At 39.3% G+C, this 72,089-nt stretch overlaps 1 protein-coding gene across 6 annotated transcripts; it reads left to right on the forward strand.

Annotated features, from left to right (window-relative positions):
- Nucleotides 1-14,481: 14,481 nt before the first annotated feature.
- Nucleotides 14,482-24,917, forward strand: LOC145804355 (uncharacterized). Of its 6 annotated transcripts, none has more exons than XM_082898047.1 (4): nucleotides 14,482-15,108; nucleotides 17,618-17,735; nucleotides 22,518-22,591; nucleotides 24,559-24,917. In XM_082898047.1, the coding sequence occupies exons 1-4, from the start codon at nucleotides 15,073-15,075 to the stop codon at nucleotides 24,652-24,654; spliced, it is 324 nt and encodes a 107-aa protein (XP_082754173.1). In that variant the 5' UTR covers nucleotides 14,482-15,072; the 3' UTR covers nucleotides 24,655-24,917. The 6 variants fall into 6 exon arrangements, with proteins under 6 accessions (XP_082754173.1, XP_082754166.1, XP_082754168.1 ...); XM_082898040.1 differs by having other exon boundaries at nucleotides 14,482-14,635; nucleotides 22,518-22,719; XM_082898042.1 differs by having other exon boundaries at nucleotides 14,482-14,635.
- The last annotated feature ends 47,172 nt before the right edge of the window (nucleotides 24,918-72,089 follow it).

Below are 72,089 nucleotides of genomic sequence, written 5' to 3' on the forward strand. Positions count from 1 at the left end.
AATAAAGCGCAAGCTTTGGCGGACTTCGTGGTTGAATTTGCCCCAGGAAGTCATCAGATTTTCCCAGTTGACTTAACTGGAGAAAGGGGGGAAGGTGCCGCAGGAATAGCACGACCCCTACAGCAGGACACTCAACTACATGACAAACCATTTAGCTTTACAGAAAGGGAAGAAGGAACAACTTGCAGTATGACAAGCAAAGACCCGATTGAAAATCTAGTCCTAAGGCAACCAGACAGTGAAGACCAGATCATAACAGTGACCAACAACTTAGAAGAAGATAGCATCAGCAGCGACGCCTCTAATCCTAAGGCGTCATCAGATCCCTTCACTTGCTTGAAGTTATTTGCAGGAGAGTTGTGGAAGCTCTTCGTAGATGGAGCATCCAACAGACACGGTGCAGGACTCAGCATAGTTCTCATCTCAGCAGATGGCTTGACCATTGAATAGGCAATCAACCTTGACTTTCCACAATCCAACAATGAAGTGGAGTACGAAGTATTATTAACAGGTTTGAAGTCAGCATTTCACATAGAGGCCATAGAGCTAATGGTATACAGTGACTCCTAACTTGTAGTTAGCCAAATTTTGGGTGACTACGAGGCAAAGGATGAAAAAATGGCTAAGTACCAAGAATTGGTCAGAAAGGAGATCATGAAATTTGAAGTGGTGAGGATAGAACAAATCGGCTGGGAGGAAAATAGTAAAGCAAATGAGCTGGCCAAATTCGCGTCAATGGCAGATACGTCTATCCCACACCCATTGTTAATAGATTTTCTGTCAAGACCAAGTATTGAAGAACCGAAAGCAGCCGAAGCATACTGCGCTGATCTAGGTCCTTCCTGAATGGACCCCATCATAGTGTTTTTAAAAGATAACATTTTACCTGAAGAAAAGAAGGAAGCCAACAAGATTCGCGCCAAATCACAGCGGTTTTGGCTTTTCCCGTCCTGGGCATTGTGCAAGAAATCCTTCACAGGACCATACCTTATGTGTGTCCATCCCAGTAAGGTCGAGGCATTTTTGTTTGAAATTCACGAAGGCGTGTGTAGGAGTCATCAAGGAGGGCGATCCTTGGCCTACCGAGCTATCTCCAAAGGGTATTTGTGGTCGTACATGTAAGCAGACGCAGAGAAATATGTCAAGAAGTGTGAGAAATGTTAGAAGTTCACACATCAAATACATCAACCGGCCAGAGAACTCCTACCTTTGACCAGCCCTTGGCCTTTTGCAATGTAGGGCCTGGATATAGTGGGACCACCCCCAATTGCACCAGGCAACAAAAAGTTCTTTCTCGCGGCAACGGACTATTTCACAAAGTGGGTGGAAGCGGAAGCACTCGTATCCATAAAAGAAAATGACGTCAAGAAGTTTGTCTAGTAGAACATCATAACCCAGTTTGGCATCCCCAAGGCCTTGATATCTGACAACGGCACTCAGTTGAATGGAAAATTTTTTAGAGGTTTTTGTGAAGAATACAAGATTGAATTTTATAACTTTATGCCGACGTACCTCCAAGCCAATGGCCAGGCTGAAGCTTCCAATAAAGTAGTCTTGGACAAACTGAAAAAGGGGCTTGAAAAAGCAAAAGGCAAATGGGCTGAAGAGTTTTCCCATGTCTTATAGGCCTACCAAACCACACCTTGACGGTCGACTGGTGAAACACCTTTTTCTTTGGCCTATGGCATGGAGGTTGTAATACCTCTAGAAGTTGGCCTCCCTACCATTAGAAGCGAAAATTTTGGTCTGAGCTTGAATGGAGAGGCCCTAGCCCTAGAATTAGACCTGGCAGAAGAGAGAAAAGAAAGGGCACTAGTGCACATTGCATCATATCAATAGGAGTTGTCCAGGAAATATAATAAAACAGTGCTCTCGAAGCAATTCAAGATTGGAGATTGGGTACTACGCAAATTAATGGGCTGCACTTTGGTGCCTGGTGATAGCAAATTAGGACCTAATTGGGAAGGACCGTATAGAGTGGTTGGTTTGGCAGGCAAAGAGGCATATCACTGAGAAGACATGGACGGTAGAGCTATTCCATGGCCATAGAACACGACCAATCTCAAAGTATTTTATATTTAGTTTTTTCACTTGTAATTTTTCTTTTTCAATAAAACAAGTAGACAACTTTTCGATGAAAAATCTTTCCTTTGTAAAAATTGTTTGTACTCATTGACTGGGGGGTAATCAGGAAGGTTGGCAGGTTTTGACAACAGTTTTTTCCTTTAGCCGAGATAAGAATTTCGGCTCAAGAAGGTTGACAGGTTTGACCAACAGTTTTTTCCTTTAGCCAAGATAAGGATCTAAGCTTAAAGAAGGTTAGCAGGTTTGACCAACATTTTCTTTTCCTTTAGCCGAGATAAGGATCTAGGCTTAAAGAAGTTGGCAGGTTTGACCAACATTTTCTTTTCTTCAACCGAGATAAGGATTTAGGTTAAAGAAGGTTGGCAGGTTTGACCAACAGTTTTTTTCTTTAGCCGAGATAAAGATCTAGGCTTAAAGAAGGTTGGCAAGTTTGACCAACACTTTCTTTTCTTCAGCCGAGATAAGGATCTAGGCTCAAGAAGGTTGGCATGTTTGACCAACACTTTTTTCGGCCAAGATAAGGATTTCGACTCAAGAAGGTTGGCAGGTTTGACCAACAGGATTTTTTTTTTTTTTTTTTTTTTGCCTTTAGTAGGGATAAGGATCTAGGCTTAAAGAAGGTTGACAGGTTTGACCAATACTCTTTTACTTCCTTTAGCAGAGATAAAGATCTAGGCTCAGGAAAGGTTGGCAGAATTGACCAACACTTTTGCACTCTTTAGTCGAGCTATAGATTTATACTAAAAAAGATTGGTACGTCTGAGAATTTTTCTTTTTTTAACCAAAGCAATATTCTCTGTAATAAACTCGGTTAAAGAAGTCTACAGTTTTTCCCATGGCGTTCGTCAGCCGAGATAATTTTCTCGGCTAAGAAAAGGTGGGCAGGATAAGATAAAATCGAGCTAACTAGTTCGGCTAGTCATACAGAAAGGATGGGACACTACAACATAGGAAAATGGCAATAAATCGAGCAAGAAGAGCAAAAAAGGTTCCATTCATTGGAAAGCAATTACAATAGATAGGGTATATAGCTTGGTTACATTTCATAAAAAGAAAAAAAAAACAACAAGAAAAACAATTTTCCTGGTCAAGCAAACAAGTCATCGAGGTCAGTGTCCATGTCACTTCGGACTTCACCGTTGGACAGGACGGTTTCGGCAACAGGTTCCTGGGTTAGATCGATCACAGGCACCCCGTCAATCATGCTGGGCACAGTTTGGCTAAGCAGATCCACCCGAGTAGGCAAGGAAGGCTGAAGACCGAGGTCGGTGTTGGTAGGATGGGCATTAACTGAATTAGGGGTCTCCTCTTCCTCCTCCCCTTCTTGAAGAAACTTCTGTTGGACCGCGTTAATGTAGTCAGTCATGTAGCTCATATGAAGTGAGGGGAAGGGTTCAAAAAAAATTCGGAGTCATACCCCTGACCGAGCTTAGCTGCCTCAGCCTTCCACCCGCATTTGAAGAAAATATCTTTTGCTGCTTCGCACTGCTAGACGTAGGCATCTTCCCCCTCCTTGTAACCTCGGTCTTCAGCGTCCTCCATTTTTTTTTTCTACTCCTAGATCTTAGCGTTCTTTTTCTTTTCTAGTTTGGCCAGCTCGCACAAATAACGGTCTTTTTTCTTGGCCAAGGATTTTTGCTTTTTAGCTTCAGCCGTGTTGACTAGCTCGGCTAGTCACTCATTCTCCGCAACTACCGTGGCCAGTTTTGCCTTTAGCTCTTTCAACTTGACTGCCTTGGCGTTTGAATCAGCCACGGCCGACCGTGCTGTCTTTCGCAGTTCAAGCACACGTTTGTGCGCTACATGGTTTTTTTGCAGTGCTTGCGGTTTACATGATGGGGTGTGAGGCTGCAAACCGAGCAAATAAATAGACTTAAGATAGCTAGTAGAGGACTTACTAGCACCATGGGCTTCGAAGCTGACCGAATGGCCTTTAGTTCGGTCACGTGATCGTGGTGCTCTATGTCAGCTGGTAGGCAGAGCCTTTTGGAAAGGTTGAACGCGAGCATATGGTCTTTCTCAGCAACCATCGAGTCCTTGGTGGACATAGCACGGTTCTTGTAGGACATTGCTGGAGCCCATTTCGAAGGGCTCGCTCTGTCAGATCGGGCAGGGTTTGGGTTCGGTACCACAAGATCAGGAAGCATAGTGTCTTCCTCATCCACCAAATGTTACGGTTTGGTTGACAAGGTGCGCGTGCACTTATTTGGTGGAGACGTGGTTCCCCTAGTGGTTGAAGGGCGACCACAGTCTTGCGCGGTTGACTGGAGGAAGCTTGTTCGGTTTGGATTTTGGTGGAAGTTTGTTCGATGATAAGAGCTCGCACGGCCCTCTTTTTAGCCATTTCTTGCTCTTCGGTGAGGGCAATGAGGTTGATCTGAGGCAAGCTGGGATCCGATTCAGGTGAAGACTCAAGCAGGAAGTCTGTGACTTTGCTTTTTCTATTGCCACTATAGCAGTACGTCGGTACTACACCTAAAAGCTCGGTCCAGTCACGATGGTGATACCATAATGCAGCTCGTAGCGTGGCTTGGTTAGCGTAGGCGTAGTTTGTTTTCAACTGGTTCAGATCTGTAAAGGAAAAAAAGAAAACGCAAGTATTAGCATGGCTGCAGAATGGTATTAATTATTACTACAACCGAACTACGCTCACTAGGGCTTCCTTTATTCCAGCTGATGTTATAGCCCAGTATTTGGGCCTCCTGATCCTCAAAATTACCAGAGACTCAGAGAAAATCGTCGTCGTTCAGGTCCTTGTCTGGCATACGCTTAATGATTTTCTCTTGGCCCTTTCTGATACGTAAGTAATGGACCCAACCATAGTTATTTTGACCAAGTGAGTATTGATGAAATAGCTCAACCAATCCAAGGTTGAGGCCGAGCCAACGATTTAGCTTGGCGACTCCATTAATTATCCTGTACATGTTTATGGATAATTGGGTGGGACATAATCTGGTTTGCCTAAGAAACTCGCAAATAAGGGGCTAGACATGGAATCTGAGCCCGGCCCCTACGATGGATATAAGTGTAAATGGGACGAAGGCCGATTTTCCCCAGGGCGTGGTGTTTAGTTCGGCTAGCTCGAATTGTATGTTGTATTCCCTTCGGAACTCGGCTATGGCACCGGCCGAACTCATAAGGAACCGGTATTTGCCCATAGGGGTGTCTTTAGGTTGTTTATAAAAATTTGCTCGGCACCTTAGCCCGACATTGTGGTGAATGGTTTGCCTGGATAAAACCTAGTCAAAGTTTGCACAGTGAAGAAACATAGAATGTGTTATGGCCAGCTAGTGACTAGGCTAAGGCATCAGTGTAAATTAGTTTGTTCGGCTAAAAAGTAAGGCAAGGCTCTAGTCTCATCGTGGGAAAAGATGAGATTTTAGCACGATCGTGGTTAGATGTTCCCTTAGTTCGGTGATACACATCTAAATGAGCACAAACAAGTTTGTAGCTTGGTTTCAGTATGATTTTGAATCAAAACCAAAATTTTTGTGGGATTTTAGTTCCAGGTGGGGGCCATTTTTCCCTAAGGAGTAAACTTGTGGGAGTTAAATACAGTTTTGAGTTCTTTTTTGTACTTAACAAATGCCAAACGTTACAGATACTTTTGAAGTGTTATCAATGAATTTACAGTCCAAGAACATGGAGAGTCATATAGAGCGCATAGGAGAACAGGTGACTAACCAGTTTTTGAATGAAGAAAACAATGGTGATGGGTAAAAAGAGTTCCAGCAACGGTGCTTGGGGCACGATTTAAATGATGATGATGATGCCAGGGCTCGAAGAACTCAAAAAATATAGGGTTAGAGTGCTGGTCGCAAGGATTTTTTGGCTTGAAGATGAACAGTAAACAGTGACTGTTCGAGAAAAGAAGGCTGCATTTATAATGGAGGCAAAATAACGGGCCTTTTCAAAATTTCTTAGTAAATATGAGACGGTTGTCGTAGTACGGAGGGGCAATAGGTGCATACCACGTGTCCCAGTAAGGACACGATGTCAGAAACATGGGACGACGAGCTGTATGACTGGCACGATTCTAAACGACTGAGCTACTTATTGGTTTGAATATTTTACCACGGTCGGACTAATTATTTTAGTTCGGTTGAATTTCATGCATTTAGCTCGGCTTTGAAACAGTAATCCCAATCATGCTGCGCAGATGGAATTAAGGGGCCATTGAAAGGGTAATTTATGTGAATAAATTGGTCTAAGCTAAATCCATCTATCTTTAACGCATTAGGCTGAGCGACGGGTCACGGTGAAAGTTATAGACAACTTAGTCCTAGGTCATTTGGGAACCAGGTTGGACAGAGGCATCAGTAAGCGTCTGACCTGGCTATCTAAAAACTAGGTTTGGTAGCATGCCGTGGTATTAACAAGGAACAAGCCGAGCTAATTTAGCTTGGCAGGTGCCAGCTTATAATAAGGGCTACTAGTGGTGCTTGAAGCGACTTCGAGCTGTGTAAGCTCGATTAAGTGAGCTTCTAACCGAGGTAAGGGTTACCACCATTTTACTTGAATGGCAGTAAGTAAGGTGTTATCAGGATCAACATTATTCCTAGGAGTGTGATTCCTAGGAGGGCTCTGCTAGGGAGAGTTAAGAGTCCTACTAGGATTGTGCCAGGTAGAATCTATAAAAACTCATAACAAGACCTATGTAGAGGTATCACAATTCTTATTCTCAAATACACATAGCTTATTGTCTATTGTCTAATTGCTGACTTAGGCATTGGAGAGGTTTCCAGCACACACCCGCCGGCTAACTCACATTTGTGTTTTCAGGTAATAAAGCGACGACATTTGGAGGAGTACAAACTTGATCAACAGGATTATACGAGAAGATTATTTCGTGCTCATACATATATAATATAATATATTCTTAATCGAATAAAAGATACAACAGGGGATAATAAGAAGGATGCTTATGACATTTAATCACACTGTTATTTAAAGACATACAAACATTATTACGATCACAAAACAAGAAAAATCAATAAAGAAGAAGCAAGAGGCTTCAAAATTCTCCCATATGTTCCATAGTACTCAGGGCATCACATGAAAAGACGGTTGCGGCTTCATCAATTCAATTCAGCAGGTACCTTGCCTGCATCTATTGTATGCGGTACAAGTCCCCTTATTATTATTGTAGAGCCCCGTGCAATCCTTAATACATGCCATATGATCTGCGTGTAAAGCTTGATACGTCAAATGTGGCGGTGAGTTAGGAATAAGAAACCTTCTAGTCGTCTCTGATTCCATCAAGAACTCTTCTTCTCCTTCTCCCTCATCTACTAAGCATTCAGCAATGGTGGCACTGCACTCACCAGAGATCATTGAGTTGCTCTTCTTAGCCGAAGCAGCTCCACATATATAGAAATAGACAAAAATTATTAAAAGTATGACAAGAGAGAAATGGAGGTGGTATGATTTGATCTTCATTTTAGTTTTCATATCTCTCTTTGGCTTTTCTCTTCTCTTAAATTTAGATATCAATTTCTTGATCTTTATTAGGGCAAAACAGACATCTGTGGCAGGAAAAAAAGCCTTGGATAAGAAATCAATGATCATGCATGGCTGTGCATTTTTTGTTTTTGTTTTTGTTTTGGTTTGCATGTATTTTCTTTGGCAAATTCTATATGTACCTATTATGTATTTTTGTAATAAATATTTTTTTGATAGAATTATGATAATTTGTGAGAAATAAAGTTATTTATTTTGTGATAATGTTATATTTTTTTTTTGATCCAAATATTTGTTAACAAAAAATATGTAACATTACTATAAAAATACATAATTTCATTTCTAAAACATAAACTGTGATAACTTTACCAAAAAGCAATATATAATATTTAGTAAAAACATATATAATATACATTAAAAAAATAAATATATACCATAACATTACACGTTTACTTCAGTTAGAAAAATGTTTTCGAACTCTAATTTTTGAGCTCTAAAGATAGCTCTAATGAGTTGACAGTAAACTCCATCTATAGTGATGTGTTGTTTTTATTTTATTTTTTTTTGTTCATTATCATATCATTAGTGCTCCATTACTGTTTTAGTTAATGTAAGTAGTCCGTCCAAGTCAAAATCTGGGCCTAGCCCTCTAGGATGGGATAGGGGTTTTTAAATCAAAGCTTTTTTTAGACATTCGTTTTTAGATTAAGTGATTTGTGAAAAAGATATTAATTGAGAATAAAAACTATTTTATTATTAATTCATTATTTTTTTGATATAAATATAAAAAATGAATTTCACTTTTAAATCTAAATAATAATATTTTAAGGATAATATATTATTTCATCTATAAATTTTTTATTATTAATTATTTGCACCATGTGAATAGATATTAGCCCATGATACTCCGAAATCATTTCATTATTGCCTAAGTCGGCCCAATGTGCACGTGGTCTGCCATAGAGAAATGCATGAATTACTACGAAAGGGATTTTTCAACATAACATATTAACAAAAATGCTTTATACCCTCACTAGGGGTCGACCCCAGTGAGGTGGAGTCCCGTGATTGGACGAAAAAAAACTATTTCTTTTTTTTCCAGTGGGGGCGCGCCACCTCACTGGGGGTGCGACCCCCACTGGGGGTATTTAGCAGGGTTCATATATTAATAAGGGTCTTACTAATTTTAAAGGTACATGTTAACACTACAGGAAATACAGTTTTTAGTGGCGTTTGAAAAACGCCGCTAAAGCCTGTGGTGACGTTTTATTATACGTCGTGGATACGGTCGTCGTTATATGTTTGCGACGTTCAAAAAACGCCGTTGTAGACCTTATTGCGACATTTTAGAAACATCATGATACAGTCACCGTTAGTGATTCCTTCCGGCGAGATGGCGTCATACAGACCCTATTGCGGCGTTTTTTACAAAAACGCCACTAAAAGCACCTTTTTCTTTTGTGGCAGGAATGCAACCTAATGAAATTTTAACCATTCAGCAATAATATTTTATTGAAAAATGTTTGGTGGCCACAATATTCGCGGCTCAAATGGCTCGAATTGACCAAAACAACGTCGTTTTGTGATGTTTTGTGTCCAAAACGACGTCGTTTTGGTCAATTCGAGCCATTCGAGCCTGGAAAATTCGGGCCCTCTATCATTGCTGTATTTTATTTGCTACTAGTTAAAATTCTGCAAAATATATTCAAATCCTATTTCAAAAAATATATATATTCAACCAAACACATCAAAATTGAAATTACAAAAATCACAATCAAATTCATATACTCCATCATCATCTCAAAACTTAAAATACTAAGAAAAGAATAAATGTATCAAAAAAAAAGTACAAATATGATTGATACACAACACTTCGAAGCATCAATTTCGAACTTCTTCAACTTTGGAGAAAAGTTTCCCAATTTTTCCTGAGTTCATATAAGTTGCATTCCTGCCAAAAAAGAAAAAAAAGAAAAAAGAAGACAACATTTCACACAACTGAAATGTGAAAAATATTAGAGATGAGTCACAATCAAATCACCTTGTCCAACCAAACTGCAACATATGATTTAATCCATAAGTTTTTAAAAGAAATTACACAAATAAATTAAAAACTACTCTATATTTTTGAGTCACGAGTTCTATACATTTTTCTGCATGTTTTACCCTATGTAGCTAAACCCTATGTAAATTTTAGAACTTGATTATATATATAGATGCCAACATATAGATTACAACTAATCAAGTTCATAAAAGCCATTCAGAGCAATCCAAAGCCATAACCCAATGTAGAACAAAACCCTACATGAAAGAAGATCAAAGGAGATTGAAAAATCCCAAAGAAAATTACAAATCAAGTGCGCAAAAATAAGATTACCAAAATGAAAATCAAATGAGAAGTACTGGAGATTAAAGGAGACATATCAAAGAGCAAAAATTCTAGTCTTCATTTGACCAAACTGAATGTGAACAGATATAAAACTATTTCTTAGCTGTTTAGGCAGGGCTTTAGATCAACATATAAATAAATAAAAAATAAATGAAGGAGACAGTTATATTACACAAATACACACACACACACACACACACACATATATATATATATATATGCGTGCGTGTGCATGTGCGTGCGCATGTGTGAAATTTCTAGCAACATAGTAGCACCAACAATCTTATTAGTTTATGATGCAAATAGAAAATATTCATGGATTCCTCTCTAATTGGTCTCAAGTATCTCTTCAAAAAGAAAAGACTAGTACAAACAGATAACCAACCATTGCTTTAGCAATTAATGGACCTATTGAGCACATTTAAACCAAAACATGAAGAAGGAAAAAACATTCCAAAACAGAGGCCACATTTTAATGCTTTAACAACATTTGAAAATATATTGACAGGGTTTCCATAATCTAGCTGGAAAACAACCTAAAATAACCTTTATTTAGCAACAGGCAAAGAACACAGAACATATTAGAGAATCCCAAAAACTTCACAATGATATGGTAAAATGCAAGACCAAATGACACTACTAGGCTTGCTCAAACTCAACATTTCTTAATTTTCCCAGGTTCCAAATATCTCATGTCTTCTCATCTCTTACAGATTCCTAGTATTGATTTCCCTATGTTATGCAACGAGCATGAAAATAGTGCAAAAATGAAACTACCTCTAATGGCAACCCCTCTGCGAACTCTGCGACCAAAACAAGCAATAAGCTTCATATATATACATACAATACACTTGAGAGACATATCTTAAAAGTTAAATGAACAAATTTAAAACACTAGTAAAAAGCAATGTCTTGTGCTCTGATTGGCAAAATGAAGAAACGAATGCAACATTGAAGCCAAGAAAAAAAAAAATTCTTGTAAAACAGAGCACAGACCACAACTTGGAGCTTTAAAATCTTGATTTTCGATCAAAATCTCCAAAAACAAAGTATAAAATCAAATGCTAATGAAGGACCAGTTTTGCTTTTTGTGAAGAAGTTAATCCGAAAACGGAAATCAAATTTTTAGTTGATGAAAAAATATGTGATTTTTATTAAGTTTGCATAAATGTGCTCGACATATCTTAACTTACCTTTTGGATCACGGTGACACTGAAAACATTCATTTTTGACCTGGCCAAACTCGATTGAGCTCTTCAATGGCAGTGTATAGACTGAAGCAGAGATCGAATGATCTTGAAATTGGTCTACTTGAAGCAGAGATTGATAAGGCTGAGTTGTTGACGAAGGACACAGCACCACGCTTCAAGCCCCTGAACTAGTGTTTTGTGATACCGAGGTTGTTGGATGCAACTCTCGATCGACAACAACATCTCTCTATCACCACTCCATTCTTTCCATTTGCTGGTGATCAAGAACTCCATCCCAATGCATGGACCATAAAGAGGAAGAGAACGAAAATTAGAAGAAAGAAGCAAAACAGAACAAGCAAAAGTAAAAAATACTAGATATCAACCAAATCGAGTGAAGAAGAAACTGAATTTTCAAACATCAACGTAAATACATTCTAGATCCTTACTTTTTAGCCATGAAACTACACAGATCTTCAATGAATTCAACAAATCCCTTACCTTGAGCTGTGCCGCACCCAAACACAAAGAAGAACGAGCCCTAGATCGATTTAGATTACAGAGATTCGAACAATAACTAAGATAAATGCTCAAATCAAATATAGAACCAGCTTTTCAAGATCAAAATAACGAAGAATCGATCCAAATCGAAGCACCAAGTGTCGATCTCTCTCTCTCTCTCTCTCTGATTGACTTAGATTCCCACGACTCTTAAAAGCAAAAAAGAAATTTAAAAGAAAAATAAATACTTTTTTCTAAACTAAACTACACCGTTTTAACCATAACCCAACGTTTCAAAAACGTTGTCCTAACATTTTCTGATGACCGGCGTGTAAAAAACAAAATCGTGTCCCAAATTTTCCATATTTTATAGCGTTTTAAAAAACGCTACTAAATAAATGTTGTTGTATCCCTATTTTCTTGTAGTGTAAATAATAAAAAATTTATAATTTGATATATTATTTATATATTTTAAAATATTTTTACATATTTTAATATATTTTATATACTTTGGCAACACTAAAAACAACCCTAACGTCTCTCTTGTCATTAATTAAGATCTCACTTAGTAGCACTACAGGAGTTTTGCCGGCAAAGGTTTGGAGTTTTGCCGACTAATATTTTTTAGTTGCCAAAATAAAATTTTCTGCGACCAAAATTGAAATTTGGTAGGCAAAAGTCAAAGAGGGAAGACAAAAAAAATTGGGAATGAAAATACTTTTAGCGACTAAAATATTTTGGTCGCAGATAATAAAACTACACCATTTTGGTGGTATTGAACTAAATTTTGGCAAATGCTGACTAAAGTTTGGTCAGCATTAATTTAAGTTTTAGGCTACTAAATATTTTTAGTCGGGGAATATTACTTTTTGCAGACTAAAAAACATTCAGTTGCCAAAAGTTCCACAATAGGCGACAAAAAACTTTTAGTCGGCATTAGTTTAGGGTTTAGGCTACAAAATATTTTTTTGGTCGGCAAATTGCCTATACAAATTTAGTGGAAAAATTTTAAGATTGTCGCTCAAATTTTGCCATAATTTTTTTTCTTCTTATATCAGTCTCTTTAGTCCTTCACAAGCAAGTAAGTTCTCTCTCTCTTGCTCTCTTTCTTTCACACATAGAATATATCACCACCGCCGCAAGCAGGTTCTTTAGTTTTTCACAAGCAGGCAGTCTCTTTCTTTCTTTCTTTCACACACAGAATAAATTTTGCCATAATATATCATAATTGCTTATTAGCGACTAAAAAATTTTTTGTCGGTGTTGGTTTAGGGTATAACTACTAAAATTTATGTTGACTAAAAAAATTTAGTCGCAAAAAATTTAACTTTTAACCACTAAAAAATGTATTAGTCACCGTTAGTGTACATTTTAGGCTATGAAATCTATTTTTGATCGCCATACAATATTTTTTGGTCGCCATATAACATTTTTTGCCGACCAAAAAAAATTAGTTGCCAAAAACAGACATATTATTATGATTTCTCTTTGGCGACCAAACAAATTAGTCGGCAAATATTAAGTTTTGGTGACAAAATAAAATTAGTCGTGCTTATATTACCTTTTTTGAACAAAATATTTATTAGTCACCAAATTAAAACTTTTGGCGACAAAAATTTTGGTCGCCGTTGATTTAGATTTGGCTACAAAACTTAATAGTTGTCATAGATGTATATTTTCCGACCAAAACTAAATTTAGTTGCTGAAGGTAAAAAAACAAAAAAAAAAGAAAAAGAAAAGAAGCAGGAATTCATTTATTGGCTCCCGCCCCTTTCTCTGTTAGACAAGTAAGAATGGCAACGGAGTAGGGCGGGGCCGGGGATGACACTCCCCGTCCCCGATCCCCGATGGTGAACATTGCCCCGTCCCCGGCCCCGATCCCCGATGGGGAACCTATTACTCTCTCTGTCCTCGCCCCCGATCGGGGATCAGGTTTCCCCGACCCCGAAAATTTCCCGGTCTAAATTTGTTTCAACATCATCAATAACAACATTACACATACATTTTCAACAACAAAAACACAGATCTGAGACTGAAACACGCACAAAACCATCAATATCATCAAATAGATCAACAACAACATAGATCATTAACACAGATCTCTTTAACAGATCAACAACAAATCATTAACATTTTCAGCATCAACAACAACAAATCATTAACAGATCAACTACACAAAAAAAAAAAATGATAACATAAGACGCACAGATCTGAGGGGACGACGGAGGGGAGAGAGAGAGAGAGAGAGAGAGAGAGAGAGAGAGAGAGAGAGAAACTAGATCTGTAATCGATCGATCATGCAGCAGTGAAGATCTTGCGTAAATCTGCACCATGCTCAATCGATCTGTAATCCCTGAAGTTAATCTGCAACGGCGAAGATCTAGTGAGGGACGAGTTCCGCTGGCCAGGGGTAACACGGTGATAGTGGCGTCGAAGGAGGTAGGGGCGTCGGAAGAGGCAACGACGTCGGAGGATCGAGTCGACGTCGGACAACGGCATCGGAAGAGAGAGTAGAGGGAAAAGAGAGAGATAGAGAAGTGGGTTTGTAAGGGAGAAGAGAGAGAGAGTTGTAGGGCCGAGAGAGAGAGAAAAAGAGGAAGAGGGGCTTGTATCAGTGAAATGGAGTGAGAGAGCAGGCTATCTTCTGTTTATATATATATAGGGGTAAAATGGTAATTTAACATCGGAATAAATCGGGCCGGGGATCGGGGACGGGGACGGGCTAGGTACAGGGCTGGGACACTTATTCCCGTCCCCGGCCTGAATCTTATTTGGAATTGATTTTTAAACACCATCCCCATTTTGTCGGGATATTTTGTAAAAGAAACCCGCTCAATTGAGGGTCGGGTCCCCATCGGTTTCAAATTGCCAGACCAGAAGTTCAAACCTCTCACACAGACTGTCCTTCACCGCCAAACCTCACAGAAAGCACCTGTCCGCAGCCCACCGTATGGAGCACATCGCCACGGCCACTGCCGCAAATCACCACCGCCACAGCTGCAGATCACAGGTTCTCTCTCTCTCTCTCTCGAGCGCGGTGTCGGTCTGTCTCTCTGTGTGTCTCTCTCTCTCTCTCTCGCGCTCGCTCTCACGCTCTCGGTCTGTCTGTGTGTGTCTATCTCTCTCTCTCTCGCGCGCGCTCACTCTCTCGCTCTCGGTCTATCTCTGTGTGTCTCTCTCTCTCGTTCGAGCTCTCTCGCTCCGAGTCTCTCTCTCTCTCTCTCTCTCTCTCCTTTCCCCTATTTCCCCCTTTCTGATTGTTGCTTTAGGGTTTTATATGCTTGATTCGGTTTAATTTCATGTTGATTTATGAAATTGGTTTGGTTGTTGTAGTTTGATTTCGAAACTTCTAGGGTTTGATTTCTACACATAAATCCCAAATTCAAGCTCAAAACATGCCATCCAAATTTTGTGTTGATTTCTCAAAAACTTTTGGTTTATGAGTACATGCAGATGAGTAGCTTTTTCGGCATCATCTTTTTGGTAATACTTGACTATGAAATGCAATCATTAAATTTAATGTTTATTATTTCTTTTACTTGAATCAATTTGTCCTTGTTTATTTCAACATTCTCATCAAATTTATTGAAATATTGGTTGTTAGCACAAGAATTGAATTAAATGACTTGTTGTTTCAAATTTTGTTTATCTAAATATGGTCTCTTCTTCTTGGGCGAATTACAGGCATTTGTTTTAGGGGACAATAGTTTAAGGAAATTAAAATAGGACTGAAATTGCAAGCATTTGTTGAGGGAGATGATAGTTTGTGAGATTTTAGATGCTAGCAAGCATGTATATACCCCTTCCCATCCCCGTGATGAAAATTTTGTAGATTGGCCACTAGGGGAAGGTGTGAGGTTCATCATGTATTACCTATTTAAGTGTGATGGTGTCCCTTGTATTACCTATTTAACTGTGATTGTTTTTGTTTGGTGGTTCTTACTGCTTGAGCCTTCACCAGTGTACTTCATTGACTGCCAGTTACTTAAGAGGCTCAGAATTTGCTTAACTTGTGGAGGGAAAATGTTTTTGCCTCTACACCTGTATGAATGTACCTTTTAGACTGAAATGATGTCTCCTTTTCCAGTAGAAATTTCACGAAGTTCTATTTTTTCTGCACTAAATATTCGAAGGATGTGTTTTACAGTATGGATCTTGGAATGTTGTACACCCTAGGGATTACACAATGCATTTCTTATTAGTTTACTTCATACATATGTTTTCTGGTTAGAATTTTTTCACTGCAACTACAAATGGATATTGATTTCACTTACAATGATTTAATTTGATATGTGTTCATTTTTGATTGGTTACAGGCTTAATAATATGGGACTCGCCACCCTTATCACATCATTATAGATATATTTGTGGGTGTAAAATATAGGTTTGTAATATTGTTAAAATAAAAAAATAAATAAAAACCACCACTGAATTAAATTGATAAGAGGAGTCTAATTTTTGAGTCGAGATCTTAGAGGGTTTTTTGGTATGGCTGTTGTATTATCAATTTTTAATTATTGTGCTTTCAATTTTTATAAAATTAACTTTCAGTCATACAAAAAATCATTTAGGAAAAATCACTCTAAAAGATTTTAGCCTTGTTTGGTTTGTCTTTTGAGAGATAATTTTCGAGAAAAAATTTCAAAAATTTCTTTGGTTGAAAAATTTAAAAAAAAAAAAAATCTAAAATCATTTTTCTTTCTTCTACACATTAATCAATCATTTTTTCTCTCACATCGCATCTATTCAACTAAAATATTTGAAAATGTATTACAGAATCATGGTCTTTAATTTTGCACCATCACAACTACAATTAAGTTCATGCAATCAATATCACATTGCCTCTAAAATTAACAAGATATTCAAAATATCTGTTGCCTCGACAATTAACTTCATGCCATCAATATCACATTGCCTCAAAGTTTATGTCATGATGTAAATAGTGGATCATCGCATATGATCGCAAATATTTGTTGCACATCTGCTGAGGTTAAATGCGAGGATGCTAGGGAATGAATGGGGGAAGTTTGTAATGACCCTATCACTGTGACACTGGCACGTGCTTACATGTTGAGTCTCAATTGAAAGTATGTAGGGGTATAAGTGGGGACTATGAAGCCAATTCATATTATGAGCTAAAACTCAAGTGGATGACCCGTGTTGTGAACAATATCTTAATTAGAATTTTTCTCGTAACTATTTGATTTATATGAGCATGCCCCTGTCTTAAATAGTCTTGGAGTTGATTGTGTTACGTGTTCTCTTTCTTGTTTTGCATACCGCAAAGGTCAACATTTCTACTAATATAGGATTGAAGCTTACGTATAATAATAGAATGTCATCCATGGCTTACTTGACTCAGCATTCGAAAATGTAAGGCAAATTATTGTTCATCGTTTCTTTTCTTTGCCCTTCAGTAATGGTTATTTTGACCTTGTTTTTCTTTACCCCGTCACCTATTTTCATTTTTCTCATTTCCATTTTGATGCCATTTCATATTTAGCACCTTGCTTCAACTTAGAACTTAGGGGACAATAGTTTTAGTGCTTACTAAAATCTAAACAGATATCATATTGGTATCTTCTATCTTGGTTCTGAACTTCTTCAAATTTCTAGTAAAGACTATTTTTATAGTGGACTTCCTATGCATGATGATTGATAACTTAATTTTTTAAAACTATGAAAAGTCACGTTGCATGGAAGAAAGATAATGAATAATATGAGGTTGATTAATATAGTATGTAATGTTTTCTTTCTTGCTTGCTTTCATTTTTTTTAAAAAAAAAAATTAGTGAACTGTTAATTGGACCTTATGTCATGCACGTCAAAATCAATAATTGTCAAGAGTTATTACCTTTCTCTAAATCTTAATAATGCCAAGTAGAGGCTATATTAGCGTCATCTTCAAAGTAATTATTTGTGCTAGTGTTTTTTTACTACCTATACATTGACCAGAGTGATTTCTTCTTTTTGCCTCTAATTTTCTCATTAGGTATCATTGGCAACCAATTTTCTCCTGCAGATATTCTCATTATGGGCTGAGAGCCCCAGAAAGAATGGGGGCGTAAGCTATTCAAGTGACAATGTTGGGGTTGTTCTTGCCGTAACAGGTAGATATTACTCAACGATTTAGATTTGTTCATTAGTATTTAAGGGAATAAATGACACTTCATTGTGTTTAGAAAGTTATATAACAAAATTTAGCACCTCTTATTTGCTACTTTTAGATTGATGTCCTTCTTGGTCAGCTCTCCTAGTAGTCTACTTCTGCAGAAATCAAAGATTGCCCCTCTCACTAGGTCTGTTAGTCGTCCACCTTCCATTTTTATCCAGAAAGACAAAATGAGAGGGAAAAAATCCTAACCCTAAACCACGCACTTCTCCTGTCACCATCTGCCAACTCCCTCCCTCCTCCTCCTCACCTCCCCTGTCACCCACTCCCTATATATTGTTGTTACTGATAAACACTAAGTTCAATCTTGCCTCTATAATTTTTCTTTTTAACAATAAAAAAATAAAGTATCAAACAATGGAAGACTTACAATACAAAGTATGAAAATAGTCCCGCATGTTAAGTGCTACTGAAGTGTTTTTGTTGATCCTTCAAATATCTTGATGATGGGAATATCGTTCAAATGGTCTCATTGATGTTTGTAGTCTGAGCCACCCATTTCTTTTGTTAAATGTAAAGGAAATTAATTTCACTCATATGTCTATTAGGAAAATACTAGTATGCTTCCCCTCCACCCCCTTCCCCTGATGGCTCTCTGCCTAACATGTCTATCCATGTATTACTGAACTTGTGTTGAAGGTTGGATTGCTGAATTCTTATTCATTTTTCAGGTTTTGGACTGTTAGCATAGGAAAATAGAAATTTTACTCACATGTTTGGTTTACCGTTTATTCTGCATATGATGGTCCTCAAATCATGATAGCTTGCTTACTAGCTAATGGAGGAGTAGATGTATTACAGATTGTAGGTAAATTTATAATGATGAGTTCTGAGTTGCATGATAGAACATTTTTGTGCTGGGTGTCTTAATTATTTTAACAAATTACCTAAGTGCTTCTTTGTAATCTTTGCCTTTTTTGCTATTCTCTTTGCAGAAAGATCTTGTTATATAAACCTACTCCACTAAACCTAACCCACTACACCACTACCACCTCACCTACTCCACTAAACCTAACCCACTACACCACTACCACCTCCACTTCACCTACTCCACCACTCCACCTACTCCACCACTCCACCTCCACTTCACATCTCCTATATAATGTACATATAATACAATCAATAAATCAATCAATAGATACAATTATTCTCTCTGTATTTTTCTCTCTATCAATTTCTCTTACATGGTATCAGAGCAAGGTTAAGAATCTAATAATTTTGTTTCACCGGCGGGCGGCAGCCTCGTCTTACCCGCCCGCCGGACCTCAACCCCTCTCTTCTGTATATACAGTCTCAAAGGTGATCACACCCAAATGCTGTGTTAATTCCAGTCGTTGGTAGCCTAGCTAGGCTCTCATCTCATTCAATCAAATTAAGAGCGAAGAGCGAGAGAGAGAGAGTTGAATCATCTGTCTGCTTGCAACAATGGCTTCCCTTGGATCCCTCATCTGTGTCCTCTTCTTCCTCATCACAACCACCGTTGCCGAAATCTGATTCTCCGAGATCCGGTCGGACAGTCGCTCCACCATCCCCTTGGACGAGTTCGGCTTCACTCACACCAGCTCCCTCGAACTGACCGTAACCCAAATCTCATTCGATGATCAAACCCTCAAAAACCCTATCTTACATGATAGATCTCCGGACCATTCTGGATCTGCACATCAAAATCTGGCAACAAATCTAAGCCCTCTGCTGCAATATCTCTTGCATGTGTGTCTGCTGTGTATCTGGTGTGTGATAGCCGTGTGTGCTGTGAGAAGATGAAGTTGGTGGTGTGTGTGTGTATGAACTGCTGTGTGTTGTGTGTGGAGAACCAACCCGAGAGAGAGAAGTTGGGTGGGTTTCTCTTCTCTAAACCATGCTCCACAGGCTGTTAAAGCTCCAAACACCAAACATCCACCTTTATTTTAATATTTCCACCCATTTATTTTTAAACTTTTCTTCCACCAACTCACCATCCCACTGATTTTATATTTTATTTTATCACCCATCATTTCTTTTCACTTTTTCTTCCCACCACTTTCAATCAACTTGTCTTGCATAGGCGGGAAGATTGATAAAGAAAAATATTCTAATACAACACGGCACACCACTGGCAATACACATCTGCTACATCAGTGCGAGTGTGGCTTCAAAATTTCAAAATCAAAATTTTCAAATTTCAAGATTTCAAGATTGCATTATTTTAACACTCCGAACCCATTGCTTTTTCTGCTCCAACACCCTTGAACCACACCTCCCATTCGAGTTTGCACAACAACCCATATTTTATTCATCTCAGGGATCAACCCCAGTCACAATTTTACACAAAAAAAAAAAAAAAAAATCACTCACGCACCCACCCACAGGCGGGACTTTTTTTTCCTTATCCCTTCTCTACTCTGCCGCCGGTCTTTTCTTCTTGCCTCCGTCCTGGGCGGCCCTTGACGGTGATGCCTCCGTGTTTTCCACTCCACTGGGCACGATCACTACTCCATGCTCCTCCACTGCAGCATATGGCGGCCCTCCAAATCGGAACATCACGGTGGCCTTCCGCTTCAGCTCCTTGTTTTCCGCCTTTAGCACACTTATCTCTGCTTGCGCATCCTTATACATGCGCTGGAGCAGAGCCAGTTGAGCGTTTAATTGCTGCACCTCATTTGTCCTACTCTGCAGCCGGTGCGACAAGTTTGTGACCGCCGTCATGGTTTCCACACATGACTTCAAAGTATACTGATTGGCCTCAATATCAGTTTGCACTGCCATTTTTTGCTCCACAGACCGCATCGGAAAGTTCAACGGAGCAAAACCAGAGGTGTTTGGTTGAGGTTCACTGGCCACCGCACCAGTTATCTCTCTTGTTGCCTCGTTGAGGTCGGGAAAGAGAGTGAGCAGACCACGGGACGACGAAGCCATTTTCTGGGCCACAGAGTGTTACCGAGTCTCTCTCTCAGAAACGGAAGAGTTTTTCAGAGGATTTTCGCAGGATTTTTTGTCTCAGCCTCTGCCTCGGCCTCAGGCTCCGTCTTGGTTAAATAGCCGAGGCAGACACGCGCATCGCGCGCCACTTGACGCCAGACGACAAAACGGGCGCGCAAGCCAAGGCAGACACGCGCATCATGCGCCGCTCGGCGCTCGACGACAAATTGGGCGCGCCTTTTGATGACACGCCTTTTGATGGCACACCTTTTTATGGATTGGGCACGCCTTTTGATGGCACGCCTTTTTGAAAGATTGGGCACACTTTTTGAAGGCACGACTTTTGAGGGCTCGATATCTATATCCATGTATATCTTTTGGGCAGCCTATATACACACTCATACAGTGTCTTTTACACCGGTCAGCTTTATCAATCCCTTTGTTTCAACCTCCAATAGGTTTCTATCTTCACACCTATTTGAGTTTGAGGGGGGGTTATACACAGTATCATGTATAAGTCGCTCATGGCGCACTCCCTAAGTCGCCCCCTTGGTGCACCACCACAACCTTCTACAACGGTCCGACATGACCCCATAAACTGTCTTCTACAACGGTCTGACACGACCACACAGTGTCTGCTACATTGGTCCGACATGACCCCGTAAACTGTCCCGACATTGATTCCGGTCAGCTTTTACAACGGTCCGACATGACCCCGTAAACTGTCTTCTACACCGGTCCGACATGACCCTATAAACTGTCTTCTACATCCCACAATTTTCTACAACGGTCCGACATGACCCCGTAAACTGTCTTCTACACCGGTCCGACATGACCCCATAAACTGTCTTCTACATCGGTCTGACACGACCACACAGTATCTGCTACAACGGTCCGACATGACCCCGTAAACTGTCCTGCTACATCGGTCCGGCATGACCTCGTAAACTGTTCTGCTACAACGGTCCGACATGACCCCGTAAACTGTCTGCTACAACGGTCCGACACGACCATACCGTGTCTCTTACAACGGTCTGACACGACCATACCGTGTCTCCTATCCTGTTTTATTTTATTTATTAGTTTACTTTCCTGTTTTGTTACTCTCTCCAAACTCAAGTTGGTTTGTGTCTAACCTCCTTGAGTTTGAGGGGGGCTGTTAAACCTACTCCACTAAACCTAACCCACTACACCACTACCACCTCACCTACTCCACTAAACCTAACCCACTACACCACTACCACCTACTCCACCACTCCACCTCCACTTCACATCTCCTATATAATGTACATATAATACAATCAATAAATCAATCAATAGATACAATTATTCTCTCTGTATTTTTCTCTCTATCAATTTCTCTTACATATATGAAATGAACGTTCGTGCTTTTACGGCTGATGACTCCAGTGGGCAAAATCCAAGCATACACGTGGCAGCTACCTGGGTGTTATTGAGATGGTATTTACTTATTTATTGAACTGAATACATTCCAAAAAATGCTACGAGCACCCACTCTTATAACAATTTCAAGTTATTATTTTGAAAAAGGTTCTAGCAATTCCTTCCTTTTGACATTGGTAACTGATTATTGAACGACTGATAGATGCTTAAATTAATATGGTGTAATTCTCTTCTTGGATGATTTGCTTATATAAACAAGTAGTCTACATTTGTTTTTCTGGTTTTTGGTAATGGGTTATCAGCATGGTTGTTTTTGTGTATTTGCAGAACCTTTCTTGTTTACGTCTTTATTTATTTATTTTTTATTTTTTATTTTTTTTTTCCCTGTAGTAAATTATTTTCCTGCTATCTTTTCCAGGTACAGGTATTTTGAAAAGTGATGCCAGAGAGTTGAGGGAGAGATACTTGTCCTTTCTTCTGGATCAACTAAAGGTGTTGTTGCTTATTTTCACGAACTGTGGTTTCACCGTTTATCTCGATCACCACATTATGAACATGGTGCATATGCTGTTTGTTTTCCTTGCTTTGGGAACTATTTGAGAATTTTCCAAAGTGGCCAGGTTTGGTCCACTTTATAATGCAATCTTTGTTTCCTTACAAACCGACATGATGTTTTTTATGAATTGGGTGTTGTGTTTCAGCAGAAACCACCATGAAGTTGGTTATGAGTTGGGCCTCTTGTAGTTATGTTTTTGAAACAGAGCTAACCTTCTGACTAAATTCTTAATACTTACCAGGCTAGAAAACTATAAACATGATGACTGTGTAAGCCGTAAACTATCAGTCAATTTTCTAAGTTCTTGAAATGGGTCCATACCATGTTGGGTTTTTGTACTGAGCTTAGGAGTGTATATGTTATCTTTATTTGGTTCCAGTGAAAATCCAAACAGACTGTTCTTTGTGACCGCTAGGTATAGCATTCCTGAAACTGAATCCACAGTCTTATTCCTGTAATTCTCTTCTTGAGTGCTTGGGAAAACATATCTACTCTTTTAGAGGTTGGCTGAATGGGCACCCAAATCATTTTAGGATAGGATCACTGTAAGAGTTTCTAGAACATGTTTGTGCGTACTTTCAGTTGAGCACTGTTATATTGGTAATCAAAAAAATGTGAGAAAAAGGCGAACACAGGCCGTTTGGGGGAAAAATTGGAAACAGCCCCGAGACTATCAGTCACCTCGGAATAGATTAAACAAACTTGTAAGAGCAAGTGACATGTCGATAGGACGCATGGTTAGAGATTTAGACAAAAAAATGTGACAGAAAAAGGCAAAAACAGGCCGTTTGGGGGCGAACATTGGAAACAGCCCCGAGATCATAACGGTCACCTCGGCCTAGATTAAAAAAACTTGTGAGAGCAAGCGCCGCATCGATAGAACACACGGTTAGAGATTTAGACAAAAATGTGAAGAGAAAAAGGTGAAAACAGTTTGGGGGCGAAAATTGGAAGCAGCCCCCAAACCGCCCCGAGATCATAACGGTCATCTCAGCCTAGATTAAAAAACTTGTAAGAGCAAGCGGCACATCAATTGGATACACGGTTAGAGATTTAGACAAAAAAATGTTAGAGAAAAAGGCAAAAACGGGACCGTTCGGGAGCAAAAATTGGAAACAACCCCCAAACCGTCCCGAGATCACAATGGTCACCTCCGCCTCAATTAAACAAACTTGTGAGAGAAAGCGGCGCCTTGATAGGCCATACGGTTAGAGATTTAGACCAAAAAAAAAAGTGAGAAAAAGGTGAAAATGGGCTGTTTGGGGGCGAAAATTGGAAATAGCCCCCAAACCGCCCCAAGATCATAACGGTCACTTCGGCCTCAATTAAACAAACTTGTGAGAGCAAGCGGCGCATTGATATTACACACGGTTAGAGATTTAGACCAAAAAAATGTGAGAGAAAAAAGGTAAAAACGAGCCGTATAGGGGCGAAAATTGGAAACAGCTCCCAAACAGCCCTGAGATCATCATAGTCACATTGGCCTAGATTAAACAAACTGGTGAGAGCAACAAAACACCACCTTTTCCACTTAGTTCCTGAAATAGTAACAAAAATAGACATTTCAGTAAAGAATAATAAAAAGAAGCCTTATTTGAGTAAAAGACCACAAATGAAAACTTTCGGAGGTGAGGCCAATGCGGTTGGGTATTAAAACTAAATGATAAACAACATTGGAAATGATGATATTGATAGAATTGTAATGTTGATTGGATATATACATATGAATGCTGTTGTTTTATTTACAAAATGGTATTAATAATTATTTAATTTGTTCATGTTATCTTTACTTTTCACTAACATTTTTCATTTTTCATTTTTTGTGCAATTTTATAATCATTTGATGTGCAAATATTTTCATAAGAAAATTACCTGACAATATTTCTCTTTTTCTTTGGTACAGATGGATGAACTCGTGCACGAAACTAAATTGTACTGGACTAGCTGGCACTTGTTACATTTTTTCAAGGATTATACATTTTTGGATAGATGTGTATGAAAAATATTTGGATAGACTAGTTATATTTTTGGATAGATGCTCATGGATAAAAATTTAAAACATAATAATAAATACTTGTTATGTTTTAAATTTTTATGCTAAATGGATGTGAATTGGATGATTATATAGATTATATGACTTTTAATTGGACGATTATGTAGTTTGGAATTACTTGTGGATGAAAACTTATAATAGTTGATGATTTTAATTAAACAGATTAAGGATTTGATGATTTATGTAAATTATTGGATGTTCATGATTCAGTTGATTTTGTTGGTTTGAATAATTCTTGTAAATTACAGGTTATATTGAATGGATTTGATGGATTATTATATTTTGATAAGCAAAAAGAATTGAATTGGCGATCAAAAATTGGTTTTATTTTTCCTCTTTTGGCGACCAAATGATTAGTCGGGAAAGATAAGTAATACTTTTGCTGACTAAACTTGTTAGTCGGTGTATGACCACCTGATATTTGGTGGACCAAAATGTTGGTAGGCAAAATGGTACATCTGGCGACTAAATAATTAGTTGGTAAAATTATTAATTTTGGCAACCAAAGAGTTTGATCGCGAATAGGTCCATTGTTGATTAAAGTTTTAGTGGCGCAAACATTACTTTTGGCGACTAATAGATTTGGTCAGGGAATGTTATTTTTGGCAACTAACATGTTTGGTTGGGGAATGATACAATTAGCGACTAACATATTTAGTCGGGAAAATATCATTTTGGTGACTAAAGTGTTTTAGCTACAAAATGATTTAGTCGCAGTAAATATATATTTAGTGACTAAAAATTTAGTTGGCACATAGAATATTTTCCCGACTAAAAAAACTTTTAGTCGCTAATTACTTTTCCCGACCCTCCATTAGTTACCAAAATGGCGACCAAAAAATTTAGTCGCGGAAAACATTTACCGACTAAATTTTTGGTCGGCAAAAGTGTAATTTCCTAGAGTGTAGTGCTATAAAAACAAATAATATTTTTATTTTTTTAATATATATAAACTTAACGTGATAGTTCTTTTAAAAAAGTATTGCATATTGTAGGAAATTTATTTGAAATATATTTTTTTTTATGAAACAACAAACATTACCACATTTTCAAAACCTAAACATAAGAAAAAAGCTGATCACAACTGGGCATCTGCATTGTGGCTCCTTCTTGCAATAATGAGGAAGCATCTTCATTTGTTGTAGCCAGAAAACAAGAAGAAATGAACTAGTGTTGTACAAGTTACATGAACAACCCAAGGACACTAGATATCACCAAGGTAAAAGAAAACGGAAAGGGGAAATAATTTTGGATGCAAGATTAGTTCTTGTGACATGTGTGGCAAAGGCATAAACAAGTTATTGTGATTTTTTATGTGGGTCTCACGGGTGTTTCATATAAATTAATCAAAAATGATTTGGACCCCCAATTTTTCAAACCCCCATGACCCCAGTGTTTTCTTATTGGCTGGAAATTTTTTTTTTTTTTTTTCCTATCTGCCAATCACAATGCCCCATGTGGACTGGGGGGGTGCTGGGGGTCACCCCACTGGGGGTCCCAGCACGGTTGTAAATTAATAGATTATGATCTAAATCTTTTTTAATCATTCGGGAAATGTTATAAGATTATTGGGATTGCTTCTAATCCATGATCTGAACTAGATAGTGTTATTCGGGCTCATTGGACTTATCATAGATTCTGTTTCAATAATTTAAATTATTTATTTTGTAAAATTATTTATGTATATTATTTATAAAAAAAAAAATCTGATAATTATAACTTGTTTATTTTATTTTGCTTTCTTGCGAAACAGCATGAATGCATGGTTATTGATTACTCTTTGGGTAGGCATTGAAATTTCTGGAAACTTTGTTTAGTCATTTTTTAATTTTTGTATGAGATAAAAAAAATTAGTATATCTAAAATAATTTTTAATTAAATAGATAATTGTAAGAAAAAAATGATTAACTAATATGTAAAATGTGACATTATAACTTTTTTAACTATTTTAGTTACAAAAATTTCTCCTCAAACAAGGCGTAAGTCATCACTAACATGCATGTGACATAATCAATTAACAACAATAATAAATAGAAAGTTTGGAGATTAATTTATGTAGTGTAAGATTCATGTAAGATGTGGTAGAGATTAATTTCTAAGTTGATAAGGATAAGCTTGTGGTAGAAGGACGATCCCCTCCAATCCAAACTTTAGACTAGAGGATGCTGTTCAGGCTAATGAGATATATCACGGGTCTCATTTCGATAATACAAACAGTTCATTTTGTCGCATACTTTGTGTATTTTGTCTACACACAAAAATTAGGTCAATTCGATAATTATAACTAATTCAATTTACTGCATTTTTTTTAAAAAAAAAATGAATGACAAAAAAATAAACCATACATTTTTTTAATGATAAACGCAATAAAATAAACTAATTATAATTATCGAATCGATTTAAAAAAAAATTAAATAAAATATACAAAATACTTAATAAAATAAATTATGTAAATTATAAAAATGAGACTTATAGTAAACTCCTCCTCTATATTATTACTCATAATAAAATATTGTAACCTTTCTAGCTATACCTATACGCCAAACACTGTCTAAAATACTCCTCGTGCCATTATTGCTCGTCATTGTCATCTCACTGTTCGACACCTGTCCACCATTATTCTCAATCATCTCAATTCATCATTGAACAAAAGGGCATTTTCGTCCTCAAATTCTTTGTGAGCACAATCAGGTTTGATTCCCTCATCCGCGCTCTCCTGTAACTCCAATGCAAATCTAGGGTTCGTACCACATTATTCATCGAGAGCCGTTCGATCCCCTTATCATGGAAACAACAACTCATTGCAATCTCCCAAAATATCTTCAAACACGCAGGAGCAATCTTACCGTTCAAAAATGGATCTGATCAAGCGATAATCCCTTCTGATGACACAGTCCAGCCCACACAGCCAAGTTAACTTGATTTCTGTCGGATCAGAAATTATCATATAAATTAAGAAAATTATGTGACCACGAATTCTTTCAATAATATTTTTTTTTCATCATCGTCTAGCATCTTATTTAGTGGAGGCTTAGCACACACCATTTCAAACAACACACTGCTCCAAACCATTCCATCAAAAAATTAAAAAAATAAAATAAAAAATAAAAAACACCACTCCAAAGAAGTACCCATCAAATTTCTCTGTCAACTTTTGAAGTCATAATATTCTGAATCCAAATATCCCATACTACCCTTCACCATGCTGCGGATGTGGGCATTGGACATATTCAGATTTAGTTTTCATAATCCGAAATCTGAAACTTAGCCACCCATTTATCATCCAATACTATGTTGTTTGTCTACACATTGCAATTAAAAAAAATGTACATTTGGACCACCCAAGATATTGATGCATTTATAATTTTCCTCAAAAAGATGAAGGTTGAACTTCTACAAACCTCAAAGGTTTATTCATTCAATAGGCAAAACATATTTTTACATGTCATAACATTGACAAATAATCCAAAAACATGTCTCATTGAGTTTTATAAAAGAGGTTAGTAATATTTTTAAAAAATTCACAATTACATTATTTGATTTTGATACATATCACTCGATATTCTTAGTAACATTACATCGTGACCATTAACGTTACATATCCTGATGTCGCGATTTAGACATGATCCCTCCAAGACCGCCATGACTGTCCATTCTTGGAACCATGATCCTTCCTCGACCTTTGTCTAAGATCAAAATCTTTAACTACTACACTTGCTACAGATAAAATCGCCTTGGTGGTTTCCTTTTACCAACGTACATTGCTGTGTAATGCGAACACGTGCTCGAGACTCTCGACCACTTCAGCCATCATAGGCCTTTCTTTTGGTTGAGTATGCAAACACTTGTTAGCAATTTTTGCAAATTTTTTCATACAATAGGACAATATTTTCCCTCTTAAAAAGGGATCAATAATCTGATCAAGTGTTTCATTTTTCAGAGTTTTTAGCCCATAAGGCTAGACTGCATTGCTCCTCCTCAACTCCTGTTTCCATCAGTGGCCTTGCACATAACACCTCCAACAACACCACGTGAAAGGCATATACATCCGACTTTTTGGTTAGCAAGAAATATTCTAGGTCTAAAAAACTCAACGTGCCTTTAACATGAGATGAAAAAAATTGATGTACTTGAGATAATTTTTTTTAATTAAATAGATAATTATAAGAAAAAAATGATTAATTAATATATAATGTGACATTATAACTTTTTAATTATTTTAGTCAAAAAAATTTATCCCCAAACTAGGCATAAGTCATCACCCATATGCATGTGACATAATCAATTAATAATAATAATAAAATAGACCTGGCCCCTCTCTAATTACTGAAGAGGAGAGTTCGGTATTAGTGAGTTCTAACCCAGACTCAAGTTGAAAATTCAAAATTTTCAATGTGTAAAACCCATTAAGTACGTTCTTACAAAAAATTATGTTAATTGGATATTGATAACCACTTGATCAGATCGTATTTTTATCGCAATTTACTTCACAAATTATATTTTAAAATTATTTTGAAAATACGATCTGATCAAGTAATTATCGATATCTAATCAATATAATTTTTTACACAAATAATATTTTCAATAAATTTTATATATTGAATAATTTAAATTACCAATATGAGGCCAGATTAAAGCCCAGCAATGCCGAACTTCTCTCGTAACTAGAGAGAAGCCAATCCTAATAAAATATTGTAACCTTTTCTAGCTATATGCCAAACACCGTCTAAACGCTTCTCGTGCCACTATTGTTTGTCATTGTCATCCCACTGTTTGACACCTGTCCACCACTATTCTCAATCATCTCAATTCCATCGTTGAACAAAAGGGCATTTTCGTCCTCAAATTTTTTGTGAGACCCATCAGGTTGGATTCCCTCCTCCGCACTCTCGTGTAACTCCAACGCAAATTCAGGGGTTCACATCACATCACGCAAACGAGCAACTTAGTGCAATCTCCCAAAATTTCTTCAAACAGTTAAGAGCAATCTTACCATTAAAAAATGAATCAACGATCTGATCAAACGATGAACCCGTCTGATGACATGGTCGAGCCCACGCAGCTAAGCTAACTTGATCCCTGTGTAGTAAAAAATTATCTTATGAATTACAAAGAACACATGACGGTGTACCTATCCAATAATTCCCCCCCCCCCCCCCCCCCCCCCCACATCATTTCCATCTTTATCTAGCATCTTATTTAGTAGAGGCCTAGCACACAACATTTCAAACAAGCCATCCCATCAAAAACAAAAACAAAAAAACGCCACTCCAAACGAGTACATCTGAAATTTCTCTATCAACTTTTGACGTCATAATAATCTGGATTCAAATACCGTATATTGTCCTACACCATGGTACAGATGTGGGCATTAGACATGTTATTCGGATTTTTTTGACAATTCAAAATCTGAAACCTAAGCCACCCATTTATCATCAAATTGTATGTCGTTTGTCTTCACATTGTGATTAAAACAAATGTACATTTGGACCACTCAAGACATTGATGCATTTATAATTTTCGTCAAAAAGATGAATGTTAAACTTTCTACAAACCTCAAAAGGGCTAATTTTTTCTTTATTGACATTAATTTTTCTTTATTCATACACTAAGCAAAACATATTTTTACATGTCACAACATTGATTAAAATAATCCAAGAGCACGTATCACTAAGTTTTGAAAAAGAGATTACTAGTGTTCTTGAAAAATTTACAATCACAATATTTGATTTTGATACATGTTACTTGATATTCCTAATAACATTATACCGCGACCATTAACTCTATATATCCTGATATGATCAAGTATTTTGTTTTTTACACAGTTTTTAATCCATAAGATTAAACTACATTGCTCCTCCTCAACTCCAGTATCTACTGGTGGCTTTTCACATAGCACCTCAAACAACACCACGCCAAAGGCATACACATCTGATTTTTTAATTAGTTTATGAGTCAAGAAATACTCTAGATCCAAATAACCGATCTTGCCTTTAATATTAGTACTAATGTGGGTGTGGTTTGTAGTACTAATTTTGGACAACCTGAAATCTGAAATCTTAACAATCAAATTCTCATCCAATAGAATGTTTGTGGTCTTCACATCCCTATCCCTGTGTACGACACTTTGCTTCGTATTTGTATGAAGGTAGTCCAATCCATGAGCAGTACCAATACAAATGTTTAGCCTCTGCTCCCAAGCGAGGAGAGAAAAATCATTACTGAAAAATCTAGTAATCCCCTAGATGTTGATTTGTGATTATGTATCAATTTTAAGCAGAATATAACAATCCCAATCAAACAATCAAACAATCAAGACAAAGAGACACAACGATTTAACGTAGAAAAAACCACAATTGGACACCTCCAACTGTGATCAAAAAACCACGGGCAACAGCCACAAGACAATCCACTAAGAAGAATTAAAGGAATTACACAGGTATACTCTCAATTACCTAGCGAATCCACAACGCCTAATTGAACCAACCTTTATGTGCCTCTTCTAACCCCATCTTCACCACGAAATTGTCTTTCTGATGAGCCACTCCGGATTCCACCAAAGCTTCAGGCTCGAACTCTTCAGAATTCACAACTGAAGAACAACTCTCTCTTTTGTGTATAACAAACAAACCTTTGATGTACTCTCTTTAAATCATGAGTTGAAAACTCAAAAAACATCAAAGTAAACTAGCAAAATCTCTCCAGATATAAACCTTAAGATCCAAAAAATAAGATCTGGAGAAGTTTCCCTAGTGTTGGGAGAAAACCAATTATTTATAGAAAACCAAAGCAATCCTAATTTCAGAAGAAAACCAACTCATTAATCAAATCTGGAAATCTGGGATCGCGCGGTCCGCTCGAGCGCCCTTTTCCCCGCTCGAGCGGAGACTTCAAATTCTGTGATTTCATACAGGCTCCACGCTCGAGCGTCAGTTTGGCCGCTCGAGCGGCAAATCACACTATCCAGTACTTTTGCAGGCGACTGCAGAGATGCTGAGAGCTTCCAATCCCCGCTCGAGCGTCCCTTTCCCCGCTCGAGCGGGAAGGCCAAAACTGGAAAAACTGGAAAAATATAACATGATCGGACAGGCAACTTTTAATGCATTTTTGCATTTTGCTTCGGGGGCACTGCCCCTCAACCCCGCCGTGGCGCTGCCCCGGACCAGCCAAGGGGCGCTGCCCCCTGGACCCCCGCGAGCTGACCGGGCAGCTCGATCCCCGTCATAATCAGCGAAGTGGCAATCTTGAACGCTTTATCATCACAAACTTCTCTGAAAAGCACAATTCGGGTTGGATTCGCATCTAAACACTCATAGTCTTACTGAAATAAAAAATTGCGAAAAAAAATACAACTCAAAGGAGTTTTGTCAAACGGGATTGCCAAGAAATAAAACCTAACAATTACAATTTCCTCTTTCACTATTCGTGTAGAGTTGCTCGGCCGAGTGTTCCATTGACCATATATTTGTAGACAAGTACCATCTCCTCATAATCACCAAAGTAGCTAATGAGAGTGACCAAAGCATCATCAAAGTTGTTGGTCCCCTGTTGTATCTCAAAAAGCAAAAAGCGACGGCACAAATCCTCCGATTCAAAGCAACATTTGCAGTTGTATTCTCACATTCTAAAGCCGACATGTTTACAATCTTTGTAGGCCTATATGACGGAGAATAGAATGAAAATGTCGGAGTGAAGAGAATGAATTACTCATGCCACATGGGCGCCCATTACTAACATCTCTCACTCGCACATGATTCTTGATGATAGAACCTTCTTGGATAAATCACGTGCTTCCAGGAAACTTCTTGATGAACCAACCCAGCAGTGGAGTGATATCACAGATTGAATATCACCCACACTAACCACAGTGTCAAAGACTTGATCGTTGTGTTTTTTGGAAGAGAGTCAGAATGTGGGTAGAAAAACAGACTACGTTGTTTTTCCTTTTTTTCTCAGATTACCCATAACCATATCAGATATTTAATATATTATAATATCTATCCATATCAGTTAAGATACAGATAATATCTAATATATATTATATCTATCTATATCAGTTCAAACTGATAACGTCTGTTTCAAGAGTGGTTATCCTAAATAGGTTTGATTTCAAAATCAAAACCTATTTGGATAAGGATCAAATGTTAAATTTAAATGGTCATGCCACATGGGCGCCCATTACTAACATCTCCCACTCGCACATGAGTTGGCATGACACTGCCACATCTCTATCTCAATCTCCCCAAAAACGAACAATCTCATACTAGCCAATGCACCGTGCGACCGCTGAGAACACCTGCAAGTGGGAGCTCTATACTAGAAACTCAACATGAGTCAGCATAGAGACATCAACCCAAAAAGAACAGAAATAGTGTCTCATGTACCCAGACCCATCTAGCTACATCAGTCCAAAAACATCTCTAATCCCTCAAAGAGCATGTTTGACTCTCCTAGGTCCCGCATTATATTCACACCCAATCAGCATCCTATAAAGAGCGATGTGAGTTGTCGACAGTGAATATAGAGCAGAGATGTAGAACTAGATGATCTTCCCTTCACCCTCATATCATTCAATTTGAAATTGACCGCTTTCCCAGTAATGTCCCTTAAAGCCGAATCATACATGACCGCAGGCAACATACCAAAGTAGCTGAACATCAACTCCTCATCTTATGACATAGTCAAAGGTCACAAAAAGGCACAAAGTGAAGTCATTTAGGAAAAAATGACTTTTAGGACTCACACGGTGAAGAAGCAGGGATCCATTCTTTCACCTCGCTAACGGGTCGATAAGCACATGCAGTATGAATGCATGTTATAGTGGAGTTACTCTTCTAAAGAGTGATGTTAAACTCACACACCATACAGATCTTAGTCTAGTCGCTCTTAAGCGCACGAGTCGCTTCCTAGCGTCTAACTCGAATTCTCTATTTGCTCGCCTCTCAGGCATCAAATGAGATCTCGCATCTGGCTATCCATAACAGACATATCATGGAAAAGTGGGTACTCTCATATCCATGGCCGGTCTCTAACAAGACCTCATCTTGGCTCCAACCAAGGCGACATAGCTAGTGGATAATTTTAGCTTCTAGTCTCATCCTTACTCGCTACCCAGCGCTAAGGGCGATTGCTCGTGTGAGTGAGCCAATCTTGCCTGCTAACATCAATTTAATTGTTTTGTGTATGCTAATTCACAAACCATTACTAAAAGTAGTAAACATAAATGTGTGATAGAAACAAGTATGAATACTAATGGCATTAATATCCCCAAAAAAAGAGTTCAACTGAATACACATAAAAAATCACCACCTACGTAGTCCTAAAGCCCTAACATGAGTAAGATAAGCATCTCTAGCAATGGGCTTAGTCAAAGGGTCCGCAACCATGCGACTTGTAGGGATGTGCTCCAGGATCACTTCTTTCTGCGCCAAAATATCTCTGATAAAATTAAACCTCACATCAATGTGTTTGGTTCTGCCATGGTATTTAGGATCCTTAGCGTAAGCGAGTGCAGCCATGCTGTCACAATGGATAGTCACAGGATCTGAAGTGTGTGTGACAACATCCAAATGCTGAAGGAATCTCCTCAACCACACGGCTTCCTGAACGGCAGATGAACAAGCCACAAACTCAGCCTCCATGGTCGATAAGGCGATGCAGGATTGCTTCTTACTGCTCCAAGAAATAGCACCATCGCTAAGCATGAAAGCATATCCTGAAGTAGACTTACGCTCATCTAGGTCTCCTCCCCAGTCAGCATCACAATAGCCAACTAGATGTAGATCTGAACTCTGGTAGCAAAGTGTGTAATCTGCAGTTCCTCTAAGATATCGTAATATCCTCTTAACTGCTTTCCAATGAGCTGGTCCTGGGTTGGATTGGTAACGACTCACCAATCCGACTGCATAACAAATGTCAGGACGTGTACACATCATAGCATACATCAAGCTTCCAACAGCATTTGCATAGGGAACACGGGCCATCTTTTCATTTTCTTCTTGAGTCTTAGGACCCATATCAAGGCTTAGGCTCTCGCCTTTTGCAACAGGAGTGTCAATGGGTTTGCAGCTCTGCATCTGGAACCGCTCTAGAATAGTCTTAATGTAAGTCTCTTGAGACAAACCAAGAAGTCTCCTAGAGCGATCCCTAAGGATCTTAACACCGAGCACATAACTCGCCTCACCCATGTCCTTCATTTCAAATGTAGAGAACAACCACATTTTAGTGGCGACAATCATCTCCTTGTCATTTCCAGCCAATAATATGTCATCTACATATAATGACAATATCAGAAAAATGTCCTTGGACCGCTTAACGTACACACAGTGATCTTCATCAATCATCGTAAACCCATTTGAAACAATGGCTCGATGAAATCTCAGATTCCACTGTCTGGATGATTGCTTTAAGCCATAAATAGATCGTTGAAGCTTGCAAACTTTGCGCTCCTGACCTACTGCCACAAAGCCTTCTGGTTGATCCATATAGATCTCTTCATCCAATTCTCCATTGAGAAATGCAGTTTTAACGTCCATCTGATATAGCTCTAAGTCCAACTGAGCTACTATGGCCAGGATTAGGCGAATAGAGGCAAACCTTACAACTGGTGAAAAAGTTTCCTCATAGTCCACACCCTCTCGTTGGGTGTAACCTTTCGCCACTAGGCGAGCCTTATACCTTTCTATGGAACCATCCGCCTTGCGCTTGATTTTGAGAACCCATTTGTTCCCAATAGTCTTGCGCCCTAGCGGCAAATCAACCAAGTCCCAGACATGATTTTTCTTCATAGACTCTATTTCTTCTTCCATTGCAGTACTCCATTCTTTACTAGCAGGGGATGAGAGAGCCTCTTTGAGATTCTTAGGCTCCATCTCATCACTCGGAGCAATCATGAATGCTTCCCCTTCAATCTCAAAACGACGACGGGGTATATCTCCACGTTTGCTTCTACGTAGTTGAGAATCCTCATCCATTGGATCTAATCCATGGGTAGGTAGATCGCTCCCACTGTCCCTAGGAGCTTGAGGAATTATTTCCTCATTCTCTACTAAGCTACTAGGTGCGCCTTCAAGTAGATCCTCCATCTCGTAGAATTCCACTTCTCTAGTTACCTCTCCTCTGCTAGGGAAATCCTCCTCTAGGAAATCCACATCTCGCGACTCAATTTCAGTCACACTTCCATCCGGATGCTCCCCAACAAACACATAGCCCTTAGAATGCTCACTATAGCGAATGAAGATACACTTCTTTCCTCTAGGGCCCAACTTCCCAAACTTATGAGAAGCGTTGTGTATGTAAGCTGCCGAACCCCAAGGCCGCAAATTGCCCAAATCAGGCTTTTTGCCAGTCCACATCTCATATGGGGTGGAAGGAACTGATTTGGAGGGCACACGGTTAAGGACGTAGGCAGCAGTCAACAAAGCATCTCCCCAATAAGAAATTGGAAGATTAGCTTGCGCCATCATTGATCTAACCATGTCAAGCAATGTGCGATTCCTTCTCTCCGCTACACCATTTTGTTGCGGAGTCCTAGGAATTGTCAATTGCCTGATAACTCCTTTTTCCTCACAGAGCACTTTAAATTGCTCAGATAGATACTCACGTCCTCGGTCAGTCCTTAGAGCTTTAATGCTCTTGTCTAATTGATTCTCAACCTCATTAACATACCGTCTAAAGCAATCCAATGCTTCTGACTTGTGAGAAATCAGATAGACATGACCAAAACGTGTGCAATCATCTATAAATGTGATGAAATAAGGGGCTCCATGCCTTGCCCTCACATTCATTGGTCCACATATATCAGAATGAATAAGTTGCAATGGGATAGATGCCCTTATGGCTTTCCCAAATGGTTTTCTTGTTGCCTTTCCAGCAAGACAGTGCTCACAAGTAGGCAAAGTGACTCTAGCGAGTGGGCCTAAAAGACCTTCTCTAGCCAATCTAGTCATCCTGTCTTGCCCTATGTGGCCTAATCTAGCATGCCATCTCATAGAATCATTATCACAAAAAGATGCAATATTAGAAATAGAGCCATTGGCATTTTTATTGATACTAGAATCATCCACATCCAAAACTAAAAAACCATCTGAAAGATAACCAAAACCATAAAAAATTGTTCCCAAATAAATGCTAACACCATTATTCTCAAAACAAAAGCTAAAACCAAGGCTCATCATGCTAATAACTGAAACTAAGTTTCGCCGAATATCCGGAGCATAAAGAACATCATGAAGATACAAGGTGCGCCCTCGTCGCATTTCCAGCTTGAATGTGCCAATGCCAAGCACCTCCACACTGGACTCGTTCCCCATGTAAACTTTTCTGCTCCCAGCAGGTACTCGACGATACTCAACGAACCCTACTCTGTCCCTCGCGATGTGGTCTGTTGCTCCGGAGTCTACAACCCAAAAATGAGGAGAATGAGCAATTAATGCTTGACTAGACACAAAGCATTGAATGCGAGAAATTAAGTAAGGGAGTACCTTCTTCTGCTCAGGGCAATCCCGAGCGAAGTGTCCTTCTTTGTTACAGTTAAAGCATGTCAATTTAGCCTTTGCCTTCTTACCACCTCTCTTGCCCCTACGCTTGAAATTTCTAGCGCCATTGGGCTTAAGCGCAGCCGCTGCTTGCTTCTTGGGGGCACCTTTTGCTTTTCCACGTTTGAACTGAGAAGTCCTACGTGAGCTTGACTCAACCACCATAGCAGAACCATCAGACTTAGCCGCCTCAAGGCGCTCAGCCTCTAGCTCCAAATGACGCGATATGTCTTCGAATGTTTTCACACTCTCATTATGCATCATGTTCTTCTTCATCTGCTCCCAAGAATTTGGCAGAGAGCGTATCACAGCCTGTACTTGCTGCTCTTGAGTCAAATTATGCCCAGCAGCCGCAAGCTCACGTATCATGGCTGACATGACTCTCAAATGCTGCTTCATCGAGTGATGCGCCCTTTTCTGATATGAGTCAAACTTCATAGTCAGCCCACGTAGCTTTGCCAAAGAGGTAATACCAAACTTTTGCTTGAGAGCTTCCCACATCTCAAATGCAGTCGGGCAATGCTCAAACTCACTAATCAAGTCGTTGTGCATGCTGCTTAACATAGTAAAGCGCGCACACCGATCTTTGTTACGCCAAGTCTGAAAGGCTTCAAGATCACGACGATGTTGAGCTGTATTGCCCTGCTCTGGCTCAACCATCACTTGTTCAAGTGTGGTCAACACCTCTTGCTCATTGAGGAGGTATTGGATCTTACGGCGCCATATGTCATAATTGTCGCCATCCAATTTCTCTCCCTTAGTTAAGTCTGCCACCACTGACTTAGCAGCCATTTCTACATACAGAGTAAATAAAATGCGCAGGGGATATTAATGATAGCAACACAAAACAAAATATTTTGCAGCAAAAAGAATCTAAATTAAATAATGATAATTTTACACATGTCTCAAGATCGAAAATTTGCTATGCTCGTAATCATCTCTTGCGCCTCTAGTGATAATTATCAAAATTTAATTTCATTCCATGCGCAAAAAATAATCAAACAATCTCCCACTATCTATGGCATATACAAAGCATGATAAATTCCATACAATAGCTTCTCAATATAAATTTGCAAACAACTCATGCTATATTTATTTAATGATGGAATTCAAATAAATAAATAAATAAATAATCATGCTTTAATTGCAACATATTAAAAAACCAAAAAAAATTGTATTTAATATGCAGATTATGCCATAATTAAAGTGTACATCATTTTTTTGAAATTTTCTGGAATTTTCTGAAATTTTCTGGAATTTTAAATAACTAATTAAACACACATAAAATTAGAAATAAAAAATCCAGAAACTAGTAAACAGAAACAATATTCAGATTATGCCATAATTAAAATGTACATTGTTCTGAAATATTCTGAAATTTTTCTGAAATATTCTGGAATTTTAAATGACTAATAAATACACATAAAATTAGAAATAAAAAATCCAGAAACTGATAAAATGAGACAATATTACCAGTAAATAATAAAACCTTTCAGAAGTCTACAATAAATATTTCAGCCCCAGAAAATTATTTATGCAATACCAGAATCATTTTAAAGCATAAAAAATGAATTATTAACACAGGAAAAATAATTTATATTTTCTGAAAATTTTCAAAATTTTACAGAATGTAGAAAAATTAATTCTGAGTCTAACAGTATAAGCCACGCATAAAACAAATATGTAATGAATTAATTATGATCATTTAACGCAGTTTAGAATTAAAAACAAAACAAACAGTGCCTAATCGCCAGCAGCCAAGCCAGCCGAGGAAAACGGCGCGGCTCAGCACGCGGCTCGGCTAGCGGCTCAGCGCGCGGCTCGGCTCGCGGCTCGGCTCGCGGCTCAGCGCACGGCGCGCGTGCGTGGCGCGGAGGGCGCGCGCGTGACTGCGCCGCTGACGCGCGCGTGAGAGCGCGTGCAAGCGCGTCGGGTGAGCAGCTGGCGCGTGGAGGCGCGTGGCTGCGCGTGGAGGCGCGTGGAAACGGCCCACGGCGTTAGGTGGCGCGTGCAGGCCACGCGCCGCCTTCTAGGGTGTTTCCTGGTCCGATTTTTGTACTGCCGGACTCCTTTTTTCAAAATAAAACTATTTATGATATGAAAAAAGACATTAAAGAACATAAAAAAAAATATTTTTATGCTCCTAATCTGAAAAAAAAAATTTTTCTACAAATATTCATGTGTATAATATATACATATACATATAAAAGTATACACATGAGGAAAACACGAAAATATCCATTAAAATGGCTCTGATACCAATGTAAACTAAAAAAAACACAGAATATGCAGCGGATTAAAATGATCAGATCATACCTTCTTGATGATAGAACCTTCTTGGATAAATCACGTGCTTCCAGGAAACTTCTTGATGAACCAACCCAGCAGTGGAGTGATATCACAGATTGAATATCACCCACACTAACCACAGTGTCAAAGACTTGATCGTTGTGTTTTTTGGAAGAGAGTTAGAATGTGGGTAGAAAAACAGACTACGTTGTTTTTCCTTTTTTTCTCAGATTACCCATAACCATATCAGATATTTAATATATTATAATATCTATCCATATCAGTTAAGATACAGATAATATCTAATATATATTATATCTATCTATATCAGTTCAAACTGATAACGTCTGTTTCAAGAGTGGTTATCCTAAATAGGTTTGATTTCAAAATCAAAACCTATTTGGATAAGGATCAAATGTTAAATTTAAATGGTCATGCCACATGGGCGCCCATTACTAACAATTACTATGTCAGTAGATGAGAATATCATGAGAACAGAAGCAATGGAGTCTTTATAATATGAAGTATAGCTTAAGAAAATATAAATTTACTTACATTTTTTATTCACTATACATAATAATTGAGCATGCCTAACATCACTAGTTCTTCATCTGTAACGCGGACTAAGGTTTACCAATCCAACAGAGATTATTTTATGAACTAACTCAAATGTCATGACAACTGGTGGATTGTCTGTATCAAGAATTAAGACTATCAACTTGGTCAGTAATGGAGAAAAAATCTCCCCACATTACAACATTCAATTATATTCCAAGATTTGATTTTTCTCTCAATTATTTAAGGTTTTGTTGCGTATGCCTGGAATAGAAGTCTTGATTTTAGTAACTATCTATGGTTTCATTGTGTCTGACAAGATTAGAAGTTGAGTGGTGCGACATCTTCTAATTTTGCACCCCTAATGACGTGGTTCACTTCCCTGTGAAGATGTCCCACACTTTAAAGAAAATTGATTGGTTATTATTATTTGTCATCTCGTTAAAGGTGCAATTGAGGGTGATAAAATGGGGAATAAGGCATTTCTCATGAAGAGTTTCATACAAATGTATTGTCATGTTAAGTATCTTGATTTTGTGAAATGAAATCACACGTCGTATGATTACCAGAGCAACGTGAAGTATATAAAAAAGTATGAGGACACACTCATGTTAATAGTTAATTTTTTGAAATGGGTATGCTAGGCAAACTAAAACTTATTAAAATTAGCACTTATCAAATTATTAAACTGGGTATTATTTTAGATTTAAAATTTCATTTCCAAACTCCATTGAGTTCTGTATAAATTTCTCTAGATATACCAGGGTTGAAAAAATCTTTTCTTTCAGATTCATCTGGTCTAAATGTCTGAATATTAGTTGGAACTGGGTTAGTTCTCATTTGACAAAAATTCTTTTGATAAACAGGCATAGCTGGTGTATTGTAAAAAGCTTTTTTAGCTTTGATCATGCTATCAAATGATTTATGATTGGCTCATGAAAAACCGCTAACTTGCTTATTGCATTCATTATAGTCTGTGTAGATTCCAGGTTGTTTTCCTGCGAATACAACATAAATCCTTTCTTGTCTGGGGATTGCATTTTTGGCAATTGTCACCCAATCTCCTTGAGCGGGTTGTTTACCCTTGTCTATTGTTTCCTTTTGGTCTAGAGGTCTTCTGCAAAAATTAAAATTACTTGTTCAGTAATTTAATTTTTTGAAACAATTTCTACTAAGAAAATCTACAAGAAAATTGTTAGTACCTTTAAAATGTTCTACCTCAAAAGCACATTCCGAAATTTTATTATATCGGGCTAATCGTCTTCCTTGCTCAATAGGTTTTTTATTGATCAAGAAATCTCTTACTGTTTTATTATCAGTGCGTACAATAAAATTTTCTGGGGCTAAATAAATATAAAAACTTTTTATTGCCAATTTTATTGCAAGTAATTCTTTTTCAAAAATAATATATTTCTGTTCATTTGGTTTAAATGTTCCAGAATTATATCTACAAATTAATTCTTCTTTTTGTAATTTTATGGGTCTTGGATTTTTTCTTTGTCTTATTCCATTTTTTGATAAAGGTATCTCTTTATCACGCCATAAATTACTTAGTATTGCTTTAAGAACACATTCCCAACATGCTTCTAAGACATCTGTTTCTAAAATTAATTTATTACCTGTTTTAGGAAGTTAAACATCTGGTAAAATTTTAACATTTTCTTTAATTTGTTTAATTAAAGCAACATCTTTTGTTATCCATTCAAAAATAACATTTTTCCTTAATTTGGTTAACCAAGGAATTTCTATTTTTGAAAGATTTTAGATAAAATTTTGTCCATAATTTAAAATATCTAATAAACTTTGTAATTGTGTTATATTTTTAAGAGTATCAGGAAAATCTAGTATTTTGGACAAAATATGTTCTTGTAATTTTAAACTTTTTTGGTCTAAAATTATTCCCAAAAATTCAATTGATTATTTTTCTAGTTTAATCTTTTTTGGAGACAAAATAATTCCATATTTTTGGAATTTTTCACAAAGTAATTTTAAATATTTCTTATGCTCCTCCTTTGTTTTAGAGAAGATAAGTAAATCATCAATGTAAATTGCACAACAATTTTTAAGATCTTTAAAAATTGTATCCATCTACCGTTGAAATACCTGTGGCGCTATATTTTAACCTAAAAGGCATAACATTCCAGTGGTAATGTCCTCTAGGTGTACTGAAAGTTGTCAATTTTTTTTTGACTCTTCAGTCAATTGAATTTGCCAAAATCCACTCTTACAATCAAATTTGCTAAAGATTTTTGATCCTTTGGTTAAGTTAATCAAAACATCTTTTCTTAGAATAAAATATCATCAAATTCTAAATTTTCATTTAGCCGTTTATAGTTGACTACCATTCGGGCTTTTCCTCTTTTAATTTCAGTATGGTTTCTTACCATAAAAGCTGGACTAGAGTGAGGGCTTCTAGTTTCTTCGATTAACTTTTTGTCAAAAAGTTCCTAGAGTTGAATATCAAATTCATCTATATCTTGTCTAGAATAGATCATTGGTCTCACTCTAATGATAACATTAGGGTTTTTTAATTTCAAACTACAATAACGCGAACTACGTTGCCATAGTTTTAATGGATTTTCACTAAAATTTTCTTCCAGAATTTTATAAATCCAATGTGATTCATTAATGGTTTTGGTGATGGGAGTTAAATCACCACGCGGAACGGGCGCAAACACTTTATCACAAATATATTTATGTTGTTGTAACAAGGGAATATGAATTAAGACATTGTTTATGCTTAATGAAATAGCTTTTTCCTGTATTTGCATTGGAAGGTATTTATATATAAAATTGTTTTCAAGAAGGAAATCTCTATGCATATAAGGAAAACATAGAATTTTTGGTATAATGAACTTGCTATCATTTAACCAAATAGCTATATTTTTAGCCTTGAATTGTATGAAAGTATGGTTGCCATCAATTCCAGTAACCAAAATTGGATGTTTCATTAATGTCCATTTTTCTTTTGGTATGGCATTCCATTTACATGAGCTGACTATAGCTCCTGTATCTATGAGAACACTGAAGCTATAGGGTTTATAACCTGCAAAATTAAATATTCCCAATACATATGTATATCTTATTTTTCCTTGGCTAGGAGAAAAAATAATATCATAATTTTTTGTTTGAAAATGAGACATATATGCAGACTTAATATGTTCAGATTGTCTTCTTGTTCTTAAAAAAATAAGAATCTGAACATTTGTTAAAGCAATAGATTCTTGATTAGAATTATTACTCGATTCTCCAATGCTTATTTTTGAAAATGTTTTGTTATTAGGAAAATCATTTTCAAATACAGAAGTTGATCTTTTAATTTTTGAAATTGTATTTCAATATATAATTTTTTTTCTGATGTTTGCATTTGTAATTGTGCAGGATTTTTTGTTTTAGAAGATTCTCCTTGTCCCACTAGGTCATGGATTAACCATTGTCGAGGGACTTTTAAATCGCTCCAATTCATTAGACGAGGTTGTATTACCGTGTGAAATGGTCTTGGTTCAAAAATTTCAACGATTTTATTATGGTTTGATATTGTTTTTGTTTTAAGAAATTTAGTTAATTCGTGAATTGTTTTCCAACGAATAACCAAATCATTCATTCCTAATCCTTGTATTTTAAATCTTATTCTAACTGTGTCTTCAAGATTTCCTCTCCATCAAGACCATAAGAGTTAAGTCAGTCAACCCAAAAATAAACGAACTGTGTCTTCAAGATTTCCTCTCCATCAAGACCATAAGAGTTAAGTCAGTCAACCCAAAAATAAACGAATCTTCGCAGAAACTACACATAAAGTGGGATATATATATATATATATATATACCCAAAAGTGTGGATTTCACACCTGAGTGGTTGTGTTCCATGTATGTTTGCCGGGTTGAACCGCAAATTGGATAAAAGTCATGTTTGACTGGGAAAAAGTGACATGAGAGGTTTCAGGGGCCTATGAATCCATCAAAGGGTGAGATCAGCATTCACATGCATAGATGCTGCGATTGTGAATTACATCTCATGGAATTGAAGGTAAAAAGACTACTTTACCTTTTTGGCATGAGCTAAAAATAACTATTTTTAAGTGAAATATATTAAAAAACAAAAATATATTTATCTTGAGCTAAAAAAAATACACTTTTCTACTAATAAAAAGATAAATTTCTTAACTATTACCAAATGCATCAGCTTTTGTAGATTCTATAAAAAAAAAAACTAAAGAAGCAATTAACTCCCCTAAATAAACTACATTTGAAAGCTATAATTGACACAAAAATTGTTTGTCACAGCATTAATTCATTTTTTATGGGGCCAATTAAATGATACCTGCTGGTGCCCATCGCTTCATCTTCCTCTTCTTTTCCCTTACTCTTTTTTTTTTCCCCCTCTCCATAACCCATCACAAATCTTATTCTAGCTCTTTAGAGCCAGATGGATTGACAATCCTTTTGCTTTGCATATGCCACAGATCTGATGCTATGGTACATTTGCATATAACACAATGATTTTTATGTTCAAAACAGATAAGTGAAAACAAATTTTGTATTATTCCATGATGTGGTTCATTGAAGAAAGGATTATTTAATTACATAGCTGGAAGTAATACCACATCTACCATAAGATATTTCACTTCCTCAAGTGGATTTAATTAGAAAAAATGTAAAACATTCATTCTACTGGTAGATTCCAATACCTTGTGTAGTGTAGGGCCTTATTTTGACAAATTAATATGGCAGATAGACCGCCTGCAAAACATAGATAAATCCCCATCAATCAAAGCTTTTTCAAACAGAATTTCATGCCAATTAACAAAATGAAACTGGGACCAAATTAACAAAATTTCAAGAGCCGAGGGCATACTAAGACGAGTAGTTCAGAGACCAAATTGGTTGAAGATGGTAAGGTTGCTGCAGATTCAGTCAGTCAAATCCCCAGTAAGGTTCATTCACTTCTTCGAAAAATCCAAGCCTTTGTCCCCATGCTTGATGTCTATGTATTTATGGATGTGTTCGTAAATGATTTATTCTTTATACTTTGATTTTAATTTTAATATATTAATTCTGTTTTAAAATTTTGATTAATTATAAATTTTAAGATTTAGGAATACAGCAAAAGTATGTTGAATTGGAGTGTAGGAGAATTTGGTGAAGCATGTATATGTCAAGTTTTCATTGGGTAGTTATTTGAATAAAGGAAATGGCTCTTCCCGCTTAACTTGCTTTTTTGGAAACTCTGTTAGTTACAGGGAAGTTTTTTTTTGTTTCTTATTTTCAACGTCAAAGTAACAGCTTGATAAACATTGTTCTTTTTTAATTGCTTTACTTTTCATATGATGTAAATTGTTATTATTTTGTCTCTTTTGTGTTTTTGTTCTTGGTTTTCTTCTCCTATATTGTTTCAGATGGTTAAGATGTGAAATAATTTTCTCTTATTTTCTTCAGTACATTTGAAGAGTTCATTATTTTCATTGGTGAGACCATATTCACCTTCATCTTTGTGTCATTCTTTATTCTTTTGTGACCCATAAATTAATTGGGATTGAAATGTTTAGGGATTAGGAATTATATTTCGAAGAATATGAAAATAGCAGTAGCAAGAATTCTTAGGACTAACTCAGGAATGCATCAGAAGTTAGAAATATTGTTTCTTCATTACATTTGTGAGTTTATCTTAATTTTTTGAGTATACACCATCAAGTCGAATAACTGATTGATAGGATCTTAATTTTGTGGGCATTCTACTCATTATACTTGATAGAACTAATTCTCAGAGCCATTTTCCTATCAAGTATGGCATTGATGGCTTGGATGGGAGTTTGATGGACCCTGATTAGCAACCATTTGCAATTTATTATTTGAAAAATCTAGAAATCCCCTAGATGTTAATTTGTGATTATGTATCAATTTTAAGCAGTATATAACAATCCCAATCAAACAATCAAGACAAATCGACACAACAATTTTACGTGGAAAAACCACAACTGGACACCTTCAATTGTGATAAAAAAAAACCATGGGCAAAAGCCACAAAACAATCCACTAAAAAGACATAAAGGAATTACACAGGTATACTCTCATACCTAGCGAATCCACGTCCGAATTGAACCAACTCCTATGTGTCTCTTCCAACCCCTATGTGTCTCTTCCAACCCCGTCTTCACCTCGGAATTGTCTTGACAATGAGCCACTCCAGAATCCACCAAAGCTTTAGGCTCGAATTCTTTAGAATCCACCGAAAAACAACTGTCTCTTTTGTGTAGAACAAACAAATAATCATTTGATGTATACTCTTTAAACTAGGAGTTGAATACTCAAATAAAACATCAAAGAAAACTAGCAAAATATCCCCAGATATAAACCCTAGAACCCAAGAAGAAGATCTGGAGAAGTAATCCTAGATTTGGAGCAACTTGCGAATTTATACAATCTGAAATCGCGAGGTCCGCTCGAGCGTGGGAATTGACGCTCAAGCGGGGACACTATATGACGTGTTCCAAATTAGGATGTACGCTCGAGCGTGAAAACACGGATCACAGTATTTTTGCAGACTCACCAAACTTCTGGAACTCAACATTCTTCGCTCGAGCGGGGGAATGTCCGCTCGAGCGGACAGGAAACTTTGAATGCATTTTTGCATTTTGCTTCGGGGGCGCTGCCCTTCGACCTCGCCGTGGCGTTGCCCCGGACCCGCCAAGGGGCGCTGAACCTTGGACCCCCGCGAGCTGACCGGGCAGCTCGATCCCCATCATAATCAGCGAAGTGGCAATCTTGAAAGAATTAAACACCACAAACTTCTCTGCAAAGCACGATTCGGGTTGGATTCGCATCTAACAAACTCATAGCCTCATTAAAATAAAAGTACGAAAACCAGTACAACTGAAAGGAGTTTTGTCAAACGGGATTGCCAAGAATAAAAACCTAACAATCTCCCCATTTGGCAATGCCGTGACAAAACACACCTAACAAATAAAATCCTAAACACCCCAACCCATTACAACCAACAAAAGCAAACTTCTTTCTCAAGGTCATGATCTGCAAAACAACTATTAGTGCCACAATCTCTAAAACAACTATTAGTCTCACAAGAGTATATGAAAAGGCAATAAACATATGACAAGATTATCTTGAAGTATGAGATGGAAAACATGAATAGATGGGACTTGGAGATTTTAAGAACATGTAGCATGGATAGATGAAAACTAAGACATATGCACCCAACACATGATGTGAATACATGAAATCCTAAGACACATGAAAACCAACTTTCTCCCCTTTTTTGTCACGAATTGACAAAGGATGCTCAAACAACAAAAGCAAGATCATAAACCACACAAGCAATGATATGATGATGTAAGTATCAGGAGCATGCAAGAAGGAAATAATGAACAAAAAGTGCATAGCAACATGCAAAACAACTATAGCCAATCTCCCTTACCAAACAATGAACAAGAAGAAAACGACAAAAAATAATATGGTGGAGCAAGTAGGGAATTTCAGATTTATACCTTAAAACACACAAGAGTATCTAAGAAGCACAATTACTTGAAAACACAATGTGCATAGCCTCTAGAAAATTCCTCATAAAAGAAAGTGATGCATTATGTGAAAAGCATAGATCCCATGAAAAAAGTGTGTGTGTGACTCTTGGAGTTTGACAAACACTAGATTCAAATCCTAGTAGTGATATAAAAGCTGGACCTCTGACAAGAGAATCTAAGCACAACTAAGGAAAGTCAAACCACTAGGAATCAAGGGGTATTTGGTGAGTAAAAGCGGAGGCTCCCCCTCAATCAATGAATCCCTTTTTTTTTTTTCTTTCTTTTTCACATTTTTTCTTTTCTTTCTTTTGCACATTTTTTCTTTCTTTTTCACATTTTTTTTTTCACACTCATTGGCGGCTGACACGCTCAAGAGTATGGAAACCGAACCAGAGAAGCATGGAGATAATAAGGATAGCCTGGTTGGTGACTCTGAGGTAGCCTTTTCCTCATGGCTGGACTCCAAAGAACAAAGGGGAAAGCCATGGAGATGTAAAACAATGGAAGATGGTTAAGAAACTCAACATCACCTATGATATACTAGTATAGGTCAATTCCTCTAGAAAGGCAAAAGATCAATGACAGAAGTCCATAGAGAAAAAATAATTACTAAGGCGGAAGACTCCAAAATTTGCTAATCCAAGAGTGTGTACAGAATGAGACATACTAATCAAAGAACACACACTCCAAAATGAGTAATGACCACAGAAATCACACACATATTAACATGTAATGGTTATTCTCATCAATTCCAATATGTACCAAGAACATCTCAAAAAATTCAAGCTTGCAAAACCATACTAAGAAAATCTTTTTGTTTTGTTTTGTTTTTTTTTTTCAACAATGAAGCAAGACAACAAATGAACAAGCACACATTTTTTTTTTCTAAACAAAGGAAGACAGAAAACAAACATGCACACATTAAAAGACTCAAAAAGAAAAAAAAAACATACAGAAATCCAAAAACTAATAAACAAATTAACACAAGTCAAGTTTTCTCACCTAAACCGCTTTAGTATGAACAAAGTTATGAGAATGACGGTTCTTGGGTGGTGTCTTGACATTGTGGTTCCCTTCCCTTTCAATGGGAACCCGTCTCGACCTGGTTACCAACTTCATATTCCAAGGTCTAGGCAACCACAGCCTATGTTCATGTTTGGTCTCAAGCTGATCAAAATAGCGAGGTCTAATATGATCCTTAACCTCCTCACGACCAAAGAAGTGTCTCCTACCCCATGAGATGTTAGAATTTCTTCCATCTCTATGAGACACTCTCCCATGCAACTTATAACAATAAGGGCGAATATGACCATACATACCACAATGATGACAAATAAAAACAGGGTGTACAGGGTGTACCTTCTTTTCTTTTACCTTACCAACTCTAGGAAGTTTGAGAAGTCTATCCTTATGTTGAATTTTTTGTTCTCCTTTTCCTTGAGTTCTTGTATCATGAGATGTAGATGCACTCTATTTTTGCTCTTTGTTATCACCAAAGCCAATGCCACTCTTGTCACAACACATTTGTTGAGACCCAATGATATCTTCCAAAGTCTTTGATCCTTTGTTCCAAAGACCAATGGTAGCCATAGCACACTTGAGCTCTTCCTCTTTCTTGATCATTAGTTCTTCCAAAGCAACTTGAGACATCTCGAGAGTTTCAATTTTTTCTTTATATGTTGCATAGATTTGTTGTAGCTCATTCCTCCCTATCTCACAAGTCAAGAGTTTTGTACAAAGAGCTTGTCGATCATTAGAAATCTTAAGGGCGTCATTCCTAGCCTCGGAAATCTCTTTCTTTAATTTGACATTCTCACTTTCACATGCTTTAAGTTTTGTAGTGAATTTGTCATTCAATTTGGATAAGTTAAGAGATTCTTTATACAACTTTTGATATGCTTGCTGAAGTTCTTCATCTTCACTCCCAGAGGATTCATCATCAGTGGCATTCTCAATCGAGCTCTTCGGATACTCTATTCGTCCATCAGTTTCAAAAGCTGCCATGAAGGCAAGGAATTGTTTATGTCCCTCTTCGCCTTGATCTTCGTTGTCACTTTCATCTTCATCAGATTCTGATTCATCATCCCAAGCGATAGCGAGGGCTTTCTTCTTCTTCAAACGAGTAGGGCATTCTGAAGCAAAGTGGCCAGATCTGTGGCATTCATAGCATTGGACTCTTTCAGAGTTCTTTTGCATCTTTCCTTTCTCCTTCTTGGCTATAGAATTAATTTTGAGTTTATCTTTGCCTTTGGATTTATGAGTGTGAGTAGATTCCAAAAGATTAGGATTCTTTTTCAGAAAAGATTTTTTAAATTGTTTAACAAAAGCACCCGTAATCTTGGAATCTATCTGACAATCCTCATTAGAATCCTCTCCAACTCTATGAGTACTACTGAAAGCAATAGCATCTTTTTGTTTCTTTTTGAAATTCCTATGTGCCTCATAAGTTTGGAGATTTCCAACCAAGTGATCTAGCTTGAGGTTGTCAACATCTTGAGCCTCCTCAATAGCCGTAACTTTTGGTTGGAACTGATCGGGCAAGGATCTCAAAATTTTTCCCACAACTTTGGATTCTGGTATTTTTTCGCCAAAATTGAAGCTGGAATTTACAATGTCATTCAACTTCGCATAAAATTCATCAAAGGTCTCACTATCTTTCATTGAAAGGTTTTTGAAACTAGACGTGAGCCTTTCAAGTTTTGAGCGTTTAACAGAATGAGTGCCCTCATGAATAGTTTGTAAGATATCCCAAGCCTCTTTTGCGACTTCACAATTGCAAATTTGACTAAACTCTTCAGGTGTGACAGCGCAAAAGAGAGAATTGATAGCTTTACTATTCCAACTACTATTTTGGTAATCAATTGTGTCCTACTTATCAATTGGTTTGGGGAAAGTTACTCCATCAACGGTAATAGTTGGTTCAGTCCACCCATACATGACAGATTGCCAAACTTTTTCATTAATAGATTTTAAAAACGATCTCATCTGAGCTTTCCAAAAAGAATAATTGGATCCGTCAAGTAGGGGTGGTCGAACCATAGAATTTCCCTCACGAATTGTATCCATTATCACAAATCAAACAAGATCTCGCCCTAACAGATTTGTAAAACAAAAAAAATAGAGCGACCCGCTCTGATACCAATTGAAAAATCTAGAAATCCCCTAGATGTTAATTTGTGATTATGTATCAATTTTAAGCAGTATATAACAATCCCAATCAAACAATCAAGACAAATCGACACAACGATTTTACGTGAAAAAACCACAATTGGACACCTCCAATTGTGATAAAAAAACCACGGGCAAAAGCCACAAAACAATCCACTAAAAAGACATAAAGGAATTACACAGGTATACTCTCAATTACCTAGCGAATCCACTCCCGTATTGAACCAACCCCTATGTATCTCTTCCAACCCCGTCTTCACCTCGGAATTGTCTTGACGATGAGACACTCCAGAATCCACTAAAGCTTCAGGCTCGAATTCTTCAGAATCCACCAAAGAACAACTGTCTCTTTTGTGTAGAACAAACAAATAATCATTTGATGTGTACTCTTTAAACCAGGAGTTGAATACTCAAATAAAACATCAAAGAAAACTAGTAAAATATCCCCAGATATAAACCCTAGAACCCAAGAAGAAGATCTGGAGAAGTCATCCTAGATTTGGAGCAACTTGCGAATTTATACAATCTGAAATCGCGAGGTCTGATCGAGCGTGGGAATTGATGCTCGAGTGGGGACACTATATGACGTGTTCCAAACCAGGATGTACGCTCGAGTGTGAAAACACGGATCACAGTATTTTTACAGACTCACCAAACTTCTGGAACTCAACATTCTCCGCTCGAGCAGGGGAATGTCCGCTCGAGCGAACATGCAACTTTGAATGCATTTTTGTATTTTTCTTCGGGGGCGCTGCCCTTCGACCTCGCCGTGGCGTTGCCCCGGACCCGCCAAGGGGCGCTGAACCTTGGACCCCCGCGAGCTGACCGGGCAGCTCGATCCCCATCATAATCAGCGAAGTGGCAATCTTGAAAGAATTAAACACCACAAACTACTCTGCAAAGCACGATTCGGGTTGGATTCGCATCTAACAAACTCATAGCCTCATTAAAATAAAAGTACGAAAACCAGTACAACTGAAAGGAGTTTTGTCAAACGGGATTGCCAAGAATAAAAACCTAACATTATTGAAAAGAATGATTGATGTGAGATGATATGCTTGATGCCTTGTGTGACTTCATAATAATGAGATGGTTGATTGTTGGCCACTAGCCGAGTTTATGCCATGTTCTTGTGTTGGTATATTTTAGGTAAAAAAATCATTCCTCTATGTTTCAGGCGCTTTGAGTTTAAGGTCTGGTAATTGTAAGGAAATAGAAATGTGTATCTAGCATATAAGGCCTATGCCAAAGTATGTATTTAGTTTCTTAAGTTGTTGTTGTGCTCTTAAAGATTAAGAAGATGGTGCTTAAGAGGGATAAATTTAAGATGTGAAAATTGTGATCTTTGTGCATTTGCTTTGCTAAATTGGGAACTGTTAATGCGTCAGTCATCATTGACCAGATGGGTTTTGTTTATTGGTTTTGGAGGGTCTGGTTTGATTGAACTTTAAATGAGCTTAAACAACAGATTAGGCAATGTGCCGCTACAGATTAGGCTGTTTGCTTTTCACCCAAGCTTGTTCCTCAAGTCGTGAGATATTAAGAGGTGTAAATAGTTCAATTTCTTTGTTGCAAAATACTCTATAGTTTATCAAAGAAATTGTTCAATTTCTTACAATGAATGTTCGTTTGAGTGTTGTATCTTCCTTTTTTCTGCAGTTTGCATTGGGCTAAACTCTGTATGCATTTTTCTTTCACAAACCAGCTGCAAATCCAAACAATCTGGTATGTAATTGTTTGGTTTGCTGTTTCTTTGTCTTCTATGGAGATGTCATTACTTGATTTCTATGCTTCTATATTAGATTGATGCTTGTTATTGCCCAAATTCTATTTAATATTTGGCTTAGCCTATGTATTGTCTTTGTTTTGTTGTTTTGCTACGATTTTATCTTTTGCTCACCATGTGTTTGATAATATGCCCAAACCAATAATAACATACTTTCATTGATCACTTACTGTTATTGATTAGGAAAAACAACTTATTTTTTATTAGTTTGTATTCCTTGCCTGCAATATTTCGTACCACTCTTAATCAACAATATGATTTCATTGGATTTTCCCTTTTGGTTCAAAATAAACCTTTATTAATTACTTAATCTAATCTATACAATGACCACGTTTAGTGTTTCTTGTAGAGATGGGCCTGCTTTAAATGCCTTGGCGAAGTCTGACAAAATTGTGCAGGTACTCTGAGACCGGACCTCACTGTTCTCCTCTCTTTGGAGTTTGTATTATCTTCTCTATTTTTATTATGTATGGGGTGCTTCTATTTATACCCTGTAGACACCCTATTTTTGACCGTCCTCAAGACTTGGACGTCACCGTTTGAACACTCGGTGATCATCCATGTTCGTGTTCGTCTTGAGTTCTCGGAGGTCTCGGCCACGCGCCTTGCCTCAAGACCTCCCGACTTGCCTGTTTTGTGTTTGGTTTGGCACCAAACACTTGTGCTTTGCTTTTGAGGAGCAGGGAATGGCTTGTTGGCCATCCCCATATCTCACCGGCCATTGTTTTGTTGCCATCGGCCAAATGTTTGGTCGGTCGGCACTCTGTTTGGTCGGTTAACCACTTATTTGGTCAATTTGACATTTTTGGCTGGTCGACCACTGTACATCTGCTTTTAGTAGATATTTTGTGCCAGCTGTGCTAGCTGGCACACACTTTGCACCCCCTCCATACACGTGTATGGAGGGATTTCACTTTTGCTTAGCTTGTTTTGTAAGCTTTGCAAGAGTGATCCTCTATAAAGGGAGGCCTTCTCCTCCCTCCTCAAGGGTTAGAAGGTTGAGTTCCAGAGCTCTAGATTAGGGTTAGCATAGTTGTATCTATTCTATCTCTATATCTCCCTCTCTTCCATATTGTATGTGTATTAAGGTGTTTTGTTCATAATTTTGCACACAAACACCTAGAGTTACACTTTCCTTTAGCTACTGAGGTACTGAGGAGTGATTTTCAGAGTTCTTGAGTGGATTCAAGCTTGAGGAAGCAGCTGGAGTTCAGTTCTTGAAAGGGGTCTTCAAGGGTAAGAACTTTGCTCTTTATTCCCCATTTTCGCATAGGCTTTTAGCCATCCTTGCATCTGTTTTTGAGCTTAACTTATAACATATAAAAGTTCTTATTTTAAGTGCTTAAAATAGTTGTTTAAGCTTGTTTCGGTGTTTGTGGTTGTTTGACCCCTCTTAGGCCTTGTTTGGCCCCCATTTTATGCTATTTTGGGTGAGTTCCGGGACCACCTTGTTTGGGCCTCCTCACCATTGAAATCCACAGGGATTTCAGTGGTGGGGATGGTGCTTTGAGGTCCTATGAAGGAGAGGGCCATCCCCTTTCCTTGTTGTCTTCAAAAGTTGTCATTTTAGCCTCATGTGTGAGCACCATTGTTGAGTTCATGTTGGCCATGTCTTAGCTAGTATTTGTGCTTATTCTTCCATGATATAGCACTATTTTAAGTTGGTTTAGACACACCATGCTTGCTTTGCATACTTGTCTTATAATGCCATTATTTGCCTTAACATGTATTTAGCATCTAGACCACTATGCTTACTTGTTTTGGATTAGCTTTGTGAAGCTTTTATGCATGTTTTGATGTGCTTGAGGTCTGATTTTGGTCGTTTTGGCCATCCATGACATCCTTTGTATAGCCACCTTGCATTTTGGCTTGTTAGCCTTGGGTGTGTGAGTATTGAGCATGCATTACTTGGCTTGTTTTAGTGGTTTGGCACCACTTATAGCATCATTTCAGTCCTTGTGGCATGCTTGTATGCTTGCATTTGATGCTCCTTTAATTCCTTAAAAGGCTGGTGTTTCATGCTCCATGTTTGGACCCTTTTGCATGCCTTTAGACTTAGGCCATTTAGATGCCATCTAGGTGTGCCTTTGACCTTGTTTTGGTCAGCCTTGGGGTGGTTTTGAGTCCCCATGGCTCTTTGGGACTTGCTTCATATAGCCATGGTTTAGGCCCCTTGGCTTGCCTTGAGTTTTGGACATAGTTGCATGCCTTGTTTGTCTTGTTTAGTTGGTTTGGCACCATCCTTAACATGATTTTCAGAGCTTAGTACGCTTGCCATATGCCCATGTTTATCCTCTTTTAAGTGTGCTTAGAAGTTGCTTCTTTATGCTCAAGAGTTGGGCCACGTGTGCATGCATGTTTGTATGTGTTTTGACCTTCATTTCCTTAGCATGTGGCCACTATTTTGGACCAAGTAAAGAGCTGTCCATCTTGGTGTAAGTCCTTCCTTTGCATGTTGTTGCATGCTCACCTTGTGTGTTGTTGCATAGTTGGCTTATCGCACGTGTTGCATGCTTGAATCACATTGCATTTAACATGTTTTCTTCCTTTTGTCTTGGGTGCTTAACATGTTACATGTCTTGCATGTTTGCATGCTCGCATTGCATATTGCATGCTTGTTAGCTTGCACATGTTGTTACATGCTTTGCATGTTTGTTTTTTTAGGTTGTGTGCTAAGTACACATTACTTACCCTCATGCTCATATTGTATGCTTAGCTCACATGCTTAGGTTGCATTTGGCATGCATGCCTTGCCTCTTGAATCACCATGATTGAGGTTGGTTTCCTTATGTGTTTGTGTGCATTACATTTGACATTAAAATGCACAACTTGGCCTCTTTGGCCATCATGCATTGAAATGCACGATTGGTGGCCCGAGGGTCGAGGACCATCCTCCTTTGAGTCATGAACATGATAAAGAGGGTGTTTGTGCAAACATTTGCTTGAAATGCATTGCCATGCCATGCTTGCCCTCTGCTGCTGTCAAAACAGGATTCTGCAGGCATAAATGGCTGACTGACCACACTCAGTGCCGACCGGCCATTCATTGGTGGCCGAGAGCTCAATAGATGGTCGATGACCATTTTTGCATGGTCGGTGGTGTTCCCCCTTGGTCGGTGATGCTCCACAGTGTTCAGAGAGTGTTCCTTGGGACTTGTGCAATTTTCAGAAGAGCAGAGCAGGGTAAACAGAGGCAGCTTGTGCATGGTGACAGATTTTTGAGCAAACTCGAGCATGCATGCATTGGACCCTCTTCCCGAGGCTATTTTATTTCTTTCTTAGCTTAGTTAATTTGCTTAACTAGTTAAGTGGTCTGTAATAATTAGTTAGCTTGTAGGTTAATTAATTTGTATTATTCTTTTGGTCCCTCCGAGCGAGGGCGAATGTGTAATAAGTGTGGGTGTGCGTGTGCATGTCTTCCAACTCCTATTTCTTTCTCCCTTTTACTTACCTACTTTTGATGGTTAGTACTAGGACATTTAATTTAGCATATCTTATGCTATGCAAGTGTGCATTCATTCATCAGTATTGCATGCACCGGGCTCGGCGCATCATGCTAACTGCATAGTATTTCAAATCTAACTTGAATACGTGTTACTTGTTGCATTCCACATGCCACTTGTAGATTAGCCGAGCCTATTCTAGATTGCATTTTGTATGCGATGCATTGGCCATTTAACATGGACTTGGATCATACATTTGATTGCTAACATGTTCTTTGTTTTGGCTTGGAGTACGCTGTAAGTATTTATGCTTTAGCATCTCGCATGAGTGTGAATGTTAACATGACAACATGCTTACCATGTGGCTATGTGCTTATGTGCTTATGTGATATTACTGCCTGAATGCCTGTGGGTGAAGGTTGGATTGCTTGAGTTGAAACAACTCATTGAAATCCATATTTTAGCCTACTTACGAGTAGCAAATTCAAACCATTTTCCGAACAAACGGATATGCAATGCTTTGTTCCAAATTAGGCGATCTAGTCTATACTTTTGTGTTATGCGCATCACATAGTAAGATTAGCTAATTAATCAGAATAAGAATGCATACTGTTTTCAAAACTAGATATCATGGTTAGTAGCGGCCGATCTTTGATCGGGCGAGTAAGGGTGCTCATAGCTGACCTTCCCCAATCGTACCCAAGTTCCCGAGCCGAGGCAACTTTGGTGATGATGGACACGTGGGCAAACGAGTCAGGGTTTCCTAAATTCCCCTATAAAAAATATTTAGGTGGCGACTCTATATCTGGCAAAGCAGTCCATGTTTGACACTTCTTTACAAAAAATCTGTTTTAAAAAATGATTTTCCGGATTTGGACTCTTTGATTCAGATTTAGAACCGTGACAATTTGAGTCCTGAACTGTAGTGAGCCCAAATGAACAGAACGGGATTTCCCTCTCGGGGTGTTTGGGGACGTCTACAGTTTCTGGCGATTCTACTGTGGAGTTTAGAGAGCTTGACTCGAACTCGTGATATCTTGTTTTAACTACACTTATGTGTTTCTTTGCATTGCATTTGCATTGGTGCGCCTAGGACACCGTGTTTGCCATCTGCTATTCCTGAGCAGTTTGCCTAAGGCTGCATGCCATAAGGTTGACCGGTTACGGGCTCTGCCAGTATGGGAACACAAACCTCGATTTTACCGGGGCACCCTTTTGACCATTCGACCTAGTGCATATTCGGAATCTATAGTGACCATTCCAAGCTAAGACACGTTGCTACCCGATTATAGGTTGTTTGAAACCATTGCGTGCGTAGTGAAACCCTAGTTCCTGACAAAATAGGATAGGAAAACCCTACCCCAACATAGGGGTGTTTTGGTTCTCATTTACTTGATATGTGCTTTTAGAGTGTATCTCTACAGGAACGCACATATCAGTTTGCAAGTTTAGTACCAGGCCTGAGAGTATCAGTATCAGTGTTTTGGGGAATCAGTTATATCTGTAGGTATCAGATTCAGTTTTTTTGGGGCAGTGATTTTGGGGAACAGTGATCAGTAGTAGAGTACAGTTATTCAGCTACGCCTGTGTCTGTTCCATTTGGGCTGAAATGCTGCTTGTTTTCCCTTTCAAGGTTCAGAGATTTGGTGTTCTCCTTCGCTGAGGCAAGACAGACGTCTGATCCGTCAATCTCCGGTTACATAATCTCCGTTCAAGTTCAGCAGACTTATGATGACCCAAAGTTCAGAGGAAATCGTGGTTATGGCAGCCGCATTAGACCGAGGAACCATCTTGCGGGATGAGGCCAATGTTGAAATGCCACATCCGCCCAGGTCGCCTGCCGCGTGCTCGATCTGGGAGCCCCAGTTGTTTCAAGCTCGTGAGCCCACCACGTTTGAGTTAATGGGAATGATTGGTGACCTCCAAAGGTCTGTGGTGGATCTCGCTTACGGAATGTTAGCTTTGCCACCAGCTGAACCATATGTCAGGAATTTTGTACTGCAGGAGCCCCTGCTATTGGGGCGAATTGTGATCGAGCTCAGCTAACCTGAGGCTGTCCCAAGCTATGACCGTGACGTGCCAACAACAACCGGGTTTGCTCTGATATAGCAACCCAAACCCTCGATCAGGCTAAGGCTAGAGGTAAGAACAAAGTGGGAACAGATGCTGATCCCGTTGAACAACTGCTGTGGGCAGTCGAGGCTTTGAAAGCCGGGGGGATGAATAAGCAACAAGTACTCATAGTCATGGCTAAGACTGTGGATGATGTTTTCCCCACTCCAACCGAAGGCAGTTCAAGACAGGCGAAAAATCGGGATAGGCCCCGTCATGCCAGAACAGTTCCTTCCGCTCCCAACCCTGCACCAGGAAAAGATCAGAAAGCCAAGGCAGTGCCTGCCGACCCTTTCGTTAGTGTGTCTAGCAAGAACCCTCAGACCTCGAAGTATCTGCCTCGAGGGTGCAGAGTCTTTCATGCCCTCTACATGCCTTTGTCTAGGGCATTTCAAATTTTGGCTAAAAAAGGGCATCTTAAACCCCTCGAGCCTTAACCTCTCCCGAAGAATCTTCCTCTCACACATGATGCTACCTTGTACTGCGCGTACTACCAGCAAACCGGTCACAACACCGACGGTTGTTTTCGCCTTCGCCACGAAGTGCAAGATTTGATCGACAATGAGGTCATCCTCCCACCTACCTCAGCAAAGTCTGTCACCGCTGAATTGGTGGATTTTGAGGATACTGCAAGTATGTGATCAGGGGTTGGACCACCTGTGGGCAGCACTCGGTGTATTTCAGATGTGCCGTTTGGCACGCACTGTTGGGAGCATTTGCGAATGCGGTTTTGTAACTTCTGGCTTGGGTGTCGAGTCAGTTCTTTGTTTTTGTTTTGAGTCTGTCTCTTTGACCTGAGTCAGTCTTTTTGCTTAAGGGTCTGTCTTGTTGTGTCGAGTTAGTCCCATTGTATAGAATGTCAGGTGATTCTGGGGTTGTTGCCTCGAACACCGTTTTGTTTTGTAATTACCCTTTTGTTTTCTTTTGAGTCTGTCTCTGCTGCGGAGCCAGTTGCAACCAGGAAATCTGAATGAAACAGCTGCGGCTATCATGTTTTCCGTGCCTATTGCTACTTCAAGCTAGTTGTGCCAGCAAATTTGAATGAAACGGCGGAGCATCTCACTTACTCTTCTGCACCTCGAATTCATTACATTGACCTAAGTTTTTCAAAACTTTTTTAACATTGTGGTGATGAAAATGAAGAGGAAGGAATTCCTCGGGATTTGTAAAACTTTGATCAAATTGAGAGAAAGAGAGGCATGCTAAGCCCTTAATGATTGAAATCATGTTTGTTAACATGAGTATTGAGAAGGACCCTGGCTTGATCCAGATTGGTTCCGCACTATCTTCAGCGCGAGCGATTTGTCGTTTTCTTAAAAAAATTTCAAAAACAAAATGTTTTGCGCAGTCCTGTGAAGACCTGTGTAGAATCACTCTTGAGATTGTGCAGCTTAGGATCGCTCTCAGCTTCAAGACTTGAGCCCTTGCTTTCAAACCTTGGACCTTAGTTCAGAACGTTCAACGGTCAACTACAACATGAGGCCTGCGTGGCCAAGTTTGAAGCAGCCCTTGAACAAGAGGCCAAGAAAGTCAGATCAAGAAGATCAGACCTCATCAGAAGAAGTTTGCGAAGCTAGAACAGAAGCACCCCTCGAACTAGGGGCAAAAATGTCCGATGTGCTCGAAGAGCAGAAGATGGATCCTTCTGCGAGTCAATAAAACAGCCACCCTCCTGGATACGGATGGCTTCGAGATCCTAAAACCATTTGGCATGGACTTGTTACACTTTTACCCTTTGAGAGGCTCGCTGGGCCGAAAACCCGGAAGGGCGACCCAGGCAAAACTTAGAGCAAGAAAAAAAGAAAAGAAGAGAATACAAAAAATGCAAAAAAAAAAAAAAAGACAAAAAAATATATATATATATATATATATAATAAAAAAAGAGAAGGGAATTGAAAAGAAAAGAAGAATAAAGCTCGCAAGGTTGAAAACCCGCAGAGGGCGGCCTTGGCAAAAGTTAGAGCCTAAAAAGTGAGGGTTAATAGATGAGTGTACCTTAATCGGAACTACGTAAGGCTTGATTCCCATGTTTGGGATACGTAGGCAATTTCATCTTGAAGTCCAGCCACAAACACTTCCAAACCAAGTGTGTCCATGTAATGGTTTTGATCATCCTTGCCTTTTTTTGAATCCGATAGTTCCGTTGTGACACAACCGGAACTACGTAAGGCTTGATTCCCATGTTTGGGATACGTAGGCAACTTCATCTTGAAGTCCAGCCACCAACACTTTCAAAGTGACTGTGTCCATATATTGGTTTTGACCATCTTCGTATTCTCTGTATCTGAGAGTTCGGTTGCGATCATCACTAATAAGGACTGACAACAGTATGCTGCGGTGTTATCCAGACAAGGGGCAACTTTCCGTTGCCATGAGTCATCATCCAAACCAGGGGCAACTTTTCGTTGCTATGCTGTGCCCTTTGGAACAAGGGGCAATTTTCCATTGCCTTCGATCCGAGGTTGTGCATCTCGAGAGTAAGTTCCGTGCTCGTTGAGCAGTGACCATTTGCAAAAATAGTTTTTGAGAATTTTTTACTAAGGTTGATTATTTTCTCAAAAATTATTTCATCTTTTCCAAAACTGGACCATTTTCTTGGACCCAAAAAAGGAAATTTTTCTTGCATGATTTTAAATCAGAAAATCGAACAAGTATGTTAATCTAACTCTCATTTTGGTTAAAATTGTTTTAGTAGAAAACCAAAACAAAAAATGGTCAAAATGATGAACTAGGGGCACGGTTGAGTCAGGCTTCCTGTCTTTTCCCCATCGCCAACATACTTGCCAGAAAGGGCACAGCTAAAGGTGTCATTAAAGGGCCGAAAACTATCTCAACCTCCGAGCAACGAGGTATTGAGCCAAGTGCGAAGCACGAACCGGAATGGATCAAGATACTCCACTCCCTTATCAGGAACATCGACTAAACGTCACCGGAGGAAATAGCTGCGAGCTAACAGTGTTGGGCACGAACCCACAACCTCTTGTTTATTCACCGACCATATCTGGGGAGGGATGAAAAAAATGAGAGAGTAAAGAATAGAGAAATGTGCGCTGGGAAAAAAAGTGAGCAAAAGGGTTTTGAGAGAAAAATCGAGCTTGAGGGCCGAGTGATGCGAGAATCACAAATGGAAGAGGGTGAGAAATAATACCCGGAGAAACTGGCTCCTCGTGGTTTGAGAAGTCTCTCGTTTTTATAACGCGTCTGTGTGTCGTGTCTTTTGTTTTGTTTACCTTAACTCTTGTTTTGGGTTTGTTTCGAGCGTGTCTCATTGTGTTTAGGTTGTATACCTTTGGTTGAGTCGTAGTATGCTGTGATTCAGTCGTAGGCTCAATACCCGGTTGAAAACCCTCTCCTCAAATCATTTGTACTCAAAGTGCTGTGCCATTCTCCACATTTGTGCAAAGTAAGATTGGTTCTTTCAACAACCGCAGGGTTTAACCCAGGACATGTCAAAACAGTAGAACCAGGACCTATCTGAAGCTTTTGGGTTTCGGATTGGGAAGCGAGAAATTTTGGAGCATCTGAGTGTGTTTTAACTTTTGCAGAGTTCAGAATGAACTGTGTATCCATAATGGGTAATATGTTGCTGTGGGCTATGAGTTCAGAATGATCAGTGTTCAGAATGGGCTGTGCGTTCATAATAAGCAGTGTGTTGTATGAACTGTGTGTATAGGCTATATGCAGAGCAAACCAAGCACTGTGTTATGGGCTGTGTGTTTGAAATAAGCAGTAGGTTGTATGAGTTGTTTTGTCATTAGTTGGTTCACTACCTGGTTATTACAATACAAGTGTTTGATTTTTAGACAAAAGATCAATCTCGTTTACATTGTTGTGTAATATGATGTGATGCAATGCGATGCGATATATGAAATACACAAATGTAAGACTTTTTCAGACAAAAAGTTTGTTTCATTTCATTATCTTTTCAAGTACAAAGTTCTGAAGAAAATAAAACCTGCCTGCGGCAATACATGGTACTCAAGCTACCAGCAAAAAAGAAAAAGAAAAAACAAAAAGAAGAAAAGCAACAAAAGTCTAGATCAATGTCAAGTGGTCTCAGGCCTGAGAGTCTGTCCTCGTCCTTTTCCTGGACGAAGGTCCAGGAGCATCATTGTTAGCACCATCATCTCGAGTCCGAGTCGTCTCCAGCCTCATCCTCAAATGACTCTGCCTCTGCCTCGGACTCATCATCATCAGGAACCGGTGCCCGAGAGCTACTCCCAACATGAGTGCGCCCCACTTTGGTGCGGGGGAATACTGTGCCACCTCGTCCTCCTCCTCGAGTGGGAACAGAAGGCCCAGCTAGAGCACCTCCTGCAGCCAGAATCTGGAATAGAGGCTGAAAAAGTACAAATGGCAAACGCATCAGTATGCTACGCAAAAGCAGAGTATGAATATCAAGTACAGTGTATGAGTATAGTGTATGAATGCTGTGAGCAGTGTATCAGTGCAGAATGCAGTGTATGAATACAGAGTATGAATATTGTGAGCAGTATATCAGTACGGAATGCGGAGACTAAGTGCAGTGTATGAATGCCGTGAGGGCCATGTATCAAGTGCTGTGTTGATAGTGCGATACATCAGATTGTGTAAAAGTTTGAGTCGGTGGTCAGAAAGACTTACCGAGATACTGTAAAGGGCCAACAGGTCTAAGCTCCGCTGGAGCATCCCCATCATGGAGGCATTCAACTCTAGAGACTGGCGAGTGTACTCGGAGGAAGCCTGCAAAAATGTTAGAAGTATCAGTGTTCCGCGAAATATCAAAGAAAAATGAAATGAAATGACTGTATAAAATGCAGTAGTACATACCGGAGGCAAGTCGTAGAAATCAACTAGCTCGTGATCAGCCGGAGGGGGAGCGAAGGGGATCTGATAAATCTCCCCACTCTACCCTCTGTATGTCATCATCGTGGGCAACGCTGGCCATCCAACTCCCCACCCTCTCCGAGGCCCACTCCTACCACGGGCCCGAGCCATCCTAGGTGCTCTTGCCCCTGCTCTCACTCCCGCTCCAGCCGCTGGCACCGCAGGCCTCTCTCTCTCAGCTCGGCGACCACTACTTAGAGGCTGCATGATGTAGGTCCGGACGTACTCTACATAGTCACCCTCGCCTCTAAAGTCCTCCGCCTCTCATCTGATCGTGTAATCGGCCATCTCATGTGGGGGTATCTTTCCGTCTGCCTCATGTCGATGGGAGGGAGACGTGGGACTGTCTGCTTCGGTAAACCTAAGGTCTGGAGCAGGAAGCGCTCACCCAGGTACCAAGCCCGACAGACCGGGCCCTTTAGCAAGATCCTAAATCGGGCGGTCTTCTCAGCACCAGCATACCACTCCCGAACCGCGGCTGGCAATAGAGCCCAAGGCTGCCAGGTGATCTGTAAATGATATGCAGTTTGTTATCTATTGTTATCGAAAGAACAATGCAAAGCGAAGCTTGAAACAAACTCTAAACTTGAACATACCTCTGCGGCGATGATGGTGTCGAAATAGCGACGGAAGAATATGAAAGACTCCCGGGGTCTCCGCATGCATCTCACGTCAAAGCGACATGAGAATGGAACACCGAGAGGGGTCTCCTCGTCCGGCACTGGGGCAAGCCTCAGGAAGTAGGCATAGACCCACAACTGCAGAGCAAATATCAGTATGTTTATCAGATAAAGCAGAATGCAGAATAAAGCAGAAATTACAGAACCGTGTATTGTGCAGTGTATTGTGCAGAGTGTACAGTGTGTGCAGTATACAGTCAGTGTAAAGCTGACTGCATGTTTGCAGTGTGTGCAGTGTACAGTCAGTTGGCAGCAGATTGTGCAGTATATGAAGCGTATTGTGCAATGTGTGCAGTGTGTAAAGCAGATTATATGTGTGCCGCGTGTGCAGTATACAGTCAGCATGAGGCAGACCGCAGTGTGTGCAGTGTACAAAATACAAATAATGTAGAGCAGAAATGTAAAACGGAGAAAGTGGATGTACCTCCCAAGCCCGCCAGTAGCCTCCGAGCAACTGTCCGCTGAGGCGAGAGGATAAACTCATGTAGCCGTACAGGGTGGCCAAGCCGGTACCACCCCAGTCGTAAAGGCGGATCCGTGTGACATCCACTAAAGAGCTCAGCAGATAGAGGGGAACGGTATTTGCCTGGTCGGCGAAGAGAGTCGTCCCCAGCAAGAACATCAGGAAGCCGCGTGCATACTGCTCCGCCTCCTCCTGAGCCATCGGTGCCTTCTCAGCCAAGGCTGGCTGAATCCTGAAGTGGTCCTCGAAACACGAATATCTGACGAATCTTGGACGAGCAAGAGGCGGTAGGTCGCCTAGCAGGTACATCTGAGCGGCCTCCCACTCATCCATATCTGTGTCAAAGGGGATCAGATCAACCCCTACCCCGATGCCGGTGAGCATCGAGAAGTCGAAGGGAGTCATCGTCATGTCTCCCGTGGCGGAGAAGTGGAAGGAATCGGTAGTGTCCCACCACGTCTCCACTAGAGCGGGAAGAAGAGGCCTGCTCGCAGTAAGGCGCGATAGTCCCCTGCAGAAAGTGCCGAAGCCGGCCTGGTCGACGATACGGCGGACCGTGTCAGGAAGCTCCAAGTACCATCCACGGGCCATGACATTTCCATACCCTCGGAAGGCATGGGAATCCCCCTGTGGGCAAAACAAACATTTGCGAAGTAGTGTTACAAATACAGCATTGAAAGCACTCATAATTGATGAAAATACAACATGTGTGCGCGTGTTCAGATTCAAACAGATATCAAGTGTAGGTGTGCTCGCAGTGAACTACAACATGTGATGTATCAGTGTGTCTGAGTGCTTCAGTGGAAAATGCAACATGTGCACGTGTTCAGATTCAAATAGATATCAGGTGCAAGTGTGTTCACAGTAAACTACAACATGTGATATATCAGTGTATCCGGGCTAAGCAGTTAAAGAACAGAATCAACTATTACAGTTATATTCTATATTGCGGAAAATAAAATAGAGGGAAGACTGTACCTCAGAAGCGCCGTAAGACAGATGTGACTTTGGCTCACGCAGAAGAAGCTCTCGTGGCACGCCCCTATCAATAGTCCTGAACTGGTGAAGACCATCAGGAGGTAGCACGTGAATCGCCGGCCTATAGGTCACCGGGTCGAACGGTCGGACACTCAGAGGCAAGAGCTCGGCCTCGGGGTCCATCTCCTGTTTCGGAGGAGTCCCGCCTCGTGGAATATCATCCGCCATGCTGAGAAGGCTGTGAAAATGGCCGGAAGAGTGAAAACCAGGGCAAGAATGCGAAAAGTCAATTGAAAAGTCAACCCCGGGAGGGTGAAAAATGGCCGGAAAGGTCGGGGTGCGGAAAAGGCACAGAGATCAAGGAAAACTAGAGGGAAACAAACCCCGAGTGGTGGAAATCGAGAAAGGGACACCGAAACAAAGATTTGTTCGGTTCAAAATGTTCGAAACGCGAAGGAGCTCGCGAATCGAACGTCAAAATGGGCCCTAAAACCGAGGAAAATGGGGAAATGAAGGTTGGGAAATAACCTAGAGAGAGAGGGAAGGATTTTTTGAGCAAGAGGAAGTGAGAAATATAGGGCTAGAAGCCCTATATTTAAAGACCCGTGCCGAATTGACCAAACTGCCCCGATTCAGGCATATTTGGCCGGTCGGCCACGTTGTTGGCCGGTCGGCCAAATATTTGGCCGATGGCCTTGTTTTGTGGCCGGTGTATGGCCGGTGACCTCCCCCGATGCCCGGTGAACTTCTTACACCTTTTTTTGGGTCTTTGATGCGGTTTGGGGCCTCCATTGCTCAACACAGTGCAAGAAAGTGCATTTCTGAAGCTTAACCGGTCTCTGTGCCGTGCCTTCTGTGCGTAGCACTCGAATACGTGAGAGGTGTATCCTTTTCATATTCTTTGATATCTTACGAGATTCAGTAACTGCTTTGAATGCGTCGCATTACAATGTTTTACCTTGTTAACGGTTAGCATACATAGGTTGCATCGTTATGCATGCATACACGCGTTGTAACGCGCACGACTTGCATTGTTATGCATTTTAATATCGGTCTAGGAGACTTTAAATCCTCTGAAGGTGCAAGTCCTTTGGTGTTTGTCGTGCTCGAACGACTTTTGGTAGGTTGCATTGTCATGCTTATCATACTTGCATTGTTATGCATTTTAGCTTCAGTCGAGGAGACCTTAAATTCTCTGAAGGTGCAAGTCCTTTGGTGTTTGTCGTGCCCGAACGACTTTTGGTAGGTTTCATCTTAGGCCGCATCGTCATGCGCACCTTACATGCATTGTCATGCATGGTCCTTGTCACACATCATCATGCGTACCTCACATGCATTTGTCATGCATTTCAAAGAGAACATGCGTTGTCGCGCATTTGAGTCCCCTTGCATCGTCATGCACATTCCAGTTGCGTTGTCGTGCATTTTCTCTATCATGCATTGTCATGCTTATCTTACTTGCATTGTTATGCATTTTAATATTGGTCTAGGAGACCTTAAATCCTCTGAAGGTGCAAGACCTTTGGTGTTTGTCGTGCTCGAACGGCTTTGGGTAGGTTGCATTGTCATGCTTATCTTGCTTGCATTGTTATGCATTTTTAATATCAGTCTAGGAGACCTTAAATCCTCTAAAGGTGCAAGTCCTTTGGTGTTTGTCGTGCCCGAATGACTCTTGGCGGGTTTTGTCCTAGGTTGCATTGTCATGCATCCCTCACTCGTATTGTTATGCGCTACTCATGTGCATTGTCATGCATTTCAAAAAACATGCGTTGTCGCGCGTTCAATTTCATCTGCATTATCATGCATTTTCAAAAAAAAAAAAAAAACAACAAAACAAAAAAACAAACATGCATATGTCATGCATTACACTGTAAATAGTGCATATGTCATGCATTACATTGTAAATAGTGCATATGTCATGCATTACACTGTATATAGTGCATATGTCATGCATCTCACTGTAAATATTGCATTTACATACATTCCATTGCATATTGTATATATTGCATTGTAGCTTGCATGCATTCACTGCATCACCATCTACGGCTTGCGCCTTTCCATGTTGAGCTTGGTCTGGTATGTGCCCGTACTCTTCGCGTTGAAGCATGGTTATGATATTATGTGTATGCACCTAGTGTTGAGGGTGACAGCACCGTTTCTGTGTTAAACGTGGTTTGTATGTGTCCATGCCTTTCCTAGGCAAGATACGGTTCGGCCGCAGGCCTTATCCATCGTAAATATTCCATTGCATATTGTATATGTTGCATTGTAGCTTGCATGCATTCATTGCATCGCCTCCATCTATGGCTTGTGCCTTCCTATGTTGAGCTTGGTCTGGTATGTGCCTGTACTCTTTGCGTTGAAGCACGGTTATGATATTATGTGTACGCACCTAGTGTTGAGGGTGACGGCACCGTTTCTGTGTTAAACGTGGTTTGTATGTGTCCATGCCTTTCCTAGGCAAGATACGGTTTGGCCGCATGCCTTATCCATCGTAAATATTCCATTGCATATTGTATATGTTGCATTGTAGTTGCATGCATTCATTGCATCACCTCCATCTACGGCTTGCGCCTTTCCATGTTGAGCTTGGTCTGGTATGTGCCCATACTTTTCGCGTTGAAGCACAGTTATGATATTATGTGTACGCACCTAGTGTTGAGGGTGACGACACCGTTTCTATGTTAAACGTGGTTTGTTTGTGTCTATGCCTTTCCTAGCCAAGATATGTTTTGGTCGCGCCATATCCATTTCATTCATTGCATTTTAGTGTAGTGTTTTGCATCCAGCATTTAGGATCACGATCTTTCCTCAGCGGGTCATTCCCCACTTATATCATCCCCCCAATTACTTGTATCTTGTGTTCTGTCTACACACTCATACTTCTGCATGTGTACGCGTCTATTCCACTGCTGGTATTGTGGTTTGAGGGTGTCGGCACATTTTCTATGGTAGACAGACTTTGCATCTCCATCATCTTTATGATATCTGTGTGGTTTTGAACTGCTTATGGTTTGATCATGTTTCAATTGCATTGCATATCATTTGCATTGTTTATACATAGTTTTGTATATATTGCATTATCATTTTGCATCCATTCTGCATTGTTATGCGTTGTCACACGAGTTGCATTGTCATGCACTCCTTTACTTGCGTTGTTACGCAGCTTAGATTGCATTGTTATGCAGCTTAGATTGCATTGTTATGCATGTTGCTGACGATATCGTACCTGTTAAGTTTTCTTTCTCTTTCAGGCACGATATTGTATGTACAGTTCATTTGAAGCTGGCGCAACCAGACGAACCGCACAAGTATTGTATTCTCTGCGTGAAACGTAGCGAGAATTACATAATTCTCTTACATCCTTTCTGCATTGTAATGTAGTTGGATTTGTGTTAGATTGCTTAAACTGTTGCATTTATCGTATGTATATGCTTCGGTACATCTTTCTTTGCATGATCATAAGTTATGCCCGGCTTTGTCCATTGTTCTTGCATTTTGCCCCTGCCTTCGGGCACATATCTTTATCTGTAGCTTGTATGCTTTGTCTAAGTCTTTGGCCTTGTCAAAAATGGGTCGTCTCTGGGCTTTGACATGCACTCCCGTCATTGTTATGACTTTCGAGTTCTGTCAAAAAGGGTCAATTGTAGACACCCCATTTTTGACCGTCCTCAAGACTTGGACGTCACCATTTGAACACTCGGTGATCATCCATGTTCGTGTTCATCTTGAGTTCTCGGAGGTCTCGGCCACGCGCCTTGCCTCAAGACCTCCCGACTTGCCTGTTTTGTGTTTGGTTTTGCACCAAACACTTGTGTTTTGCTTTTGAGGAGCAGGGAATGGCTTGTTGGCCATCCCCATATCTCACCGGCCATGGCTTGAGGCCACCGGCCATTGTTTTGTTGCCATCGGCCAAATGTTTGGTCGGTCGACCATTTATTTGATCAATTTGGCATTTTTGGCTGGCCGACCACTGTGCATCTGCTTTTAGTAGATATTTTGTGCCAGCTGTGTTAGCTGGCACACACTTTGCACCCCTTCCATACACGTGTATGGAGGGATTTCACTCTTGCTTAGCTTGTTTTGTATGCTTTGCAAGAGTGATCCTCTATAAAGGGAGGCCTTCTCCTCCCTCCTTAAGGGTTAGAAGGTTGAGTTCCAGAGCTCTAGATTAGGGTTAGCATAGTTGTATCTATTCTATCTCTATATCTCCCTCTCTTCCATATTGTGTGTGTATTAAGGTGTTTTGTTCATAATTTTGCACACAAACACCTAGAGTTACACTTTTCTTTAGCTATTGAGGTACTAAGGAGTGATTTTTAGAGTTCTTGAGTGGATTCAAGCTTGAGGAAGCAGCTGGAGCTCAGTTCTTGAAAGGGGTCTTCAAGGGTAAGAACTTTGCTCTTTATTCCCTATTTTTGCATAGGCTTTTAGCCATCCTTGCATCTATTTTTGAGCTTAACTTATAACATATAAAAGTTCTGATTTTAAGTGCTTAAAATAGTTGTTTAAGCTTGTTTCGGTGTTTGGGGTTGTTTAACCCCTCTTAGGCCTTGTTTGGCCCCCATTTTGTGCTATTTTGGATGAACTCCGGGACCACCTTGTTTAGTGCTTTGAGGTCCTAAGAAGGAGAGGGCCATCCCCTCTCCTTGTTGTCTTCAAAAGTTGTCATTTTAGCCTCATGTGTGAGCACCATTGTTGAGTTCATGTTGGCCATGTCTTAGCTAGTATTTGTGCTTATTTTTCCATGATATAGCACTGTTTTAAGTTGGTTTAGACACGCCATGCTTGCCTTGCATACTTGTCTTGTAATGCCATTATTTTCCTTAACATGTATTTAGCATCTAGAACCTATGCTTACTTGTTTTGCCTTAGCTTTGTGAAGCTTTTATGCATGTTTTGATGTGCTTGAGGTCTAATTTTGGTCGTTTTGGCCATCCATGACATCCTTTGTATAGCCACCTTTAATTTTGGCTTGTTAGCATTGGGTGTGTGAGTATTGAGCATGCATTACTTGGCTTGTTTTAGTGGTTTGGCACCATTTATAGCATCATTTCAGTCCTTGTGGCATGCTTGTATGCTTGCATTTAATGCTCCTTTAATGCTTTAAAAGGTTGGTGTTTCATGCTCTATGTTTGGACCCTTTTGCATGCCTTTAGACTTAGGCCATTTAGATGCCATCTAGGTGTGCCTTTGACCTTGTTTTGGTCAGCCTTGGGGTGGTTTTGAGTCCCCATGGCTCTTTGGGACTTGCTTCATATAGCCATGGTTTAGGCCCCTTGGCTTGCCTTGAGTTTTGGACATAGTTGCATGCCTTGTTTGTCGTGTTTAGTTGGTTTGGCACCATCCTTAACATGATTTTTAGAGCTTAGTACACTTGCCATATGCCCATGTTTATCCTCTTTTAAGTGTGCTTAAAAGTTGCTTCTTTATGCTTAAGAGTTGGGCCATGTGTGCATGCATGTTTGTATGTGTTTTGACCTTCATTTCCTTAGCATGTGGCCACTGTTTTGGACCTAGTAGAGAGCTGTCCATCTTGGTGTAAGTCCCTCCTTTACATGTTGCATGCTCACCTTGTGTGTTGTTGCATACTTGGCCTATCGCACGTGTTGCATGCTTGAATCACATTGCATTTAGCATGTTTTCTTCCTTTTGTCTTGGGTGCTTAACATGTTACATGTCTTGCATGTTTGCATGCTCGCATTGCATATTGCATGCTTGTTAGATTGCACATGTTGTTACATGCCTTGCATGTTTGTTTGTTTAGGTTGTGTGCTTAGTACACATTATTTACACTCATGCTCATATTTTATGCTTAGCTCACATGCTTAGGTTGCATTTGGCATGCATGCCTTGCCTCTTGAATCACCATGATTGAGGTTGGTTTCCTTATGTGTTTGTGTGCATTACATTTGACATTAAAATGCACAACTTGGCCTCTTTGGCCATCACACATTGAAATGCGCGATTGGTGGCCCAAGGGTCGAGGACCATCCTCCTTTGAGTCATGAACATGATAATGAGGGTGTTTGTGCAAACATTTGCTCGAAATGCATTGCAATGCCATGTTTGCCCTCTGCTGCTGTCAAAATAGGATTCTGCAGGCATAAATGGTCGACCAACCACACTCAGTGCCGATCGGCCATTCATTGGTGGCCGAGAGCTCAATAGATGGTCGATGACCACTTCTGCATGGCCGGTGGTGTTCCCCCTTGGTCGGTGATGCTCCACAGTGTTCAGAGAGTGTTCTTTGGGACTTGTGCAATTTTCAAAAGAGCAGAGCAGGGTAAACAAAAGCAGCTTGTGCTTGGTAACGGATTTCCGAGCAACCCCAACATGCATGCATTGGACCCTCTTCCCGAGGCTATTTTGTTGCTTTCTTAGCTTAGTTAATTTGCTTAACTAGTTAAGTGGTCTGTAATAATTAGTTAGCTTGTAGGTTAATTAATTTGTATTATTTTTTTGCTCCCTCCGAGCGAGGGCGAATGTGTAATAAGTGTGGGTGTGCGTGTGCATGTCTTCCAACCCCCATTTCTTTCTCCCTTTTACTTACCTGCTTTTGATGGTTAGTACTAGGGCATATTTAATTTAGCATACCTTATGCTATGCATGTGTGCATTCATTCATCAGTATTGCATGCACCGGGCTCGGCGCATCATGCTAACTGCATAGTATTTCAAATCTAACTTGAATACGTGTTACTTGTTGCATTCCACATGCCACTCTTAGATTAGCCGATCCTATTCTAGATTGCATTTTGTATGCGATGCATTAGCCATTTAACATGGACTTGGATCATACATTTGATTGCTAACATGTTCTTTGTTTTGGCTCGGAGTACGCTGTAAGTATTTATGCTTTAGCATCTCGCATGAGTGTGAATGTTAACATGACAGCATGCTTACCATGTAGCTATGTGCTTATGTGATATTACTGCTTGAATGCCTGTGGGTGAAGGTTGGATTGCTTGAGTT

This window comes from Camellia sinensis, chromosome 1 (assembly GCF_055761805.1).
Source record: "Camellia sinensis isolate YWXY chromosome 1, ASM5576180v1, whole genome shotgun sequence".
NCBI lineage: Eukaryota > Viridiplantae > Streptophyta > Magnoliopsida > Ericales > Theaceae > Camellia > Camellia sinensis.

What these genes read in the sequence shown, in the direction of transcription:
- LOC145804355 (XM_082898040.1), top strand. Translation starts at nt 14,576, where the DNA reads ATGGAGCACATCGCCACGGCCACTGCCGCAAATCACCACCGCCACAGC. An exon ending in GCCACAGCTGCAGATCACAG is followed by an intron (nt 14,636 to 17,617) that starts GTTCTCTCTCTC and finishes TTTTCTCATTAG; the next exon opens with GTATCATTGGCAACCAATTT. An exon ending in GGTTGTTCTTGCCGTAACAG is followed by an intron (nt 17,736 to 22,517) that starts GTAGATATTACT and finishes TATCTTTTCCAG; the next exon opens with GTACAGGTATTTTGAAAAGT.